The sequence below is a fragment of the Zingiber officinale genome, chromosome 8B, assembly GCF_018446385.1.
Source record: "Zingiber officinale cultivar Zhangliang chromosome 8B, Zo_v1.1, whole genome shotgun sequence".
NCBI classification, from domain to species: Eukaryota; Viridiplantae; Streptophyta; class Magnoliopsida; order Zingiberales; family Zingiberaceae; genus Zingiber; species Zingiber officinale.
Genome location: NC_056001.1, coordinates 15,782,776 through 15,854,864, shown reverse-complemented (window position 1 = coordinate 15,854,864; position 72,089 = coordinate 15,782,776). Strand labels below are relative to the sequence as shown.

Below are 72,089 nucleotides of genomic sequence, written 5' to 3'. Positions count from 1 at the left end.
CGGATGTGACGGTGGAAGCTTCCACCGTATGATCCTGTGTATGGCTCGGCAGCCAACTCTGCTGTCTGTCAGCAGCAGACGTCTCGAGGATGATGTTATCCTCTGCCTCCTTTGTCCTCTTGCGTTTTCTGTCTGTTCCAGGGCCGAGCGGTTCGGCCGCTCGACGGGTATATCACTTCTGTCTCAGTCGTATGCTCGGATGAGATTGCTCCTGTTTGACTTTGTTGCCTTGTGCCCAGGCCGAACGGACTGCCCGCTCGGCCATGAAACCTTTTTACCTTGAGCATCGGAAACCCGACCCCTACTCGGGTTGTCTTTTGTCCGGTCGGTCGGCCAGCAATGTCTGGTCGGTCGGCCTGCTTCGTCCGGTCGGTTGTGTCTTAAGGTTGAATCTCTTGACCTTTGACCTCCACATGCCGTTGACCTTCCGCAAACGAGGGTCCCCCGTCCTTATCACCGGATCACTCATTATGCTCAACATTATGTTATAAGTCCAATTCAACATTTTATGTTTCCGATTGAGAGTGTGTTACATCTTATGGTTCATTTTCACCATTTAATTTTCTATTACTTGATTCTTATCTTTTAGATCGTCCTCTAATATTTTGAAATAATTTTTGAATTTTTGTTCACCATTTTCAAAGTGAAGTAATTCCTACAAAACAACACAGATCAACAAATATATAGCAAAGAAATAAAAACCCAGAAATATATAGCAACGAATTATTTTGAATTTTTTGTTCACCATTTTCAAGCAAAGATTTTGTACACAATCACAAACACATAGCAAAGAAATAAAAAATCAGAAATCAAAACAATACTAAGAAACAAGTCAACATTTTAATTCTTCCCTTCAGCCAAAAAGATATACAAGGCAAAATAGGCAATACTAAATATGAACAAACTTACACAGATCAACGAAAGGAGATAAACAAGAATTATGAGACGTGTAGATCGTTTTCTTTAATATAAAAATTCACTATGAGATTTCAACATCATTAATCCATGAAAATTAAAATTAATCATCCCTAAAACGATATGGTAGTCTGAGATAGTCATCCAAAATTTAAAAAACCAGATTATATATATATACACACTTCAAGCAAGAAATTACCTCCAAGAACTAAAATCGGTTGCAATGTGCTCCTTAAATAGATGAAGCGATATATATCAATACATTAAATAGGTGGATTCAGGGTTCTTGAAATTAAAAATAGGAATCACGAAAAAGATTAGCAAATTAATGCGGGGACTTAAAAAAAGAGTCTTTTCATAGCCAATAAATATGATATTTTATTTTCTGTTTTAGTAAAATTTTGTGATTAGAATCTTAGTGAACCTATGAAAATGGAATTTTATTCTTTCTTAAAATAATTCACTAGTAAATTTTCATTGCATCCATTTATATAAACAAAATATGATTATATTTTAAAATATAGACAAAGATAAATTGATAATAAGTTATTATAATGAGTATTAAAATAAAAATGAGTGAAATGAATGGTTTAACTAACAATTTTATTTTATGATTTTTAAATTTATAAGTATCAATGTGAACTAGCAAATAATTTAAAAAATGAGATGAACGAACCATTTTCCCGTAAATAGTCTTGATACCTAGTTTTATAATTTAAACTGAGGATTGATAAAATTGAGAACACAATTTAAAATAATTTTAGCACATACATGCAAGGGATCGAATTAACTACAAGCATAATAAAGATGTCTGCACACATCGCCAACCCAATATTGGTTAAGGAAATCCTTTGGTCTTATATAATATAGAAATTAAATTAAAAATACATCACAAGTAATTCAAATTATGTAAAAAAAATACACTTTCCCAATAGTATACAAACTATAAAGCGAAGCTTAGGGTCTCGGGCCCCTAAGTTTTGGAAATCTTTAATTCTTCGTTCTGTATCCTCTTATGCCTTACCCCAAAAGTTAAAGTTGTAGGATATGAAATATGCTTTTTGTAACTGGACAAATCTTCATCTGCAGAATAGAAGCTAGGCAATGGATTTGCATTGGCATGCCTGCGTAAAAGTTAATAAGCACAATGAACACATATTTCAATAGTGGAATCAAGTTAGTGTCCAAAATATAAAAGACAGAATTCCAAAGATTTCTGTAAGCATCATGACTAGCTATAGTCTTATCTTAATGCCACTTATTTTAATATATAACTACAAATATAAAAAAGATGTCTGCACACATCGCTAAATCAATATTAGTTAAGGAAATCCGTCTTATAACACGTGAAATTATGTAAGAAATCCAAATTAACAATATTTATGCAAGAAATTAAGCATACAGTACAAGTAATCCTAATTATGCAAGAAATATACTTTCATTAACAATATTTATTCGGACCAAAATAGAGAGACAAAAAATTAATAAACTACTAATCTTAAAAAAAAAACTCACAGACAAACTTTACCAGAAGAAAACAAAATTCAACTTGAATTCTCATCATCTGTTTTATTGTTCAACGTTAGCATGCCCTCAACTATTGATCCATCTACAGCAGTTCTTATTAACTCACTATCTACTACATTTACATCACTTAACAATGACTATAAAATAATGAATGCAGCAAACATTAAATGATATAATAAAGTAAAATCATACAAAGAATTTTAAATATCTACACTAAACTAATCGAGTATAATAATTTTTAAACTTTATTGAATGCAATATAATTCTACTCAAATCAATTAATATCACATTATATAGTTTCTAAACTAACAAAAATTTCTCCAACATTGTCCAAAAAATAAATTTCTCGTTTAATAAATATGTTTGAGGTCTACTAAAAGTTTTAGATTGAACATGTACATTCTACTTATATATGTTCTATAAAATAAATTTCCGAGCCTCAAAAACATTTACTGATTTTATACATACAATTTTGAAACTATCAATTTGCGATTAATTTGCAATCCTCTCACAAGGTGGCTGAATTCTGCGAGGAAAAATAAGAAAGAGGAGGAGAAGTGGAGGAGGAAGGCTTACGATGAGGAATCACCGGTTGGCGCCATCACTTGCTTTGCCCTCCTTCAAATCTCGTCGCCCTTACGGAGCTTGTCATGCACTAGTTTAGAGAAAGTGAAGGGCAAAACTAAAAGGAGCAGGGAGAAAGTAGCCCTCCTACGAGAGAAGGATTCACGATCGATTGAATATATGTGGGGCGTAGGGTTAAATATTGGAGAAATTTGGATATTAATAATAGGCAAAAGACCCTAAGTTAAAAATATATATATGAGTTTGTAGAAGCAGCTTTGTTGACCGCTTTAAAAAGTCTAATAAACTGTTGCCAAACATAAAATTGAATCAGTTTACAAAATTGCTCTTAAATTTCATGACATTCAGAGTTGTTTTAAATAACCGATGCGGCAATTAATCAGTTGGAGTGATTTTCCAACCGCTCCTACTACTCTTACATTTTACAAGTGGTTTCAATGAACCATTCTTGCTGCTACACATATTTAGAGTGATCAATCAAACGCTCCTAGAAGACAGGTCCAAAAACATTGTTTTTTTTTTGTAGTGATCTTCTCATCCATTGACTTTAGTTAAATATGCAGTTCTTCATTTTCACGTCTTAAATATTGCATCTCAGTAGAAGAAGAGGAACTAACACGACCCCCAGGAGTCCTCAAATGATCAAATGCAGTTTTGGCCTAAAAGCCAAGGACGTAGAGGGTGGAGTTTTTTGTCCTTCCACCTACAACATCATAATATATCTCATTTAACGCATCGTTGGATAGAGGTTGTGACTCCCCTCTGATGATGATGGCTGAGATGCCTTGGACACTCTATCTATCATTTGCTCATATGTGAAAAAATATAATATGATTAATATCCAATTTAATCACCATTACTAAAGTTAATCAAGATAGAAACGAACAAATGTAATAAAGTTAATAATCTTATGTATAGGGCTCGAGATCGAGAATTGACAAATGTCTCATCTTTCATCTTGTGGATCTTAAGAAAGACCTCCATACATGTGAGATGTCGGACAAGATCCCGCTCCTTCTTATACAAATAATTTGGGATAAAATTATATAAGTTTGGTAATAGATACAAAATTTATTACAAAGTATAACTTTAAATTAAACTCACCATCTCTAAGGCATGCTCAACAATAGATATGGATCCTGACATATGCCGAGCAATACCAGTGCTCTAGCCACCTGGCTCTATTTTTCTATTTGATATAGTTTTTTCAGCATTTCCTTGCCACATTTCTATAGCCTAGGTGATCGTCCATGCACTCTATAAATAATTAAGATATGGATTGAGTTATAAATCAACTGAATGTCTCTCTACTTCATCATTCTGAAATGCATCATGATTTTGAGCAATGATAGTGTTTGACATTTCTATATGCGAGCGAGGCTTCATTCGACTAACAGCCAACCATTCACTACATCTTCTTCATTTTGTAGGATATTTAAGATAGAAAACTTGACCCGCTTGTACCCTAAAAATTAAATGTTCAAACTTATTTAGCCTTTTGTTTGCATTAACTTCAATTAAATTATAGTTTGGATATATTCTGGTATATTTTCTTGGGGTAGGATCATACTATGAACATTTGAATAGCACACACCTTTTTACAAGTAATACATAATATTAAACCTCTATGATTTTCTTAAGTTTACTATAGTAAACAAACTGAGTGTTATTGTTGTCCACAAATTTTTTGACGCAAACACCAGAATTATAAATTAATCTCCGTGAATTTTGTTGTGCCACGTGGAATTTGAGACCATTAACACAGTAGCCAGAGTAGACATTTATTTTACGAAGGGTCCTGATGTAAGATTTATTATCCTATCATCTATTGGTGCAATATCCCCTGGGTTAGGTTGCCCAGGTTGACTAAACTTGAGTGGGCTCAAGCTTGAGTCTTGATGTTTGGGTTTCGATGTTTGACAATACATGGAGATTGCAGATGCAATCATCCGTTTGGGGAGATTGTTGATACAATTCCCCTTTGGTCAAGGTTGACCAGTTAGATGTGAAGAAGAGTCAAGTAGGTAAAAGAGTTGACTGGATACTTAACTGGAAAAGTCCTAACTGGAGGTTAGGCAGATGGGAAATTCTGGTGAGTGAAGTCAATTGAAAGACCTAGTGAGTGAAGCTAGGCAGTTGGAAATCCTAGTGAGTGAAGTCAGGTGAAAGGCCTAATGAGTGAAGCTAGGCAGTTGGAAAATCCTGGTCAGTGAAGCCAGGTGAAAGACCTAGTGAGTGAAGCTAGGCAGTTGAAAAATCCTGGTGAGTGAAGCCAGGTGAAAGACCTAGTGAGTAAAGCTAGGCAGTTAGAAAATCCTGGTGAGTGAAGCTAGGTGAAAGTCTTGGTGAGTGAAGCCACGCAGATGGAAAGACCTGGTGAGTGAAGCCAGGCACGTGGAAATCTAGGTGGGTCAAGGTTGATCGGACACTTGGTGTTTGGAAGTCCAAGTAGGTCAAAAGATTGATCGGATACTTGGCAAAAAGGAAATTCAGATGGGTCAAGGATAATCGAGCATCTGGTGGAAGGAAGCCCAAGTGGGTCATGGAGGATCGGACACTTGGCACAAGACGGTAAGTCCAAGTGGGTCAAGGTTGATCGGATATTTGGCACGAGAAGAAAAGTCCAAGTGGGTCAAAGGGATTGACCGAACACTTGATGAAGAAGTCCTAGCAAGTCAAAGTTAACCGGATGCTAGGCATAATATTCCAACAGGTCACGGTTGACCAAATGTTGGAATTAGAAACCTTGGACTTGGTTTTAGGCAAGTCAAAGGTGGTTCAATCGATCAACCGATCGATTAAACCGAAGTCCAATCGATCAGTTGATTGATTGGATGTGTGCCACAAAGAAAGATGACCCAATCGATCGGTCGATCGATTGGGAGCTTATGTCGCGCGCACAGAAGCTTTCCCAATCGATCAGTCGATCGATTGGGAACCCCCAATCAATCAACCGATCGATTGGGAACCTCCAATCGATCGGTCGATCGATTGGGGGCAGGCTGGATTTCTTGCGCGATCGCGAGAAAACCTAAATCGATTGGTCGATCGATTCAGGCTATTTCCAGAGAGCACAGAGGTGCTCTGAATTGATCAGCCGATCGATTCAAAGACCCTCAATCAATTGAGAGTCATTCAATCGATTAGGATCCGACCGTTGCGCAGGTTATAGTCATTGGCGAGCGCTTTCCTCCGCAGTTCTTTGACTCCACTCTCAGTGATTCTTCTCCACCGAGCTTAGTGGCACATGCCAGTTCTTGAAGAGTCTTAGAGTGAAGTGCAGTTGCATTCCCAAGCATCAAGAGGCATTCCCAAATAAGAAGAGAACATAAGTGTTGTAAACCTTGTAAGGTTTGTGTTTGTATTTCTTCTTGTTTTAAGTTGTATGCGTGTGTGAGTCATGTACAAGGTTTCTCCACCTCCGGTAGTTACCGAGAAGGAGTATTTTATTAGTAGAGTGAGTGTCATGTGTGGATCCTTGGATTAATCGCCTCTTCTTGAGGTGGATACTAAGTAAATCTATGTTGTTAGCATTAGAGCTTGCTTTGAGTGTTTTTCGCTGCATATTATCACAAAGAAGCAAGCTATGAGAAGCGTGACGAGCTATTCACCCCCTCCCCCCTCTAGCACATTTTGACTCTAACAAGTGGTATCAGAGCGAGGTCGCTCTTTACCGGAATCATCACCGGAAGGGGCAAAAAGGCTAGAGGGTAAAGAAGTTGGAGCAAAATTCATCAAGTCAAAGAATTCATCAAGAGCTCAACTTCAAGATGAAATTCCAAGATGGACTTGGATTCGACACAAGAGTGCCTCCACCATTCATATCCACAAGCTTCAATTCTTGGAAATCAAGAATCAAAAATTTTCTTATGATGGAGATAGAGTAATGGTTTGCTCTAATGGAAGGCTTTAAAGCTCCAACAAATTCAAAGGGCAAAACTCTCAAGATGAACAAGTGGAGCTAAGAGCAAATTCAAATGAGCGAGACAAATGATAAAGTGACCAAGCTATTGGTCAATTTATTGCTAAGCAATATTTTGGCTCAAGTTGGAGAATTCAAGGATGCCAAGGAGTTTTGGGGCAAATTGGCAAAGATTCATGTGATCCCCTCCACTGTACAAAATCAAGAACAATCCAAAGAGGATGACTCATTGGATCAAGACAAAGAGGAGGAGGATTCCGAGGTTGGCAGATGCTCAACATCGGAAGAAGAAGAGGGAAGTCCACCCTCAGGAGGGCACGAAGATAAATGCAAAGGAGTGTACTTATTTCATGTGCATGAGTATTTGGAAGTTGACAGATGCTCAACATCCGAGGATGAAGAGGAAGAAGTCTCCACCTCTAGGATTGAGGGGGAGCGTGGATCATCATTGTCGGATCAAGAAGAAGCCTCTACATCCGGATCAAAAGAATCAAGTGCTTCCCCTACATGTGAAGGTATAAAGGTTTCAATTATTAATAATAAAAATCATATCATGTGTTTTGAGTGTAGGGAGAGAGGGCATTACAAAAGCAAGTGCCCTAAGTTGACCAAGAAAAAGAGTCAACCAACACTAAAGGGCAAGGAGAAGCCCAAGGAGACCGCCCCCACAACAAAGAAAAGCAAGAAGCACATAGTATGCTTCTTGTGCAATCAAAAAGGACATTACCGGAGCCAATGTCCTAAGGGGAAGAAACCGGTCAAAGCCAAGGGTGGAAGCACAAGTCAAGGGGGAGCTTCCAAAGTAAAACCCAAAATATCATTTATTGAGCCCACCCCTTTAAATAATGGTAAAAAACATGCTAGTTCTAACCTATATCATTTTAATGCTATTTACCATAAACATAGGAGGCATGATAGAATTAATGAAAATCATGTGACTTTTCATGCTAAGACTACCACACCTAGGGTTAGGAAGGTAGATAAAAATTTAGGCAATAACTCTAAGGATTTTAGTTATAAACCCAAAAATAGAAATGCTCAAGGATTTAAAGAAAAATCCAAAACTAAGGATTTAATAATAGAAAATCAAGTCTTGAGGTCAAAGCTTGATAAAATGGAAAAGACCCTAAAAAAGATGGAAAATATCCTAAAAGGGCAAAATGAACATAACCTAGGTCTAGGAGTACAAAAGTCATCCAATGGACATAGAGGTTTAAGATACAAACCTAAGGCTAAGAAGGATGTAACTTCTTACCATAGGGTTCCATATAGCTATGGGACAAACTCTAGGTCTAGGGGTCAAGTCAAGGATACAAGGGAAGTTATCCCTAGGAGTATCTTTGCAACGACAAAAGTAACTAAGACTTCTAAGAAGTCTAACAAAGTCACTAAGAAGGTCACAAGGGAAGCTATCCCTAGAGTTGACCTAGAGAAGGTGACCAAGGCTTCTAAGAAGCCTAACAAGGTCATTAAGAAGGTATCTAGAGAAGTCATCCCTAGTGAGTACCTAGACCATCCAAGGAGCGTCAATAGGTTTTGGGTTCCTATGAGTATTTTCTCTACCCCTTAGATGGGTTAGAGAGTGTTAACTCTAATTAGAAAGGCAGTTAACCCAACCTTGATGAAGTTGACACTCAGAAAGTATTTTCAAGGTTATTATTAACCTTTGAAAATGAAGTGGATTATCATTTACTCTTTGGAAGAGTAAAATATGCCAAAACTTGAGGAATTGGAATTCAATTTAAATTGACACAATTGGGAAAAGTATAAAAAATACCAAGTTGGGACTTGGGTATTTTCTTAGGAAGTTAAGGGACAATCTAGGCCCTATTTTAAAATGTTTACTCTTTGAAAGAGTAAAATGTGCCAAGCTTTGAGGAATTAAATTTAATTTTAATTGGCACAAATAAGAAAGTGCAAAAGAAATGTCAAGTTGGGTTTTGACATTTTCTCAAGAAAATATGGGCAATCTAGGATTACTTTTAGGTTTAGCTAAGGATTTAAGGACACTTAGATAGATAATCTACGTATATTTTATTTATGCTAATTGTCATTCTTTGATTGCCCATCACATGCCATGACATCATATTTTCATTCATGCTTATTATGAAAAATAATAAAAATACCATGGCATGTCATACATACATCATGTAGCTATAGTATATTTTCTTTTGAAAATTATTTTCATTTTGATGTATGCCATAAAAATCATCATGCATTATTTTAATTTTCTTTCAATTAAGGAAAATGGCATTTACTATCAAGTGACATCCTAGGTGGATGTTCAAAATTTCTAAAATGCCTAGATAGATATGCATGATTCCTAGTTTAGGGCAAAACCAAACTTTACATCTCACAAAGAACTCTAAGGTGACTTGTATGTGTTTTAATACACATTAGATACAAGTGAGATGTTAGGATGATGAACAAAACTCAAGATGTTGATTTAGTGCATTCTTTTTGAATTTTAGGTTCATCAAAACACATAGTTGTGTGTACTCCAATCATTGGGAAAGCTAATGTACAAGTCATGTGCATTGAGCCCAAAAAACATGGTTGAAAATTAGTTTTGAAAATAATTTTAAAATACTTTTGGGAAACCTTGGTGAAGACTATCTTTTAATAGTAATCATCATTGAAAAGTTAGACACAAACTAAAAGAAAATACTAAAGTTTTTACAAGTTTTCAAGTTTATGTCAATCTTTGAAAATAGAAAGTATTTTCATAGAAAATTATTTTTTCATGATAGTATATACCCTAAATAATGTCTACAATAATTTTTATAATTTTTTGAATTTTGTAGAATTTTGAAGGAGTTTCTGAATTTTGATTGAAATTCATTTTCAGGAAATTAGACCTTCAATCGATCACCCGATCGATTGGAGTGTCTCAATCGATCGGGTGATCGATTGGAGTATCTCAATCGATCGGGTGATCGATTGAGAGGGGCTTCCCGTGAGCAGAAGCTCACTGAATCGATTAGCTGATCGATTCACTCAAGTCTGGATCGATCAGTGGATCGATCCAAGCACTTTCTCCGTGAACAGAAGCTCGCGGAATTGATCAGGCGATCGATTGGAATAGTTTCAATCAATTTAGTCCCAACTTCAATCGATTGAGAAATCTGTTTTTGACTATAAATGTCTGATTTTAGCATTTTAAATTATTTTTAGTCTAGGTAACCATTCCTAATCCCTTGACACACATTTGTATAATTAGGGGGAGTTTTCATGTTGAAAACAAGATTGGATTGGTTAAGGGAGACTAAGAAGAAGTTTCGGTTGAGGTTTAGTTTCAGATATTGATTTTTGATCTTCAAAGCTTCTAAATTTGGGTTTCTTAAATGTTTAGGAATTCCAAGTCATTATTGGTGCAATGACAGAAGTTTGAAGTATGTTTTTAGGGGGAGTTACTCTTTAAGGACATGGAAATTATTTTCCGAAACCTTTGAAGGTGGTTAAACCTTCATTTAAAATAAAAATGATCAAGGTTGAACGTTGAAAAAAATTGAGAGTGGATATCTTCATTGTGGAGTTATGGATGCTCTAGGATGAGCATCATAACATGGAGTAATGCTCAAGGGTAAGCATTTGATACAGTGAAGGGTATGAAACCTTCATTGTTGAAATGATAAATGCTTAAGGATAAGCATTAATGCTCAAAGGTGAGCATTTGGATACAGTAAAGGGTATGTGACCTTCATTGTGGTATTGTGAACAACGAGTGAAGTTATGAACAACGTTAAGTAACTCTTCAGGGGGAGAGTTGCTTATGTGTGCCAATAGGGGGAGAATGTAGGGTTTAAGTTAGGCTTTAATCGTCCCTCTAGGAAGACTTGGGGGATAATGTAGGGTTAAACCCTCATTCATGCATTGGCATGAGAAGAAGTTGAGGATATGAGATTAACATAACTTAAAGGTATTGTCAAACATCAAAAAGGGAGAAATTGTTGGTGCAATATCCCCTGGGTCAGGATGACCAGGTTGACTAAGCTTGAGTGGGCTCAAGCTTGAGTCTTGATATTTGAGTTTCGATGTTTGACAATACATGAAGATTGCAGATGAAGCCAAGTGAAAGACCTAATGAGTGAAGGTTGGCAGTTGGAAAATCTTGGTCAGTGAAGCCAGGTGAAAGACCTAGTGAGTGAAGCTAGGCAGTTGGAAAATCCTGGTGAGTGAAGCTAGGTGAAAGTCCTGGTGAGTGAAGCTAGGCAGATGGAAAAATCTGGTGAGTGAAGCCAAGCACATGGAAATCCAGGTGGGTCAAGATTGACTGGACACCTGGTGTTTGGAAGTCCAAGTAGGTTAAATGATTGATCAGATACTTGGCAAAAAGGAAATTCAAATGAGTCAAGGATGACCGGACATCTGGTGGAAGGAAGTCCAAGTGGATCATGGAGGACCGGACACTTGACACGAGGCGGTAAGTCCAAGTGGATCAAGGTTGACCGGACATTTGGCACGAGAAGAAAAGTCCAAGTGAATCAAAGAAATTGACCGGACACTTGATGAATAACTCGTAGTAGGTCAAGGTTGACCGGATGCTAGGCATAATATTCCAACAGGTCACGATTGACTGGATGTTGGAATTGGAGACCTTGGACTTGGTTTTAGGCAAGTCAAAGGTGGTTCAATCGATTAGTTGAATGATTGGATGTGCACCGTGAAGAAAGATGGTCAATCGATCGATCGATCGATTGGGAGCTTATGTCGCACGCACAGAAGCTTTCCCAATCGATCAACCAATCGATTGGGAACCTCCAATCGATCGGTCGATCGATTGGGGGCAGGCTTGTTGGAATGTATACTAAAAGTCCAGCTTTTTGTATAAACATTTACTTAGAAATAAGAATCATATTGGTCAATATCTACATTTATATGCTAAATGTAGTTGTTCAATTAATTTATATTGTAAATAACATGGTGTGTGGTGTCACACACAGAAGATTATGTTATCAGTTCTTTATGAATTATAAACAGTAGCTCATGACTAAGATGGAAAGGAACAAACCATTGGAATAGTCATAATGTAATTAGGTATTAGTTTTCATTAACTAATAAATTATACTAGTACACTCTGAGTGTATTGAGTTGGACTATTTAAGATAAGTTCTTTTTATACCGACTTGATAAAAGAACAAGACCTTAGTTATTATGGAAGTATGTGCTCTTAATCCTAATATAATAACAAGCATATATATTTAATATGTATTTCTTTAACTTATCAAAGGGTGAGATTTAGCTCGATAAATCAAAAGGCCCGATAAGTTGGGAAATGCTATTACTTATAGTGTGTGTTGTTGATTATAGAAGGAAACTGTGTCATAGTAATCTAGGTTGAGAATGTCCCCAAGAGGAGCTCATAAGGATTGTCATGTTAAACCCTGCAGGTGGACTTAGTCCGACATGATGATGAGGTTGAGTGGTACTACTCTTGGACTAAGACATTAATTAAAATGAGTTGTCAGTAACTCAATTAATTAGTGGGCATTCGATATCTTAAATACAGGGAGATTAACACACTCATGATAAGAAGGAGCCCATAATATAATTTGGGATTAGTGTGGTAGTGCAATAATAACTCTCTAGTGGAATGAGTTTTTATTGATGAACTTGAGTTGTGTGTTCGGGGCGAACACGGGATACTCAAGCTCGTCGGGAGGCCAAAACCAATTTCTCCTCTAGGTCCCTGTCGTAGCCTCATTAATACCTCATATCCACCCATGAAAAGTCCATCTTGGTGTCAAAGAGGGGGCCGACCTAAAGCTTGGTGACCAAGCCAAGGGTCGGCCACTATCTTCTATAAAGGGGCCAGCTATAAGTTTTGCAAAGGGGGCAAACCACATAATTCAAATTATGAGGGGTGTTTTGAATTTTTAAAATATTCTCTTTATAGATATCTATAAGTTTTAAATGAGAGATTTTAAATTATAAAACTTTCCTTATTTGAATTAGGCCACATGGTTTAAAAGAAAGTTTAAAAGTTTTAAAACTTTCCTTTTTTAACCATCCTCGTGGTTTTTAAAAAGGGAGTTTTAAATTTGAAACTTTCCGTTTTTGTCACCATGTTAAAAAAAAAACAATTAAATGAGAAGTTTTAAATTTTAAAACTTGTTTTAAAATAAAGAAAACTTTCCTTTTTTAAACATCCACATTAGGAGATTAAAAGAGAGCTTGTAAAATTTTATAAGAGCTTTCCTTCTTTGCTTATAAAATTTTTACAAAATTTTTATTTCCTTCCTCTTAGGGCCGGCCACCCTTGCTTGGTGCTCAAGCAAGGGGCCGGCCAATCAATTGAATCAATCAAAGAGGAGAAAAAAGGAATTAAAAAGGAGGAAAGGAAAAAACAAGAGGAAGATTTTAATTTTTTGTAAAAATCTTTCCTTATATGCCTTGGGTAAGTATTATAAAAGAAGGGGAGGAGAGGCCTCATGATATATCAATTCTTATTCTCTTGCTTGTGCTCCCTCTTGTGGCTGGCCCTCTCCCCTTTCCTTTCCCCTTGCTCTCTTTTATTTCTTTATGGTGGTGGTGGTCGGATTTTAGAGAAGGAGGAAGGAGCTTTTGGGTGGTGTTCATCTTGGAGGATCGTCGCCCACACGATGTCCAAGAGGAGGCGAGGAATATGGCAGAAGATCTCGAGGTTATTAGCATACAAAGAAAAGGTATAACTAGTAATTATTTTCCGCATCATGCTAGTTTTTCTTTGTATGAATTCCAAACACAAGAGGCATATGATTCTAGAGTTTTGAATTTGTGATTCGAGTTTGTGTTTTTTTTTTATTTATTGAATTTGTGATTCGATTGTTCTTTTTGGTTAAACCTAGAGTTATATAAGGAAATTAAATATTAGCTTTCCTTAAAAGGCTTTGTCTAGGCGGTGGTGGATGATCTCATACCCAATAAGGACTAGTGTCTCGCCATGCAGTCCTGGAAGCCAATTTTAGAAATTAATATTTAATTGAATTTATAACATAGGTGAATTTGGATCAATAATGTTAAGCATCGTTTGCGATCTAAATCTAAACCATTAAGAATAGATAAGTTAAATTTGGAATCAATAATGTTAAGTTCCGTTTGTGATTCCTAATTTAATTTCTAAAGAACACAATAGGTTGTTTAGGAAAGGTTCGACACTTGTACAAAATTTTTGTATAGTGGAACCGGTACGATCTTCCTAGGATCAACCAATAATTGATATCAAAGCTAGAGTTTGCCTCTATGTGTTTGGTTTTCAGTTTAGTTATGCACATGTCATACATAATTTAGGTAGGATAATTGTAGGATATGCTAACTCTGTGGTTGCAGGCTCCAACTATTATAACTTATGGTTATTGTGTATGATTGGACCCTTAGACATGTCAAGGGTATTTTATTGTGTGTGCATGATTGTATGTATTAAATACAGCAGGATCTGTATTAACTTTAGGATTTTATATTTTTGTTTCGATCTAGATTACATGTACATTCCTTTGTGGAATATATGATCGATATATGTAAAATTCTATTTTTATCGCGGATCGTATCCTTGCGAGGCGTTGTACTATTGGAGGACCAGAGGCGCAACGGAAAAGGAAGCTCGATGGAACTGACGGCCTGAACCCCAGGGCTGGCAGCACACGAAGGACAATGATGGAAGAAGCCATAATAGTTGGAAAATTAATTTCCATATTTATTGCTTTTATTTACTATGATGTGTACTTGCTCGGTTAAAATTCCTCACCTTAAATAATTAAGTGGGAGAGGGATTAGTAAACAAATTCCACAGTCTCCATTACTGGTTTGTAAGTGATGCAAACAAACTTGCGCGTTGGCTCTTGTTGGTGCAATCGACCTCCAAGGTTTTAATGTCAAACAAATATGTTTAAGTATGTTTAAGTATAAAGCTTGATTTAGGGAAGTCCTAATTGTAGGGTAGGCAAGAGAAGTCCTAGTTGGAGGCTAGGCAAGGAGAGAAATCTCGGTATATCGTGGAAGCCAGGTGGATAGGTCTGGAGGACCTGATCCCTAGGTAGTCGAATACTGAGTCCTAGTTATAGGCTAGGTAAGGGAAATCTCGGTATATCGTGGAAGCCAGGTGGATAGGTCTGGAGGACTTGATCTCTGGGTAGCCGAATACTGAGTCTTGGTGAGTGAAGCCAAGTGGAGAAAATCCTAGGGGGTGGTAACCTTAGGTAACGAGAAGTCTTGGAGGAGTGAACTCCAAGTAAGGTTGATCGGATGGTTTCTGGTCGACCGCGCGCGGTCGACCGGACCAGCGGATATTAGTAAATCTAGGTTTAGGTTTATCATTGTATTCTGTATTACTATTATTACTGTTGGCTAATGTAGTATTGCAGGAAAAGTCTTAGTGGATCGGGCGATCAGACACTGAGCAGGCAAAAGTCCAAACAGGTCTGGAGGACTATGTTTGGCAGGTAAGTCGAGGTAAGCAACTGGAGGAGCGACAATGAGGTCGAGTTCCTGAAGGGAACAACCTAAGGTCGCTGATCCAACTAAAGAAACCGGGAAGGTTTCCAAGTTGAGATCAAGACAGTTCTACTGTCTAATATTACTCATGCATAATATATTATTACTGTTCTAACCTTTGTTTTGCAGGAATATTGTTTAACTCTATTTTGCAGGTTTGGCCTGATCGGTCGACCGAACAGGAGGATCGATCGACCAAACCAGCTTGACTCAGACCAGAGATCAGTTCAGATCAGGCAAAATAGAGTTCAGTCCGATCAAACCTTAATCGGTCGACCGAACCAGAGGATCGGTCGACCGAACCATAGAGACTCAGCACTGGACAGCTCATCAGCAGCGATCAGCAGAAAAGGGAAAAAGGGTTGATCGGTCGACCGAACCGGAGGACCAGTCGACCGATCCAATCAGAATTAATTGCAGCATTAATGTAGATCTCGGCTGATTTCGACGAATAGGGAAATAGACTGTTCGGTCGACCGAAAAATAGGTTCGGTCGACCGAACCATTTATGAGCATTTACTACAAAAGATCGAGCCAGCTTCTGTTTTCGACGAGGAAGGAATGGAGCTGGGTTCGGTCGATCGAACAGAGGGATCGGTCGACCGAACGCTCAAGGAACTTATAAAAAGTGCTCGAAGTCAGAGGCTACAAATAAAACTTTTCTGATCAACTCAAGTTCTATTCTGCAAGCTGTTCGTGCTTCATCAACTCTGCAAGTCATTCCGATAGTGCCGACTGAGCTTCAACTTTCAAATCTATTGTCGGTATCTTTTATTTTGTATTGCACTTAAATTCATTTAAAATAGTAGGATTGTTACTATCTTAAACATCTTTGTATCTGTACGATCTGCTTCTTTCCGAGGGTTTCGGAAAGAAGGGTTATAGTGCTTTGCCCATCGGTGTGGTCAAGGATCGCGGGCCTTCAAGTAGGAGTCGAGCTAGGCTCTGAACGAAGTAAAAGACCTTGTCCCTTTTCTTATTTTCGCTGCACGACTTTGATTTCAAAAGGTTAAAGAAAAAGTTTTTAAACGCGCAATATTCACCCCCCCCCCTTTATCTCTCCAAACGATCTATCAGCTCTGAGTGCCTTCCTCCATATCGGATGAGTTTATTTATGGATCACTAGATCAAACTTCCATTTTGGATGACTATAGAAAATTAATTAGGAGCGTGTGATCTTCCCCATCGGAAGGGGCACAATCTTAATTAATGGACTAAGTGTCAAGTAATGGTATACACTTAGGCACATCTAATAGTATCCTCCCCATCGGAGTCACTGCTATTATTTGTGTGACCGAAGAAAAACCAACTATTAATTTGTCATAAAGATAGGTTGACAAGATAATAAAATTAAAACCCCCTCTTACAAATGTTGAGATTTTGTATACGTCCACACTATCGTAGCATACAAAATTCACGGTGTTTGAGGTAATTTTATTTATCAAGATAATAAAATTAATGGGTAAAATCCCTCTTACAAATGTTTGGATTTGTATACGTCCACACTATCGTGGCATGCAAAATTCACGGTGTTTGAGGTAATTTTATTTGTAATAAAGATAGATTGACAAGGTTATTAATAGGTAAAACCCTCCTCTTACAAATGTTTGATTTTGTATACGTCGACACTATCATGGCATGCAAAATTCACGGTGTTTGAGGTGTAGTGAATTTAAATAATATTGTTTTGAGGAATCAATATTATTTTAAATTCAAAGTTTTGACCAAATATTTTATCAGAGATAGACCAACTATTAATTTTATTTGTCATAAAGTTAGGTTGACAAGATAATAAAATTAATGGATAAAATCTCCTCTTTGATTTTATATATGTCCACACTATCGTGGCATACAAAATTCACGGGGATTTTAAGGTGTTGGTCTTGACCAAATATTTTTGTGATTCTTAAGATTTCAAATATTTGTCAATCCCCTAGTTGTTATACTATATAATAGACTTAGTAGTCCCAATTAAGATTAGAAATAAGACTTGGACATTAAGATGGATTGTCCTTTCAGAGCTAAGAACAATATAAGTGTATTTTATTCATTAGTTGTTCAAACATGTTTAGTGGTGTTATCTATCGGTACCTGGTGTGTAGATATGGGAGCCACTAATCATGTCTGCAATTCATTGCAGGGTTCTAGGAAACCCGACAACTATATGAAAGGGAAAACACCGTCTACATTGGCACTGCTGCAAAAGTAGCAGCTGTTGCAGTGGGAGATGTTTATCTTCTGATAGGAATAAAATATGAATTTTAAGAAATTATCTTTACGTACCAAGTTTAGAAAGAACTAGTTTTCAGTTTCCAAACTATTCAAAGAACTTGATATTCTGCCTCTTTTAATAACAAAGTTGTTATCAAGAAAAAGAGGGAAGTTATCTGTTCTAGTACGTTGGTTGGCAATTTATAAATCCAATAACTCCCACGATGCAACAAATGAAAATTAATAACATATCTTCTAACTCTAATAAGAGAAAGTAACCTTCAGAAATGAACCAATCATATCTTTGGCATCTAAAGCTAGGTTATATTAACTTGAGTAGGATTTAAAGGAAATAGCCGATGAACTTTTGGGTTCATTGGTAGTGGAAATCTTTCCAACATGCGAGTTTTACTTGGAAGGAAAAATAACCAAGAAGCTTTTTAAATCTAAGGGGTATAGAGTCAAAGACGTGTTGGAATTGGTTCATTCTGATTTGTGAGAACCTATGACTATCCAGGCAAGAGGTGGTTTCGAATATTTCGTATCTTTTATAGACGACTATTCGAGATACGGGTATATTTACTTGATGCGCCGCAAGTCTAAATATTTTGATAAGTTCAAAGGGTATAGGGCTAATGCGGAGAAACATCAAGGTAAAAGTATCAAGACACTGCGGTGAGATCGTAGTGGCAAGTACCTCTTAGGAGAGTTTAGGAGACACTTATCAGAAGTCAGGATTAAATCCTAACTGACTACACCTGGTACACCCCAGCAAAATGGTGTGGCAGAAAGAAGGTATAGGACTCTTATAGAAATAATTAGATCGATGATGAGTTATTACCAAATTCGTTTTGAAGACATACTCTAGAAACGGAAGTGAACATAGTACCTTCTAAATCAGAACCCTCTACTCCCATAGAATTGTAGAATGAGCGTAAGCCTAGTCTAAAGCATATTCGGATTTGGGGTAGTCCAGCACATGTACTGAAGGGAGACACTGATAAGTTGGAATTAAGAACAAGAGTTCACTTGTTTATGGGTTATCCTAGAGAAACGAAAGGAGATTTATAGTCCTAAAAATCAGAAGGTCATTATTAGCACCAATGCTCGATTTTTAGAAAATGACTATGTAATGAACCATATGTCCATAAGTAAATTTGTTCTTAAGGAAATAATAAAGGACACGTCTAATCTAGTACCAACTGTACAAGATGAGATATCACAAGAAACTACAACACGCATCACAAATGATACTCAATTGGACAAAGTGTCTCTTCGTAGTGGGAGGGTTGTTAGGCAACCTAAAAGATTCATGTTTTGGGAGAGTTTTTGGACTTAATCCCTGGTGAACATGAACCTGATTCCCGGACATATGATGAAGCACTCCAAGATAAAGATGCAGAATCTTGGCAAAGAGCAATGAATACTGAGCTTATAGAACCACCAAATGGTGTAAAAGTCATTGGGTGAAAATAAGTCTACAATAGAAAAAGAGGGACAGACGGGAAGGTGGAAACTTTCAAAGTAAGGCTTGTTGAAAAAGGAAAACCTTTTACCAGTAGTATGCTTAAGTCTATCCGGATTCTTGTATCTATTGTTGCTCATATTGATTATGAGATTTGGCAAGTGGATGTCAAAACAGCTTTCCTTAATGGAAGTCTTGAAGAAAGCATCTATATAAAGCAATCAGAGGGGTTTATTGCAAAGGGCAAAGAGCATCTAGTATGTAAGCTTAATCGGTCTATTTATGGACTGAAGTAAATCTTCAAGGTCTTGGAATATCCGGTTTAATAAAGTAATCCAGACCTATGGATTTATTCAGTGTCCGGATGAGTTTTGTGCATATAAGAAGTGTGATGGAAACATGGTGGTATTTCTTGTACTATACGTAGATGACATTTTTGGTAGTTGGAAACAATATCAAAGTGTTGTCGGAAGTAATGGTATGGTTGTCCAAACAATTCGATATGAAGGACTTGGAAGAGTGCGCACATATTCTCGAGATCAAAGGGATCACAAGAAAAGAATGTTGTGCTTATCCCGAGCTTCATACTATCCTAGCTCGTTTAAGCATGCAAGACTCCATGAAAGGTTTTTCTACCTTTTATGCGTGGAGAATCTTTATCTAAAGAGATGTCTCCGAAGACATTAAAAGAGATAGAGGACATGAAGGCAGTTCCTTATGCTTCGGCTGTGGGAAGCCTAATGTATGCAATGTTGTGTACGAGATCGGATATCTGTTTTACCGTGGGCATGGTTAGCAGATATCAAAGTAACCCTGGACAAGGACATTGAATTGCTGTAAAGCATATATTAAAGTACCTAAGAAGGACTAGAGATTATATGCTAGTTTACCAAGCAGATGATTTGCTCCCTGTGGGTTACACGGATTCAGACTTCCAATCAGATAGGGACAATACTAAGTCTACATCAGGCTATGTGTTTACTTTAGGAGGTGGAGTCATTGCATGGAGGAGTGTTAAGCATAAATGCATTTCAGACTCAACCATGGAAGCTAAGTATGTGGCAGCCTCTGAGGCAGCCAAAGAAGTTGTATGGCTTAAGAACTTCCTAATAGACTTAGATGTGATTCCTGGTTTGCCCAAAATTATCATAATTTATTGTGATAATAGCGGTGCAGTTGCAAACTCGAAGGAACCACGAGCCCATAAGGCGAGTAAACATATAGAGCGCAAGTACCACCTCACCTGATACGAGACATTGTGAAGCAAGGAGAAGTTGTCGTCGCCAAGATTGCATCAGCAGATAACCTGGCAGATCCTTTCACTAAGGCCTTTAAGGCAAGAGCTTTTGATGGGCATGTTGAAGGAATGGGAATCAGATGTATGGCAGGATATATGGCAGTATAGTCTTTTAGTATAAGTGGAAGATTGTTGAATGCTTAGAAATAAGAATCATATTGGTCAATATCTACATTTATATGTTAAATGTAGTTGTTCAATTAATTTATATTGTAGATAACATGGTGTGTGGTGTCACACACAGAAGATTATGTTATCGGTTCTTTATGAATTATAAATAGTAGCTCACGACTAAAATGGAAAGGAACAAACCATTGGAATAGTCATAGTGTAATTAGGTATTAGTTTACATTGACTAATAAATTATACTAGTACACTCTGAATGTATTGAGTTTGACCATTTAAGGTAAGTTCTTTTTATACTGACTTGATAAAAGAACAAGACCTTAGTTATTATGGAAGTATGTGCTCTTAATCCTAATATAATAACAAGCATATATATTTAGTATTTATTTCTTTAACTTATCAAAGGGTGAGATTTAGCTCGATAAATCAAAAGACCCGATAAGTTGGGAAATGCTATTACTTATAGTGTGTGTTGTTGATTATAGAAGGAAACTGTATCCTAGTAATATAGGTTGAGAATGTCCCCAAGAGAAGCTCATAAGGATTGTCATGTTAAACCCTGCAGGTGGACTTAGTCCGACATGACGATGAGGCTGAGTGGTACTACTCTTGGACTAAGACATTAATTAAAATGAGTTGTCAGTAACTCAATTAATTAGTGGACATTCGATATCTTAAACACAGGAAAATTAACACACTCATGATAAGAAGGAGCCCATAATATAATTTGGGATTGGTGTGGTAGTGCAATAATAACTCTCTAGTGGAATGAGTTGTTATTAATGAACTTGAGTTGTGTGTTTGGGGTGAACATGGGATACTCAATCTTGTCGGGAGGCCAAAACCAATTTCTTCTCTAGGTCCCTGTTGTAACCTCATTAATGCCTCATATCCACTCATAAAAAACCCATTTTGGTGTCCAAGAGGGGGTCGGCTTAAGGCTTGGTGACCAAGCCAAGGGCCGGCCACTATCTTCTCTAAAGGGGCCGGCCATAAGTTTTGCAAAGGGGGTCGTCCACATAATTCAAATTATGAGGGGTGTTTTGAATTTTTAAAATCTTCTCTTTGTAGATATCTACAAGTTTTAAAAGAGAGATTTTAAATTATAAAACTTTCCTTATTTGAATTAGGCCACATGGTTTAAAAGAAAGTTTAAAAGTTTTAAAACTTTCCTTTTTTAACCATCCTCATGGTTTTTAAAAAGGGAGTTTTAAATTTGAAACTTTCCTTTTTGTCACCATGTTAAAAAAGGAAATTTTAAATGAGAAGTTTTAAATTTTAAAACTTGTTTTAAAATAAAGAAAACTTTTCTTTTTTAAACATCCACATTAGGAGATTAAAAGAGAGCTTGTAAAATTTTATAAGAGCTTTCCTTCTTTGCTTATAAAATTTTTACAATATTTTTATTTCCTTCCTCTTAGGGCCGGTCACCCTTGCTTGATGCCCAAGCAAGGGGCCGACCAATCAATTGAATCAATCAAAGAGGAGAAAAGGGAATTAAAAAGGAGGAAAGGAAAAACAAGAGGAAGATTTTAATTTTTTGTAAAAATCTTTCCTTGTATGCCTTGGGCAAGTATTATAAAAAAAAGGAGGAGAGGCCTCATAATGTATCAATTCTTATTCTCTTGCTTGTGCTCCCTCTTGTGGCTGGCCCTCTCCCCTTTCCTTTCCCCTTGCTCTCTTTTATTTCTTTATGGTGGTGGTGGCCGGATTTTAGAGAAGGAGGAAGGAGCTTTTAGGTGGTGTTCATTTTGGAGGATCATCGCCCACACGACGTCCAAGAGGAGGCGAGGAATATGGTAGAAGATCTTGAGGTTATTAGCATATAAAGAAAAGGTATAACTAGTAATTATTTTTCGCATCATGCTAGTTTTTCTTTGTTTGAATTCCAAACACAAGAGGCATATGATTCTAGAGTTTCGAATTTGTGATTCAAGTTTGTGTTTTTTTTGTTTTTCAAATTTGTGATTCGATTGTTCTTTTTTGTTAAACCTAGAGTTATATAAGGAAATTAAATATTAGCTTTCCTTAAAAGGCTTTGTCTAGGCGGTGGTGGATGACCCCATACCCAAGAAGGACTAGGGCCTCGCTATGCAGTCCTGGAAGCCAATTTTGGAAATTAATATTTAATTGAATTTATAACATAGGTGGATTTGGATCAATAATGTTAAGCATCGTTTACGATCCAAACTTAAACCATTAAGAACAGATAAGTTAAATTTGGAATCAATAATGTTAAGTTCCGTTTGCGATTCCTAATTTAATTTCTAAATAACACAATAGGTTGTTTAGGAAAGGTTCGACACTTGTATAAAATTTTTATACAGTGGAACCGGTACGATCTTCCTAGGACCAACCAACAAGGCTGGATTTCTTACGCGATCACGAGAAAGCCTGAATCGATTGGTCAATCGATTCAGGCTATTTCTAGAGGGCATAAAGGCGATCTAAATCGATCAGCTGATCGATTCAAAGCCTCCCCAATCGATTGAGAGTCATTCAATCGATTAGGATCCGACCGTTGCGTAGGTTATAGTCGTTGGCGAGCGCTTTCCTCCGCAATTCTTCGACTCCACTCTTAGCGATTCTTCTCCGCCGAGCTCAGTGACACACACCAATTCTTGAAGAGTCTTGGAGTGAAGTGCAGTTGCATTCCCAAGCATCAAGAGGCATTCCCAAATAATAAGAGAGCATAAGTATTATAAACCTGGTAAGGTTTGTGTTTGTATTTCTTCTTGTTTTGAGTTGTATGCGTGTGTGAGTCATGTACGAGGTTTCTCCACCTCCGATAGTTACTGAGAATGAGTATTTTATTAGTGGAGTGATCGTCGTGTGTGGATCCTTGGATTAGTCACCTCTTCTTGAGATGGATATCAAGTAAATCTACGTTGTTAGCATTGGAGCTTGCTTTAAGTGTTTTCCGCTACATATCATCACCAAGAAGCAAGCTACGAGAAGCGCGACGAGCTATTCACCCCACCCCCTCCCTCTAGCACATTTTGACCCTAACATCATCTTACAAATTTGATATTGTACGATCTTTTACCTATACAAATAGTAGACATTAGGGCACTTCGTAATACACATGAACTTAAAATTTTGATAAATTCTCTAACTTACATATATTTTAACCCAAAATACAAATTCAACCTCTAATTTTTCATCTACCTCACTTGCACTCATTAATGGATTTTGTAGATATAGTTGTTGTCCGTATAAGCTAGGAAAGAAGGTAATTTTAAGTCAATTGGGATATCAAGAAAATAAATTAAACGGGAGATAAATGTTTGATTAGAGAAGTCAACTTATTTTATGTATGAGTTGACCTCATCACAGTTTATGTGACGACCCGCCTCTTACTGGCTAGGCTGTAAGGCCGGACCGTCACATTATGCTGTGCAACTATTTAAAAGGTGCGGAAAAGCTGAACTAATTTAAACTTTGCTAACTAATACCATTTCCTCGTTCTACATGTGCTAAGGGATGCGATCCAAGGTATACGTGGCATATCCTACATCCCCTATGGTCAAGGAGCTGAATTACAGGGTTTCCTGGTCGAAACCCAGCTTCCCAATCGATTCAGATTCAACTCAATCGATTGCAAGTTGTTGGATCGATCTATGGATCGATTCAGATTGCCACTGTGCTCAGGGTAATATTCTGGATCGATCGGCTGATCGATCTCGGCTGGCCAATTGATCCAGTGATCGATTTCAAAGCTCTCTGTTCGCGGGAGCAAATTCCCCGATTTCCTCGATCGATCGGTTGATCGATCCGGCAGCTTCCTGTTCGCGACAGAAAGCGACTAGATCGATCGGCTGATCGATCCAGGAGCTTACTGTTCGCGGAACAAGCTCACCAATCAATCAATTGATCGATTGAAGACCCCCAATCGATCGGCTGATCGATCGGGGTTTCTGATTTCGTATCAGAAGTCTGATTTCAGCACTGGTTCGTGCCAAAATCACTTACATCAACTCTATAAGCATAAAATAGAATACTAGGCATAACAATACTCATGGAGTACTATCTAATATCATGACAACTAACAATCTATGCATAACTGTCATAATTCAAAACACTTAGACAACTAAAGTGTAAGAAAGTAATGACATAAAGAAAATGCTAGGTTCTAAGTGGGCTAGTTCCCAAGCATCGTTATTCCAAGTTCCTTTGTCCACACACATCTTCATCGCATTGTCCTCCAGTCTCCGCTAGTCCATCTTTCCTTTACCTCTATCTGCAGTATAAGGAAAATAAGTATCTGTAAGCTTTCGCTTAGTAAGAAACCATCTACCTCACAAAAACATGCATACGATGCAATTTATGCTTTTAAAACATGCTATTTGAAATATATGCTGAACATTACTAATCATAGGTTCTAAAATCATGGCATAATCACATATAAGACATGACAATCATACCTAAGCATAAAACCAACATGCACATCCATAAGAACTAAACTGAAATCAAACTGAACTAAGCTAATGTGAACTGGTGCTAAGTTGTACTATATCCACATGATATATTTTGTGAAGCTTTTGAAAACTATTTATCATAGATAGATGAAAATATATAATCATGTTGCTGATGGGCCCGGCAACTGTACGTGCTATGCGTGCATCCCTAAATAGACCCGGGTTTGCAAGTTCCAAATTTAGTAGGGTTTACTAGGTTATCTAAACCTAGAACGACTGTGTGAGCCCAACCCAATGGATATCTAATCCAGTACAGTGTCATTGCTGAAAATAAAATACTGATTATAGCTGAATTTTCTTATCCTGTTATTTCTAGGTTATCTGAACCTAGAGCTAGGTTGTCTGAACCTAGAGGCGACTGTGGGAGCCCACCCATTGGATCGTAGTCCCATCAAGCTGTAATAAAACTGAACATATACTAACTAAATGCTTCTATTGCATTCACCTAGGCTATTAAAATGCCTAGGTTGCATCTTACCTGTGCTGAACATATTATCGAACACTTGGTGTGCGCTATTGCATGGCCTAAGTGTCAAAATTCATATGCTACTAAACTAAGGAAATCACATGAGAACTACTTAGACTGCAGGTGAGGGGTTTCTTACTTTCTGCGCTAGATTTCCTTACGATCTGGTCGCTAGATTTCCGATGGAGAAGATCCCTTCGTCGATCTCCTCGCGTCTATGTGCTCTTCTCTCGGAGAGGAGCGTCCTCGTGTCGGAGTTGTTGCTGGAAGGTGCTCCTATAGCCCTTGGGATGAAACCCTAGGTTTGCTTGTGGTTGGCGCCGTGAGATGAGGGAGGAGAAGGGGTCGGCGTGTAAGGGTGAGGAGAAGAGGTAAGTCACGATAAAAATAAAACTCCTCACTTAATTCCCTATTTATATTAAGGAATTAATTCACCCAACTCTAACTTAAATAAAATTGTTTCCCTTTCCTTTCAGCACGGCCTTGCTGGGTTCTCCTGGTTACTAGAGTTCACCATAAGTCGTAGGTCCCAATAGGTCTCGGGCTCAATTCCTGCTTAAGCTATTTTACGTTTCTATTTGTTTTTGCTACTTCCGCTACTCTAAAAATTTCATAAAAATATTCTAAAATTTCAGAAAAATCATAGAATATTTCTAAAATAATTTTGAGAATTTTCGGGCGTTACAGTTTAAGAGTATATATATTCCTACAGCATAGTATTCCATGCAGGAGAATCACAAGGATGACACATAATACCTCATTTGTGCTCATGTTCATGATGTCACATCATATAGCAAGCTGTAGCGACAGATGCATATAAGCGTTAAAGTCTATCAGTTAAAGGAAAGTAATACATTACTTTTCAATTAATATTTTTCTTTTTCTTCCTTGGTATATAAGTACGATGCTTATAACGAGGGTGAGTGCAGATTTTGCATTCACTCAAATCGTTGTCTTCATTTCAAAATATCATGTAGTTGTTTATACAACAATCAATCTTCTCTACAGTCAAATCCAAACCTCTGACTAATTTCTTTGTACTGTAAAAACTATCAGTTATTATGTTATCAGCAAGAAGCAACTCTGACATCAATTGACATATGTCATTGTAACTTCTTTCTAAAAAAATGATATTTTGCTTTCATATTCAATAACCTTGCAGTAACTGATAGTTGGGAATGACCCAAGAGAATGTCTTCCCACACTTCTCTTTCACTAGCCTTTAACATTTCATATAGTTGATGATATTCAGATGTTGGAATTTCATCTATATTAGAATAATCAATTACAACATTCATTGCATCGTGAACCATTGAGTCATTGCAATATCATTTGTTGATGATTTAGGCGCAGTAAAAGTTATGCCAGATGATGAACCATTAAAAGGTTCAATTGGTTCATACAAATAAGGGTCTCTATGATAGTACAAATTGTAGTAATTTGACACAAAATTATATCTACATATATGTACTTTCACGGTATCCTCATCACAGAAGGTTTTATTTCTATATTTCGAATGATTACACAGACACCATAACTTGACACCATTTATACATTCTGGATAACTCTTAACAAAGTTCACAAACTCTTGAACATCAGCAATAAAATCATTTCTAATAAATCTATTTTCTAATGTACATCTAAGATTTGTTCATAGACATTATCACCTAATGTGAATATAATTTAAAATACTATTAAACTTGTATAATTTGAGATCAAACCTAAATCACAAAAAAACATAGATTTCAAATCAAACAAATAACAAACAATATTATTTTTTAGGCTCCAACAAAAAGATAATGAGCTCTAAAATTAACATAAATATAAATATATTAACACTAAATAACTATATCATGTTATATATCAAAATACTAACTTAACCTACATCTAAATTCAACCATATAAAATAGTACATATTTACTGTTTATTAAATTATACCTGAAGAATAGTAGTCTAGCTGGAGAAGAGCGGCAGATGTAGTATACTACAAAAAAAATAGTGAAAATTAATCACAAACAAATATAACAAAAGAGTATGCGGTGAACCGAGCTTGTAGCCGCGAGCTTGCGATAAGGCAAGCTCGATTTAGTGGCTTGTTGAGCTTGCAACTAGCCATGCTACTGGCTGTTGACTAGCCAAGCAGCCTGCTGCGACCTGACGGCTTGCCACACTGCCAGCGCTGCTAGCAACACGTGATTGGCTGCCAGCAGCCGCTGTCAACACATGGCTGGCTGCCAGCAACTACCACAACTTTCAGTCGCTTGCTGGCAACCACCACAACTGTCGGCTGCATGCTAGCCACCGACAAAGCCACCAGCACATAGCTAGTGGTCGGACAAGCTGCCAACCGCATGCTAGCAGCTGGAAAAGTCACCAGCTGCATGCTGGCAATCGGCAAAGTCGCAAGCCGCGTGCTGGCGACCAACGAAGATCAAGAAGGGGTGAAAAGTACTAGAACTTACTTGAAGATTATTGTAGAGGAGAGAACGCATCGAGAAAAGGACTAGAACTTACCTGAAGATCATCAGAGAGGAGAGAATGGGTCGGATCGTCGGAGACTAGAAAAGAATCGCACGAGGAGAAGAGGGTTATGCCCTAATTTTATTTTTAAAATTTCTGACAAAAATTATCGTCCATTTGGAATCTCGAAAATAGATTACCGACGGACTTCAAATTTCGTCGGTTATCCTATTTTTTCCTTGATATTAATAAATATACTAACGGAAGTTCAATTCCGTCGGTAATCTCGAAAATATACCGACGGAATAATATTCCATTGGTATATTTTGTCAATAAAGCATATTATTTTTGTAGTGGTTATTCCATTTAATCATCTGTGTAAATTACTGAACCACATTGTTTAAATTCCGTATTACCCAAATTATGTAGACAATTTTGAAAATATTTAAATCGCGTACCTTATACCTATTCAATTTTAAAAAGTCTCTCATGTTCAAAAATTTATTATTCTCAATATGATATGTCGAATTAATATTTAAAGGCATGATATAATTGTTGGGATGTATACTATAAGCATAGCTTTTGTATGAACATCTGTTTTGAAATATTTTGAAATGAGAATCACTTTGGTCAAATGTTTACATTTTATATTTATATATATGTCAATGTAGTTGTCCATTTAATTTATATTATAGATAACATGGTGTGTGGTGCCACATAGAAGATCATGTTATCAGTTCCCTATAAATTATAAATAGTAGCTCACAACCAAGATAGATTGGGACAAACCATTGGAACGATTGTAGTGTAATTTGGTAGTATTCTGTCTTGACTATAAAATTACATGTAAGGAACTAGGGCGCTAAACACGCGAAAGCGCAGTGGAAAATATCTAGTTTCTTTCAAGAAGATCCATGCAAAAGGAAACCATATACTAAGTACTAATTTTCTACATGAGAAAGTTATACCTTTGTTGCGTGCCCTTCGTAATCCCGACAGTAACGTTTCTTTAGGATGTAGATCTCAACGCGATCAACACGTCCGCGCCTCTATGGTATCCACACGAACACGTTCTCCACCCGTCTCATGAACTCACGAAATGGAGAAAGAAACAACCAAAGGTTGTGCTAGCAACCTCTTGTGGAAGTTTTGGCCAAGAGTGGAAGAAGGGAGAAGAGCAAAAGCCAAGAAGAGCACACCCACACAAAAGGTCACTTCATCTATATAAGGTGACTTCACAAAAGGGTTACTTTACCAAATAGGTTACTTCACCAAAAAGGTTATTTTACCAAAAAAAGGTTACTTCACCTAAAGGTTACTTTTACAAATGGCTTTTATATTCATCCAATGAATACAAAATATTTTTGTCTCTTGATCTTCCTTTTGATTAATGATATATTAATCTCTATTAATATTCATTAATCTTAATGGGTTGGATTTAGAATATTGGATTAACCATTAACCCAATAAGCCATTAACCCAATAAACCAATGATTCTAACCCATTACTCAATAAGTCTAATCCGAATTCATTCGAATCTAACTCAATGTGTATAATTTGAATTAAACTTAACCCCATAATTCATCTCCAAATCAACATGTTCTTTGTGTGTGACCCAATAGGCTCTCGTAACGTTGGCAATGTATCTAAAACTATTTTAGAAACATAAGCAATGAGTGACATCTAGCAATGCATCATTGCTACCCAAGTGACGAAAATGTAGAGATCTGACCTAACCTTTCCGTGTCTATTATCTTGTATGACTCAATCCTTCTATCCTTGATATCTAGATTGATCAATAAGGCATAGAACGTGTCATCCTCTTATCAATCTTTGTGTTTCTTGATCTCTAAGTAGACACACTCAATCAAATAAGCTCAATATTGCATATTGACTCATTTGAGCATGACCATGTATTCTTGTGACCTATTAATCAAGGGGCCCACAGATATCATTTCCGTCATATGGAAGGGATAGATCTCATCTACATCACTCATATCCCTCCGCATAATTCATTGCATACCCAGTGATCGACTTTATTACCCACCTTGTTACAGGTGACGTTTGCCGATACCAAAGTACACAACTCCTTATGTAGGGAACTGTAGTGACTTCAGGTCTAAGGACTATTTATACCAATAGTCACATGAGAATGTTTATGACACTCATATAACGATCCATGAAACATTCTCATGGCGGGTCATTCAGTATATATTCTCTAATATATACTCATGTGTCAACCTGATATCTCATATCCATGACTTGTGAGATTAAGTCATCTGTTGACCTACATGCTAGTCTCAACACATTAATATTGTCCTTGTATATTAATGCTTGACTAGGAATAGTTAAGAGTAGTGTTCCATGTATATTTACAATATCTCACTATCAATTCAACCAATTGATATGTTGTAGATAAGAACCTACTACCCAAGGACATTATTATACTTATTCAATTGGCACTGAATTGAAATAAATATAATAACCAACTTTGCCTTTTATTAATAATGATATATGATACAAAATGAGTCATTTATAATCATCTCATAATTGGTACTAGGGTTAATACTAACAATCTCCCACTAGCACTAGTGTCAATCACTAAGATATCGAATACCCATTGACCTAGTGTGACCATCATGCTTCCTCTGTGCCAAAGCCTTGGTCAAATGATCTACAATGTTAGCATCAGTCGGGACTCTGCATATCCTCACATCTCCTCTTTCAATGATCTCTCGAATGAGATGGAATGGTCATAGTATGTGTTTGGATCTCTGATGAGAGCGAGGTTCCTTAGCCTGTGCAATAGCCCCATTGTTATCACAATAGAGGTCTATTGGGTTCGCTATACTAGGAACAATACCAAGCTCTGTGATGAACTTCCTGATCCAAACAGCCTCCTTTATTGCAGCTGATGCAGCAATGTACTCGGCTTCTGTTGTAGAATCAGCGACTGTGTCATGCTTCGAACTCTTCCAGCTCACAACACCACCATTTAAATAAAATACATACCCTGACTGTGATCTGTAATCATCCTTGCCAGTTTGGAAGCTAGCATCGGTGTAACCCTTTACAACAAGCTCTTCATCGCCTCTAAAGATCAAGAAATAATCTTGAGTCCTTCTTAAGTACTTAAGAATATTCTTGACTGCTGTCCAGTGACCTTCACCTGGATCTGATTGGTATATGCTCGTTATGCTTAATGCATATGAGACATCTGGGCAAGTACAAAGCATGACATACATGATAGACCCTATTGCAGATGCATAAGAAATCTGATCCATGCGGTCCCTTTCTTCCTTAAAAGAGGGGCATTGAGTCTTCGAAAGACACACCATGTGGCATAGGTAGGAATCCCTTCTTGGAATTCTCCATGGCAAAACATTTAAGCACCTTGTCAATATAGTACTCTGGCTTAGACCAAGCAATCTTTTAGATCTATCTCTATAGATCTTAAGGTCTAAAATGTAGGCTTCTTCACCTAAGTCTTTCATTGAAAATTAATTCCCAAGCCAAGTCTTCACTGATTGAAGAGTAGGGATATCATTTCCAATAAGAAGTATGTCATCTATATACAATATGAGAAAGATGACTGTGCTCTCACTAACCTTCTTGTAGACACAAGGTTCATCTTCATTCTTAATGAAATCAAACATTTTGATTGCATCATCGAATCGAAGATTCCAGCTTCTAGAAGCTTGCTTTAATCCATAAATAGATATTTGCAACTTACACACCTTTCCAACATTCTTTGGACCTACAAAACCCTCAGGTTGTGTCATATACACATCCTCGAGTAGATTTCCATTAAGAAATGTAGTTTTGACATCCATCTGCCAGATCTCGTAATCATAATAAGCTGTAATAGTAAGCATGATCCGAATGGACTTCAGCATCATAACTGGTGAAAAGGTTTTATCATAGTCTATACCATGAATCTGCTTGAATCCATAGCCACCAATTTACCTTTATAAGTATGCATATGACCATCCATGTCTGTCTTCACTTTGAAGACTCACTTACACCTAATGGGTTTGATCCCTTTAGGTGGATCAACCAAAGTCTATACTTGGTTAGTGTACATAGATTCCATTTTAGATCTCATGGCCTCTAGCCATTTCTCAGAATCTGGGCCCTGTATAGTTTCCTGATAAGATGTAGGCTTATTGAGACCAATAAGCTCTATATCACCATGGTCAGACAAGAGAAAAGAATATCTCTCAGGTTGACGACGGGTCCTATCAGATCTGTGTAGAGCTTATTCTACTTGAACAAGTTATTGCTCCACAACTTCTTGTGGTGTAACAAAATTATGATCCACAATATCTTGTGGTATCTGTTCAATTTCCATTAAGGCTTCGATGCTAGTCTGTGTATCTTAAATTTCTTCAAGATCGACTTGACTCCCACTAGTTTTTCTAGAAATGAATTCCTTTTCTAGAAAGACACCAGTTCTAGCAATAAACACTTTGCCTTGTGTGGGATTATAGAAGTAATATCCCTTTGTTTCCTTGGGATATCCTATAAAGTTGTACTTTTCTGATTTGGGTCCTAGTTTATCTGAGACTTGTTGTCGAACGTAGGTCTCACAACCCCAAATCTTCATGAAAGACATCTTGGGACTCTTCCCAGTCCATATTGTATATGGTGTCTTTATGACAGCCTTAGATGGAATGCGGGTAAGTGTGAAAGCGGCTATCTCTAGAGCATATCCCCAGAAGGAAGTAGGAAGTTCTGTTTGACTCATCATCGAACGTACCATATCTAATAAAGTACGATTTCTCCTTTCTGATACACCATTCCATTGTGGTGTGACAGGTGGAGTAAGTTGAGATATGATTCCACACTCAACGAGATGGTCATGAAATTCTTGGCTAAGGTATTCCCCACCTCGATCTGATCAAAGTATCTTAATACGCTTACCAAGTTGGTTTTGTACTTCATTCTTGAATTCTTTGAAATTTTCAAAGGATTTTAACTTGTGTCTCATCAGATACACGTAGTCATATCTACTAATATCATCAGTGAAAGTAATGAAGTAATGATAGCCTCCTCTAGCTGCTATCCTGAAGGGCCGCATACATCAATACGTATGAGTCCTAACAAGTCATTTGCTCTTTCGTTATGTCCACTAAATGGAGTTTTTGTCATCTTACCTTGAAGACAAGATTCACATACTTCATATGATTCAAAATTAAATGAGTCCAAAAGTCCATCCTTATGGAGTTGGGATATGCGGCTCTCATTTATGTGACCTAAGCGACAATGTCAGAGATATGTTTGGTTCAAATCATTAGACTTGAACCGTTTGGTATTTATGTTATAGATAGAGTTGCCAAAGTCTAGAACATAGAGTCCATTCACGAGATGTGCACTACAATAGAACATTTCATTGAACTAAACAGAACAAGATTTGTCCTTTATTACAAATGAGAATCCTTTCTTGTCCAAACAAGAAACAAAGATGATGTTCTTAGTTAAGGTCGGCACATAACAGCACTCTTCAAGTTCTAAAACAAGCCCAGTGGGCAAAGATAAGGAATATGTTCCTACATCTATAGCAGCAACTCTTGCACCATTGCCTACTCGTAGGTCCACTTCGCCCTTTGTCAAAGATCTACTATTTCTCATCCCTTGCACATTAGTACAAATGTGAGTTGCACACATGGTATCTAATACCCATGAAGAAGAAATAGATAGATTAACTTCTATAACATTTATACCTGAGGCAGAAGTCTCACTTTTCTTCCGTTTCACTTCCTCTAGGTACAATTTGCAGTTCCGCTTCCAGTGTCCTTTTTCATCATAGTGGAAGTAGGTTCCTTCCTCCGCCTTTAGGTTTCAGTGCATGAGTCTTGCCTTTGCCTTTGGCTTGGGTCTTACCCTTACCTTTAGGCTTCCACTTGCCTTTTCACTTTGGAACCATCAAAATGGTACTAGGCTTTACCTTCTTAAGGTTGAGTTCAGCAGTTCTCAACATGTTCAACATCTCAGGCAATGGCTTGTCAATTTCATTCATGTTATAATTCATGACAAATTGACTATAGCTTTCCGGCAATTATTGCAAAATAAGGTCAATGGCCAATTCTTGGCCTATTGGAAATCCCAATCGTTGTAGGTTCTCCACATACCCGATCATTTTGAGCACATAAGGCCCTACGGGACTTCCTTCTTACATTCTGCATTGAAATAGAGCCTTGGAAATCTTAAATCTCTCATGCCTTGCTCATCCTTGATATAGTTGTCTAAGATGTTCAACCATATCATAAGCATCCATGTTCTCATGTTACTTCTGAAGCTCAGAGTTCATGGTGGCGAGCATAAGGCATGATACATCTAATGCATCATCATGATGCTTCTTATAAGCATCCTTATCAGCTCTAATAGCAATTGTGGGGGGTGCTTCAGGAATGGGCTACTCTAGGACGTACAGTTTTCTTTCTTGTTTGAGAACTATTCTAAGGTTTCTATACCAGTCCAGAAAGTTAGCTCCATTGAACTTGTCCTTATCAAGGACAGATCGCAGAGAGAGAGCATTTGACGTATTTGATGACATGGTGATCTACAGCAATAAAATACAGAAATAAGTATCATATTTTGATCATTTAACTAGGACTTTAATTAAATGATTCTCCCACTAAATTGTAAAGCTTTGGTAGAAGCAAGTCATGAATGTGGTTTTACCCACACTACCAGCTTCAAATCCAATTGCGATAACATTCATATGGGATAAGATTCATATTATACCTCATCTTGAATTAGCTTTGGCTAATCACCCAAGACTTAGTATAACATAGGTAGGCAACGTGTATGATAATAGCACAAAATCTATATTAAATGTCACAAATAGGCTTATCAAATTAACAATGTATTTTTCACTGAACCCCTTAATTAAACAATAATGTTGTAGTAACGAGCCCAGGATCGATCCGAGGAACCAACGGTAGAATGTAATTTAGGATTGTCTTTTGTTCCTATTTTTTTGGGGTTTTCGATATAAAAATGGAGTTGGGGTTTTAAAAGCTTTAAATCTAAATCTAACAGAGGAAAAACACAGCAATTAAGAAATTAATCTAAAGCAAGAGTGAAACATAACTATGTGCCAATGAACAAATCATTACGCATTGTCACACTACGTTGTGATAAATCCATCAACACACATCAAACTAAGGATGAAATTACGAGACTCAAATAAATCTGATCTAAAGCAAAATGTAAACCTAATTTAGCACTTAAACACTAAACAATTAACCAAGCACAAATAAAACTTAAACTAAGCTTCAACAAGGAAAGAAATGCTAACTACTTGCATAAAAATATAACGAACATTAAAAGAAATCTGTCTAAGCTATAAAACAGTAAGAAAAAGAACTAAAATGAAATAAAAACCAATCCTCTCACAATCAACTCACAAACTTCATACTCTTGCCGTCACACAAGAGTACCAAAATTGAAACCACCTAATTTCGGACCTCAGTGGAGATTCTAAGCTGCGTATCAGTTCCAAAATTGCTCAGCTTAGTCGACGGACCACCCCCGACGAGCTAGAAACAACCCGGAACCAATCAAATGCCGAAAATGCTGGAAATCTGCCATCCTTGACCTCTGAATCTGGAATGAAGATGTGGACTGCGGATGGGCATTGGAAGAAGCTCAGTAACGCCGGAGGACCACCGCCGAGCATTGCTGATAGGAATCGGAGCTCAGATTTGGAAGAACACCTCCAAATCTGAGGTGAACAGAGGTATCGCAGAAGTGGAGATTGCGCCGGAGAGAACACCCGTCGACGACACCAGATGATCGGAAAGAGCTGATGTAGAGATTATCCACCGAGGTTGAAGCTTGAGAGGATGATCGGAGAAAGGAAAGGGGCCGAAACTCGTTGAAGAAGAACGCGCGACGCAGCTGTGCGGAGGAGGAGATCGACCAAGGCACTGTAGCTACTGTAGCTTCTATTTAAATCAGATCTGGATCTGATCGGACGGCTGGGAGCAATTTGGAGCTAAATCAACGGTGAAAGCTTGCCCAAAATCTGATCCAAAGGTACTGATGTTGATCTAGGGTCTGGATCTACCCTCCCGTAGGTCGGATCGATCAGATCATCACTGGATGGCCCGGATCTGCCCAGTCTTCAATGAACGGCCCAGATCGTTTCGAGCTGGATCAATGGCTAGATGAACTCAGATCTGGATCAAAACTTCTGGATCTTCATCAATGGCTCATATCTGCTCCCCATTAGGTTGGATTGGCCAGATCTTCAACGGATGGTCCAGATCTCTCCTATTCTTGATGAATGGCCCAAATCGACCCAAAGCTGGATCTTGTCTTTTGAACTCCGATTCGAGCCCAATTCCGGTCCAAATAGATCCAAATCTAAGATCCTTTGATTCCTACAAAATAAAAATCAAATATTAGCATCAAATAACACCAAAAATAATATAATTTGTAATTAAGTCCAAAATCTATGCAATGCACAAAAATGTAATGTAACCATGATTTAAACTATGAAACCAACATCAAAACCATGCATAAATGAATCAAAATAATGCAGTAAAATCGTGGTTATCAGTGTACCAATTGGACAAGATCCATATTATACCTTTTCTTGAGCTAGGTTTGGCTAATCGCCCAAGATTTGTATAACTTATGTAGACAACGTTTACCAATTACATCCTATATAACTCTTATATCATTAAGTGAACGAGACTATTTATTCATTTGCTCATCTTATGAAATCCATATTATAACATATCTTGAGTTTGCTTTGGCTAATCGCCCAAGACTAGTATAATTGAATTACATTGTATGGGATATGCCTCTAAGTTCTCAACTTAATTAAGTCACACCCAAAGTTCAATAGTCGGGCATCATTATTGTCCTATCGCACTCTACCAAGATAAAATGAGTCACTTTGCTTTGGCAAACTTGACTACAAATGATCGAGGTAGTAGTGAGTATCGAACTTTGGTAGGCATATTTAAAAAGACTTAATCATGATTAAACTTCGCATGCATCGCATACAAAATTAGCATATCATGGCATACATCACATATATGCATAAAATAAATGTGACATGGTTATGCCCCCATTTTCTATGATCTTCTCAAGCCAATGAGAAGATTGTAAGGTCAACCTAGGTCAAAGCATCTTCTTCAAGTACTTCCTCGGTCGTCATGTGTTGTTGTCCTCCTCCCTTTTTTTCACCGTCGTCCAGTAGACTTGTTCTTCTCTAATTTGTACATTACAAAACATAAAGAAACCTCGAGTTACATTCGAGGGTAGTCTAAATTTACAATAGGAGTGAAAGAGGAGAGGCACGACACGCAGGTCGTATTATGAATTACAACACACATCCAATCACATCGGGGTAAATGGTCATAACCATGCACCATGTCACATAACATTCACAATATTTTATGACATAAAATCTACTATGATTTAAACAAAGACTTATAAGTCACAACACCACGACGGTCCTGCTAGCCAGTTAGCGGGCGGGTTCAAGGAGGCAGCGCCCCTTGCGGGGTGAAGAGGCAGCACCCCCAGAGTTGCATACTCATTGTATGAGTTGCTGCCATGCCCGAGACCCCGCTACCCATAAAACTTTAGTCGAGACTGTTGGCCTAAATCTTACTCATAATCATCTAAATCATAGTAAAATCTCATGCATTTCTATATCGCATATCAAAATCTACTACAACTTAGTATATGCCTTTGCAAGTGGCTCTGATACTACTGTAAGGAACTAGGGTACTAAACACGCGAAAGCGCAGCGGAAAATATCTAGTTCCTTTCCAGAAGATCCAAGCAAAAGGAAACCATATACTAAGTACTAATTTTCTACATGAGAAAGTTATACCTTTGTTGTGTGCCCTTCGCAATCCCGACAACAACGTTTCTTTAGGATGTAGATCTCAGCGCGATCAACACGTCCGCGCCTCTATGGTATCCACATGAACACATTCTCTATCTGTCTCACGAACTCACGAAATGGAGAAAGAAACAACCAAAGGTTGTGCCAGCAACCTCTTGTAGAAGTTTTGGCCAAGAGTGGAAGAAGGAAGAAGAGCAAAAGCCAAGAAGAGCACACCCACACAAAAGGTCACTTCATATATATAAGGTGACTTCACAAAAGGGTTACTTTACCAAATAGGTTACTTCACCAAAAAGGTTACTTTACCAAAAAAGGTTACTTCACCTAAAGGTTACTTTTACAAATGGTTTTTGTATTCATCCAATGAATACAAAATATTTTTATCTCTTGATCTTCCTTTTGATTAATGATATATTAATCTCTATTAATATTCATTAATCTTAATAGGTTGGATTTAGAATATTGGATTAACCATTAACCCAATAAGCCATTAACCCAATAAACCAATGAGTCTAACCCATTACTCAATAAGTCTAATCCGAATTCATTCGAGTCTAACTCAATGTGTATAATTTGAATTAAACTTAACCCCATAATCCATCTCCAAATCAACATGTTCTTTGTGTGTGACCCAATAGGCTCTCGTAACGTTAGCAATGCATCTAAAACTATTTTAGAAACATAAGCAATGAGTGGCATCTAGCAATGCATCATTGCTACCCAAGTGACGAGAATGTCGAGATCTGACATAACTTTTCCGTGTCTATTATCTTGTATGACTCAATCCTTCTATCCTTGATATCTAGATTGATCAATAAGGCATAGAACGTGTCATCCTCTTATCAATCTTTGTGTTTCTTGATCTCTAAGTAGACACACTCAATCAAATAAGCTCAATATTGCATATTGACTCATTTGAGCATGGCCATGTATTCTTGTGACCTATTAATCAAGGGGCCCACAGATATCATTTCCGTCATATGGAAGGGATAGATCTCATCTACATCACTCATATCCCTCCGCATAATTCATTGCATACCCAGTGATCGACTTTATTACCCACCTTGTTACAGGTGACGTTTGCCGATACCAAAGTACACAACTCCTTATGTAGGGAACTGTAGTGACTTCAGGTCTAAGGACTATTTATACCAATAGTCACATGAGAATGTTTATGACACTCATATAATGATCCATGAAACATTCTCATGGCGGGTCATTCAGTATATATTCTCTAATATATACTCATGTGTCAACCTGATATTTCATATCCATGACTTGTGAGATTAAGTCATCTGTTGACCTACATGCTAGTCTCAACGCATTAATATTATCCTTGCATATTAATGTTTGACTAGGAATAGTTAAGAGTAGTGTTCCATGTATATTTACAAAATCTCACTATCAATTCAACCAATTGATATGTTGTAGATAAGAACCTACTACCCAAGGACATTATTATACTTATTCAATTGGCACTGAATTGAAATAAATATAATAACCAACTTTGCCTTTTATTAATAATGATATATGATATAAAATGAGCCATTTACAATCATCTCATAATTGGTACTAGGGCTAATACTAATATTACACTAGTACACTATGTGTGTATTGAGCAGGATTGTTTGATGTTATTCGATTTGTACTGATTACATAAAAGAATAGAACCTCTGTTATTATGAATGTGCATCCTCTTAATCCCTATATAATAACAAGCACGTATACTTAGTATTTATTTCTTTAACTTATCAATGGATGAGATTTATTCGTTAAATCAATAGGTCCGATGAGTTGGGAAATAGTACTATTTATATGGTGTGTTGATTATAGAAGAAATCTATGTCCTAATTATTTAGGCTGATGATGTCCCCTTGAGGAGCTCATAAGGATCATGTAAACGCTGCAGGTGGACTTAGTCCGGCATGATAATAAAGTTGAGTGGTACTACTCTTAGAATCAGATGTTAATTAATTGGGTTGTCAGTAACTCAATTAATTAATGGACATACGTATCTTAAACACGGTGAGATTAACGCACTCATGATAAGGAGCTCATATTGTAATATGAGATTGGTGCGGTAGTTCAATAATAACCCTTTAGTGGTATGAGTTATTATTGATGGACTTGGGTTGGGTGTTCAGACCAAACACAGGAAGCCCAAGCCCATCAGAAGGCCTAAACCAATTCCTCATCTAGGTCCCTGTTGTAGCCTCTATATAAAGCCTCGCATCCACCCATCCATAACTTGGTTTGGTTTAACTAGATTTGGTTTAACTTGATTTAGTTTAACTAAACTTGGTTTGGTTTAACTTAACTTGGTTTGGCTTAACTTGGTTATAGAAAGAGAGATTTTTTCTAAACAGAATTCAATTATAGAAAGAGAGATTTTTTCTAAACAAAATTCTGTTATTTTTTTCTTTATTTGTAACCAACGGCAAGCCTATAAAAAGGAGTATGTGGTGGCTCCTAAAACCTAATTTTCTCTCTTCTCCTCCTTGTGGTCGGCGCCCCTCCCTTTCCTCCTCACCTAGGGCCGGTGCCCCTCCCCTTCTCCTTTGCTAGGGTCGGCACACCTTTTATCCTTGGTGGCCAGCGCCCCTCCTCCTTGGTGGTCGGCACCCCCTCCTCCTTGGTGGTCGGCGCTCCCTCCTACTTGGAGACCGGCGTATTGGAGAAGAGGAAGAAGAAGAGAAGGAAGAAGATTAGAAGGTGCCCCATCCTAGAGCTTCCTTTTATATCCGGCGGTTTGGAAACCAAGAAGAGAAGGAGGGTGGTGTTGTCTTGGTAGATCGTTACTCACACGACGTCTAAGAAAAGGAGAGAAATATGGCAGAAGATCAAGAGGTCTTTAGCTACAAAGAAAAGGTACAACTAGTTTTTTAATTCCGCTGCGTAATTAGTCGAGTTTTCTTTGTATCGATTTTGAATATCAACACAAGAGGCCAGCGATCTTGTACTTCGATCAAGGTGTGCTTTGATCCGTCAAGAACTTGATTGATTGATGAAACACATGTCTGATAGAATATACGGGTTGCTAGGAATAGTTCTGTACTTGTATAATTTTTGTATAGGGAAATTTAAATAGAACGGAATTCCAGTGCCTTCAAGTGGTATCAGAGCGAGTTTTCTGGTTCTGTGTGATTGATTTTCAGTTAAATTATGCACTGCTCGTACATAAGTTTAGGTCGGATAATAGTAGGATGTGCTATATAGATTAACTCTGTGGTTGCAGGCATCCTAGATCCAACTATTATGACTTTGTGTGTTTGTGTATGATTTGAACCCTCAGGCATGTCGAGGTTGTTTTGTGTGCATGATTGTAATTAGGGGTGAGCAGTCAACCCGCCAAACCGACCAACCCGCTTATACCGACCCGAACCGAACCGAAAAAACAAAATCCGCCGGATATAGGGCCGGATGTAGGGTCATGATATTACATTATCCGATCTAGTAGGGTCGGATAGTTTTTTATCCCAATAACCGAACCAACCCGATCCGCGATCACCCCTACTTTTAGCAACTACTACCGATAAGTTGTTACACGTTATAGTAGCTACTGCGGATAAGCTGCTACACGTTGTAGTAGCTACTGCCGATAAGTTGTTACACGTTGTAGCAGCTATTGACGATTAACTACTACAACGTGTAATGAGTAATGTCTATTATCATTTTAAAATATTTTATTTTTTATTATTTTATATTTATATTTTATATTTCATTGGATATAGGGTCGGATATCCAAATAACTGACAACCCGTTGGATATTTAATACATAATAACCACCGGATATAGGGTCGGATATAGGGTCGGATGTAGGGTCATGATATTACATTATCCGATCTAGTAGGGTCGGATAATTTTTTATCCCAATAACCGAACCAACCCGATCCGCGATCACCCCTAATTGTAATAATTAAAACGCGGCCAGCTGTCGTATTATTTTTTTTACATTTGTTTGATCTAGATTACATGTAAATTCCTTTGTGGAATATAGGATCAATAAATGTAAATTTTATTTCTTTTTATTACGGCTTGTATCCTTGCTATGCGTTGTGCTATTTTGAGGATCGGAGACGCGGTGGAGAAGGAAGCGAGATAGACGCGACGGCTTGATCCATTGGAGGCATATTGGAGGACAGCGATCTATTAGCGGCATATTGGAGGGCAGCATTGGATGAGGCTATAATAGTTGGAAATTTTATTTTCATATTTATTGCCTTTATATGTTGTTTGTGTGTGCTATGATGATGCTGTTTTTATGTGTTGTCATGTGTGTGTTGTGATGTGCATGCATGTTAAAATTCCTTAATTTAAATAACTAAGTGGGAGAGGGATTATTTAAATAAATTCCATGATTTTCATTACTGGTTTGTAAGTGATGCATTCAAACTTGCACATTGACTTTAAGTGCCTTCCTCCATATCGGATGAGTTTGTTTGCGGATCATTAGATCAAACTTCCTCTATGGATGATTATAAGAAATTATTTAGGTATGTGTGATCTTCTCCATCTGAAGGGGCACAATCTTAATTAATGGACTAAGTATCAAGTAATGGTATACACTTAGATGCATTTAATAGTATCCTCCCCATCGGAGTCACTGCTATTATTTATGTGACCGAAGATGAACCAACTATTAATTTTATTTGTCATAAAGTTATGTTGACAATATAATAAAATTAATGGGTAAAACCTCCTCTTACAAATATTTGAATTAGTATACGCTCACACTATCGTGGCATATGAAATTCACGGTGTTTTGAGGTGTTGGTGAATTTAAATTATATTGTTTGAGGAATCAATATTATTTTAAATTATAAAGTTTTGACCAAATATTTTATTTTGTGATTCTCAGGATTTCAAAATAGCTTTCAATCCTCTTGTTGTTATTTTAAAAGAAAATAAATTTACTGGTCCAAATTATATTGATTAGAAACGAAACTTGGACATTGTCTTAACTGCTGAAGAATACAAGTTCGTACTTCTTGAGGTATGTCCTAGTATGCCTGATAAGGATTCTAGTGAAAAGGAGATAGAGAGACATAGGAAATGGGTCAAGGCAGATGAGATGACACGGTGTTACATTTTGGCTTCTATGTTAAATGTGTTGCAACATCAGCATTAGGCCCTACCCACTACCTATGACATGATGCTCAATCTCAAGGAACTCTTCGGACATCAGAATCGGGCTACCAGGTAGGAGAACAATAAAGGTGTATCTTATTCATTAGTTGTTGAAACATGTTTAGCGGTGTTATCTACCGGTACCTGGTGTGTAGATACGGGAGTGACTGATTATGTCTGTAATTCATTGCAGGGGTTCCAGGAAACCCGACGACTACATGAAGGGGAAATCACCGTCTACATGGGCAATGCTACGAGAGTGGTGGTTGTTGTAGTGGGAGATGTTTATTTATCTTTTGATAGGAATAAAACTTTGATTTTGAGAAATTGTCTTTACGTACCATGTTTTAGAAATAACTTGATTTCAGTTTCTAAATTATTTATGAATGGATATTCTATTTCTTTTGATAACAAAGTGGTTGTCAAGAAAAATAGGGTGGTTATCTGTTCTGGTTTGTTGGTTGGCAATTTGTATACTCTTAATCCAATAACTCCCACGATGCAACAAATGAAAATTAATAACACATCTTCTAATTCTAATAAGAGAAAGCAACCTTCGGAAATGAACCAAACATATCTTTGGCATCTAAGGTTGGGTCAAATTAACTTGAGTAGGATTCAAAGGTTAATAGCCGATGGACCTTTAGGTTCATTGGTAGTGGAAAACTTTCCGACCTGCGAGTCTTGCTTGGAAGGGAAAATGACCAAGAGGCCTTTTAAGGCTAAGGAGTATAGAGCCAAAAAAATGTTGGAATTGGTTCATTCTGATTTATGTGGGCCTATGACTATCCAGGCAAGAGGTCGTTTTGAATATTTTATCTCTTTTATAAACGACTATTCGAGATATGGGTACATTTACTTGATACACCACAAGTCTGAGTGCTTTGATAAGTTCAAAGAGTACAAGGCTGATGTGGAGAAACGTCATGGTAAAAGTATCAAGACACTACGGTCTGATCGTAGTGGAGAGTACATCTTAGGAGAGTTTAGGAGTTACTTATCAAAGGCCGGGATTCAATCCTAATTGTTTGCACCTGGTACACCTTAATAGAATGGTGTGGCAGAATGAAGGAATAGGACTCTTATGGAAATGGTTAGATCAATGATGAATTATTCAGAATTACCAAATTCATTTTAGGGATATGCTCTGGAAACGGCGACATACATTCTAAACTTGGTACCTTCTAAGGCAGTGCCCTCTACTCCCACAGAATTGTGGAATGGGTGTAAGCCTAGTTTGAAACATATTCGGATTTGGGGTAGTCCAGCACATGTGCTGAAGGGAGATGCTGATAAATTGGAATCGCGTACAGAAGTTCGCTTGTTCATGGGATATCCTAGTGGAACGAAAGGTGGTTTGTTTTATAGTCCTAAAGATCAGAAGGTCATTGTTAGTACCAATGCCCAATTTTTAGAAGACGACTATGTAATGAACCATAAGCCCATGAGTAAAATTGTTCTTGAGGAAATAAGAGAGGACACTTCTATTTTAGTGTCAACGGTACAAGATGAGATACCATAAGTAACTGCAACATGTGTCACAAATTATGCACAATTACAGGTAGTGCCTCATCATAGTGGGAGAGTTGTTAGGCAACTTGAAAGATTTATATTTTTGGGAGAGTCTTCGGACTTGATCCCTAGTGAACATGAAGCTGATCCCTGGACATATAATGAAGCACTCCAAGATAAAGATGCAGCATCTTGGTAAAGTGCGATGAACTCTGAAATAGAATATATACATTCTAATCAGGTCTGGGAGCTTGTAGAACCACCAAATGGTGTAAAAGTCATTGGATGTAAATGGGTCTACAAAAGGAAAAGAGAAACAGATGGGAAGGTGGAAACCTTTAAACCGAGGCTTGTTGAGAAGGGGTATACTAAGAAAGAGGGAATCGATTATGAGGAAACTTTTTCGCCGGTAGTCATGCTTAAGTCTATCTGGATTTTTTTATCTATTGTTGCTCATATGGATTATAAGGTTTGGCAAATGGATGTCAAGACAACTTTCCTTAACGGAAGTCTTGAAGAAAACATCTATATGAAGCAACCAAAGGGATTCATTGCGAAGGGCAAAGAACATTTTTTATGTAAGCTTAATCAGTCCATTTATGGACTGAAGCAAGCTTCGAGATCTTGGAGCATCCAGTTTGATGAAGTGATCCAGTCTTATGGATTTATTTAGTGTCCGGATGAGTCTTGTGTAGACAAGAAAAGTGACAGAAATGTGGTTGTATTTCTTGTACTATACGTAGATGACATTTTACTCATTGGCAGCAATGTCAAAGTGTTGTCAGACGTAAGGGTATGGGTGTCCAAGTAGTTTGATATGAAGGGCTTGGGAGAATGTGGGCATATTCTTGGGATCAAAGTAATAAGGAATCACAAGAAAATGATGTTGTGATTATCCCAAGTTTCATACATCGATACTATCCTAACTCGTTTTAGAATGCAAAACTCCAAGGAAGGTTTTTTACCTTTTCGGCATGGAGTACTTTTATCTAAAGAGATGTGTCCTAAAACATCAAAGGAGATAGAGAAGATGAAGGCAGTTCCTTATGGTTCGGCTGTAGGAAGCCTAATGTATGCGATGTTATGTACAAGATCGGATATCTATTTTACCGTAGACATGGCTAGCAAATATCAAAGTAACCCAGGACTGGGACATTGTACTGCCGTAAAGCATATATTAAAGTACCTGAAAAGGACTAGAGATTATATGCTAGTTTACCAGGTAGATAATTTGCTCCCTGTGGGTTACACGGATTCGGATTTCCAATCGGATAGGGACAGCAGTAAATCTACCTCGGGGTATGTGTTTACTTTGGGAGGTGGAGCCATAACATAGAGGAGTGTTAAGCAGAACTGCGTTTCAGACTCCACCATGGAAGCTGAGTATGTGGCAGCCTCTGAGGCAGCTAAAGAAGCTGTATGACTCAGAAACTTCTTGATGGACTTAGATGTGATTCCTGGTTTGCCCAAAGTTTTTACAATTTATTGTGACAACAGTGGTGCAGTAGCAAACTCAAAGGAACCATGAGCCCATAAGGCAAGTAAACACATTGAGCGCAAGTACCACCTGATACGAGACATCGTGAAACGAGGAGAGGTTGTTGTCGCCAAGATTACATCAGTAGATAACCTGGCAGATCCTTTCACTAAGACTCTTCCGGCGAGAGCTTTTGATAGGTATGTTGAGGGGATGAGAATCAGATGTATGACAGCATTTATGGCAGCATAGTCTTTTAGTATAAATGGGAGATTGTTGAGATGTATACTATAAGCCTAGCTTTTGTATGAACATCTGTTTTGAAATATTTTGAAATGAGAATCACTTTGGTCAAATGTTTGCATTTTATATTTATATATATGTCAATGTAGTTGTCTATTTAATTTATATTGTAGATAACATGGTGTATGGTGCCACACAGAAGATCATGTTATCGGTTCCTTATAAATTATAAATAGTAGCTCACAACCAAGATAGATTGGGACAAACCATTGGAGCGGTTGTAGTGTAATTTGGTATTAGTCTACCTTGACTAAAAAATTACACTAGTACACTATGTGTGCATTGAGCAGGACCGTTTGAGGTTGTTCGATTTGTACTGACTACATAAAAGAATAGAACCTTTGTTATTATGGATGTGCGTTCTCTTAATCCCTATATAATAATAAGCACGTATACTTAGTATTTATTTCTTTAACTTATCAATGGATGAGATTTATTTGTTAAATCAATAGGCTGGATGAGTTGGGAAATGGTACTATTTATATGGTGTGTTATTGATTATAGAAGGAATCTGTGTCCTAATTATTTAGGTTGATGATGTCCCCTTGAGGAGCTCATAAGGATCATGTAAACCTTGCAGGTGGACTTAGTCCGGCATGATAATAAAGTTGAGTGGTACTACTCTTGGAATCAGATGTTAATTAATTGGGTTGTCAGTAACTCAATTAATTAATAGACATACGATATCTTAAACACAGGGAGATTAACGCACTCATGATAAGAAGGAGCTCATATTGTAATATGGGATTAGTGCGGTAGTTCAATAATAACCCTTTAGTGGTATGAGTTATTATTGATGGACTTGGGTTGGGTGTTCGGACCGAACACAGGAAGCTCAATCTCATCAGGAGGCCTAAACCAATTCCTCCTCTACGTCCCTGTTGTAGCCTCTATATAAAGCCTCTCATCCACCCATCCATAACTTGGTTTGGTTTAACTGGGTTTGGTTTAACTTGGTTTAGTTTAACTAAACTTGGTTTGGTTTAACTTGGTTATAGAAAGAGAGATTTTTTCTAAACAGAATTCGGTTATAGAAAGAGATTTTTTCCTAAACAAAATTCTGTTATTTTTTTCTTTCTCTGTAACCGACGGCAAACCTATAAAAAGGAGTAGGTGGTGGCTTCTAAAACCTAATTTTCTAATTTTCTCTCTTCTCCTCCTTGTGGTCGGCGCCCCTCCCTTTCCTCCTCACCTAGGGCTGACGCCCCTCCCCTTCTCCTTTGCTAGGGTCGGCGCCCCCTTTATCCTTGGTGGTCGGCGCCCTCCTCTTGGTGGCCGGCGCTCCCTCCTACTTTGTGGCCGGCGGATTGGAGAAGAGGAAGAAGAAGAGAAGGAAGAAGATTAGAAGGTGCCCCATCCTAGAGCTTCCTTTTATATCCGGTGGTTTGGAAACCGAGAAGAGAAGGAGGGTGGTGTTGTCTTGGTAGATCGTCACCCACACGACGTCCAAGAAGAAGAGAGTAATACGACAGAATATCAAGAGGTCTTTAGCTACAAAGAAAATGTACAACTAATTCTTTAATTCCGCTGTGTAATTAGCCAAGTTTTCTTTCTATCGATTTTGAATACCAACACAAGAGGTCAATGATCTTGTACTTCGATCAAGGTGTGTTTTGATTCGTCAAGAACTTGCTTGATTGATGAAACACATGTCTGATCGAACATGCGGGTTGCTAAGAATAGTTCTGTACTTGTACAATTTTTATACAGAAAATTTTAAACAGAACGGAATTCCAGCGCCTTCAATAATCAGGAGAACTAAATAAATACATAAGACTTGGTTTCATATTATTCCGAACTCTCTAAGTCCATTAATCAATTTCAATCAAAATTGACTGGCGGGTTTAAAGAACTCAGAATGATATGAAACTAGATATTATGTGTTTGTCTAGTTCTCTTGATTGTATCTACATCCTCAAATATCATTTTCATTCATCATATTGAGAGCATAAATTTTTTTAACATGAATATCATCAAAAAAATTTAATCGATTACTATAGTGTAACAATTTATTAAAATGATGGTTGATGATCATAAAAAGACATCATAACATGCTAAAAAAATCTGATTTGTGTTTAATAAAATTATTATTCTCAATATGGCATATGAAAATGATATTTGAGAGTGTGATATAATCGGAAGAACTAGAGAAGCATCTAATCTGTTTTATGTCATTTCGAGCTCTTTAGGTCTATCAATCAATTTCTACAGAAAAAAGCTTAGAATGATATGGAATAAGATCCTAGATACTCATCTAGTTCTCCTGATTATATCATACTCTCAAATATCAATTCGATACACCTTATTAAAAGCAGCGAATTTTTTATCATAGAAGGTTTTTTATTATTTTTTTTAATGAATTGATTGTTATACTATAGAAATTGATTCGACAAGTGAATTAATCATGCTACTATTTACTTATGCCCTTGAGATATGATGCAGTGGCAAGACATTAAGATTGTCACACAGGCACCTGTGGTTCGATCCTCAGTTATGATGAATTTGTAAGAATTTTTTCTCCAAATGGGATGTGCAACCAAAGGATGCTGGGATTCTTAACCGTCTGTCGTGAGTACTTTCTGATTTACCCTGATGACACGTGGGAAGATTCCGTATGACCAAGCTAGTCACCCCAAGGGCTAATTAATGAGGTTAATTGGGTTTATCATAATCCAGAGCTATGGTGCAGTGGCAATGTATCCAGGTTGTTACCTAGGTATACACGGTTTGATCCCCAAAGAAGAAAATGGAATTGAACAATCGTACGGGCATTTCTATGTTGTATACGTCTCCGCAACGGAATTTATTTTATTCTTCTCTTCTATTCTATTGAAGAAATCGAATTTATCTTATTCAGATCGTTGAATTATCCATTTACCGCCCTTCCTTTCATAGGAGTAAAAAATACTATGATGGTTCTATTACTTTATATAGATATCTTATCTATGATTTAACAATCCCAAAGTTCCCTTCCCCAATTATGACGAATTTAGAAAAAAAATTTCTTTAAATGGAATGCATAATCCAAAAAAAAAAATTATGTATAAATTAGATCGATTAGGAGGATTAGTCAATTAAAATTAATGAATTTCTTATTTTTTTTATTATTATTATATATATATATATATATATATATAAAAGAAACCGATAAACTGGGTAAACAAAGTCGCTCAACTATATTAATTGAAAGAACGTTCTGATGCACTAAACAAAATTTAGGACACCAAACTAGCTATAGACATAGAGAAAAAAAAATCATTTCACTCATCGAAATTTATCCTTCTTTTAAAATATGCTTTAAAATTGATGACCCCTTTTAAAATTATATCTTCTTTAATTTAGTTATATCTCACTAATTATTATATCATCTTCCTGATTTATCGCGAACAAGTACGTCACTTCGTATGTAAGCCTGCACTGCTAGCAAAAGAAAAAGTTTTCCAACGTGTTGTTTTGTAAAGTAAATTTATCCGTAGGTTTTCTCTTTGCAGTCCTATTTGGCTACCCCTACCCTGGTAGCTTTTAGGTTTCTGCTTTCCCTTGGCTACACTGGGCGACCTTGCACCTCAGACCACCGTCCAACGATCCCGACAGTCAATCCACCCTCCGTCCTCGGCTACCCTGTGACAATGCCCAAATTTTAGACTAACTCCAACGGATACTTTTTTACCTCATTTTAATATAAAAAGAATCTTAATTACTCTCTAACATAATACTAAAATTTATATTATTTTAATGCACGTAAACAGTATTATTCTCCAACATAATACTAAAATTTATATTATTTTAGTGCACGTGAACAGTGTAGCACCATGTAAGTACTTTTTTTAATATAATATATTATAACATTAAATTTATATCTAAAATATTCTTAAATATTATAAATTAATATTATTTAATTTAAATTTATTATGTAAATTTTTTAAATTATAAATTTATATTAGTTATTAAGTTAAATAAGTAATATTTTAAAATATTAGTAATTATTATCGTAATCAAAATATTTAATAAATTAATATGTATGTTGAATAATAAATTATAAAATGAAAAAATAGAATATTTTAAGGAATATTTCTTTTAGGTAGGAAATGATATGTATTGGTTGGAGTTGAAAAATTATTTGGTGCTAAAGTGACACCGAATTGGTATTGAAATGACACCAACATAGGTTTTGTCGTTGGAGATGGTCTTAACACCAACGCCAGCTGGGATGCAGGGGCAGGAGCAGGGACAATGCAACACCTACAAACTTATTAGAGCATCTCTAATGGAGATGGGATTCTCTGGACCGCTTTTTGCGGTCCAGAGGATGGACCACTCCATGCATTGGTTCATTTGAATGGACCCTACTTGTTTAATAGATGGGGTCCATTCAAATGAACCAATGCATGGAGTGGTCCATCCTCTGGACCGCAAAAAGCGGTCCAGAGGATCTGCTCCCTCTCTAATGGGGTGTTAAATGAACAATATAATACTCATTTAACACCTTCTCTCCATTATAAGTGGATATTATTTATAATGCTCACTCACACGATAGAAGAGAGAATAGGGTTTGATCACCCTCTCTCTCTCATTTGTTTTTTATTTTGTTTTTAAATTTTAAAATTTTTAATATGATTTAAAAAATAATAAAATTGTTTTTTATAAGTATGATTATTATTGAAAATAATAATAATGTAAATATTTTAAAATATATTTATTTAATATAATATAATTTTAAGATAAGTGAGTGGATGATTAAGTAATAAATAATTAGTGTTAATGTTAAAAAGGATATGAATGAAAGATATATTATTATAATGAGTATATGACAATGAATTTTATACTTTTTGATGATAAGATGATGAGTATTATAATGATGATACATCTGCTCTTAAGCAACATAAAAGTATTTCTGCATAGGGATGTAAACTAGTCGAACCGAGCCGAACAGTATTAGGCTCGAGCTCGGCTCGTTTAACTTATATTCGGACTTGAGCTCGGCTCGAGCTCGAATCGAGCTTTTATCACAAGGCTCGAGCTCGGCTCGTTTTAGAATTATCAAGCTCGCGAACAGTTCAAGCTCGGCTCGTTATTAGCTCGATTATCAAAGTTAACGAGTCTAACTCATTAAGCGAGCTCGGACTCATTTTCAAGCCCGTTTAGAGCTCATTTTTGACTCATTTTAGAGCTCATTTTAAGGCTCGTTTTAGATCTTGTTTTTTTGACTTATTTTAGAATTCGTTTTTTGACTCGGTTTAAGGCTCGTTTTAAAGTTCATTTTTTTGGCTCGCGAACCTATAAATGAACATGTTCGCGAGCTCACGAGCCGAATATCCTTAAGCTCGAGCTCGGCTCGATAAAATTGTCGAGCTCGAAATCGAACTCGAGCTCGGCTCGATAAGATAAACGAACGAACTCGAACGAACTTTTTATCGAATCGAGCTCCGAATAGATTGCGAACCGTTTGGTTCATTTACATCCCTATTTCTGCATGTCCAACAATACGACACGTCTCCCGATTTTCTTTAAGCAAGCAATCCCATTTCAATCAAGCAATATACCACACTCAAGCAATCGTCCATCTCGAGACCAGCAACAAACAATCTCACCAACATCCACCATTCTCAAACCGACCAATTTAGTTATATATTCAATATTCACACAGATTGCCAAAGGGTAGTAATGTTGCCGAGCTTCGCTTCGCGTCGCCTACTAATAGAAGCATGCAGCGCCATGAAAATAGAAACAAGTCAATTGTTACTGCTTGTTGCGCATGCAGTGTTCTTTCTTAGCCTGCTGATATCGTACTGTAGCAGCAAAGTTCAGAGGGCAGAAATGGCGTTGATGGTCGTGGAAGGTGATGTGAAGAGAGGATGGGCAGTCATCACGGGAAAAGATATTCGAGAAAATCCTGATGCTGCTGCACGAGCAGTGGAAAAAGTATACTTGGAGATGGCCAATCGTCTGAGGCTCTTCACTCCCTCTATCCTGCAGTTGTGTATATCATCCAATATTATAAGTTTAATTAAGACTAACTGGACAAGAAAATATGCAACGAAGACTTGGCAAAATCATAAACTATATACAGTTAAGAGACATGCTACATAGATATCATCCAATCTCATGGTTGATTGGCAAAATCAATATTTGCAGAGTATCAAAGAAGGAATATGTATTTGATGTTAAAGTCGAAGAGAGCACTCAATCCAACTCAAAAGGTGCAGACACTTGAGCGAGAAGCCTCTTAGTATTTACCTGAAGATGACTATTCAACCCAAATATTAACACACTTGAAGATGCCATACTAATTTGTCTCCTTAACATTGAAAGAGTTGGGAGATTGACTCCCAAAGGAAATCCAATCCAACTCCAAATGTCAAAGCACTTAAGGTGAAAATTCTATTAGTATTTCAAGTTTTTAAGCATATTAAACAGCTCTCATTTGGAGATATGGAGCTATAAAAGTCAGGTTGTATCACTCACATGTTTCACATCCTGTTTTTAACATTTGATTCTTAGACGTTGTTGTAGGATATTATATAAGGAATATGCATTTGTTGCTAAAGTCCAAGAGAAAAATCAGCGTTAACTCTAAAGGACAAGACACTTAAGCAAGTAACCTAGCTCTTTGTAAGCATATTTATAAGAATTTGAAAATGTGACTAATCAACCCAAATGTCAATTGTAGTTAAGAGAGGATTTAGAGATGTGTTCCTTTTCTCACTTCCTAATCTCTTCAATATGCTCCCTCAAGAGCAACATTGGCAGAGGTGAGAGATTGACTCCAAAATGAAATCAATCCATCTGTAAATGCCAAAGCACTCAGAGTATCAAACTTATGAGTATTACATATTATAAAAATTCTCACTTGAAAATGTGGCGCTATAAAAGTGAAATTTTATCCTCTTTAGCCTTTGATTCTTGAACTTTCTTGCTAATGTGGGAAAAACATATTTTGCTAGTAAGTCCTGCTGTAATTGAGATTGAAAGCCAGAAAACAATTTTAAACTTTGTACAAGCAGTGGTGGTGGGATAATCACTCTGCAAATTTAGTTCTATCATACATAGAATGTTGTAGAAGATATTTCTTAAAAACATCACCTTGATCATAGGAAATTAAAAACGAGCAGCCCATAAAAGAGAATGCCCTGGTGGATCCGGTGAGATAGGTGGGATAGATTTCATTTGCCAAGGCAGATGGTCAATCTGTTGCAGAACAAAAGAAAACAAGAATGAGGATCAATATCCTACTAGTTTAAAAAGAGAGCTTGGAAATATAAGCTAAGATTTGATTTAAATTATACTCAATTAGTTACTTGGGGTGAAACAGGAATTGAACCACAATATGAAATAACATCAAATTTACTAGGAAGCAAGATTGAGGAAACGACAAAATTTAAGGAACTAGCAAAAAAAGCTACATTTGTTTTGCCAGCATTAGAAACGTCAGAAGGACTAGCCAGTGGATTAGGAATTCCCCTTGGAAGTTGGACAACTGGTTGGGCAATACTCAAGTTCAGATCCACAAGATGACCTGCGGGCATTTCAGAAAATCTTGTGAACTCCACCAAAATGTATATAACTGATCGCAAGAAACATGCATTAATATAATGAAAAAGATTTTAAAAAAAAAAAGAATTTGTTTATTTACCTTCACTGTCACCCGTGCCAAGTAGTTCTGTATCGTAATTACTTAGCTCAAAATTGGTAACAGCTTCCTTCCCATTATACTTTATAGCAGCCATGTCATAAGCCCTAATGTAAACAAGTGGCGTTAGAATAGAACCATCACACATTAAAATAATAATTTGAGAGTAGAGACAAAACAGTAATGAGACTATTCATGTTAAGAGAGACCTTGCAGCTTCTATTTCGCTGTCGAATAGCCCAAGATATATATACCTGCACATCCATTGATATTCTCATAGGTAAAAAAAAAAAAAGGGCTATTGCCTCTTTATTTGGCAAAGGGAAGAAATTATTAATTTATCGAAGAAACAGTTCTCATAGATGTTTATGATATTCCCTTTTATTATATAAAAAATAGGTCCAACAGATGTTTATGATAGAAATGCAAGAGCAAGAAATTATCTTGATCTAAGACGTATAAGAAAAAAGAAGCATGATTAATAGACGATTAAGCACTGGGGAATAAGACTTTACTTCTTGCCAAGGAATTGTCCCATGCGTGCTTCCCAGCGGCCGCACTTGTGAAGGGTCACTCCTCTATATTTAGAACTTCCCCTTGAAAATCCAGTGCTTTGGCGACGAAGAATATGCACAAATTCTTCCTTTGACAAATCCATCATCTACAGAATTTCCAACAAAATAGGGAAAACTAGGCCATTTTAAAAAGACATTTGTTTATACAGTGAATCAAATATTTCAAACTCTAATCCTCCATTTACTGTAAAGGAAGGAGAAATGGATGGCTTATGAAGAACCTCTTGAAGAGATAGTTACCTGTTTTAGATCCTCTTCATAATCACAAAGGCTAAAGTTGATATCAGCACCAACTCCTCGAAACTTAATTGCAGCGCGATCATAAGCCCTGAGTAAACAATATTCTCAATATTGCTCCTGCCTAAGTGGGTAAGTACGTGACTGAAATAGAAAGCACCAGACAAGAAAATAATGCTCACCTTGCAGCAGCGTGAGCTGTGTCGAAGCCTCCTTTTAATGCCCAACCAATCAAGTGCAAAATAGTAAGTTTCAGAAATTAATGACGGAGGAACTGACAAAAAGGGGGACCTTGCTTACCTAAATATACTTGTTTGCCGCAGTCCCTGCACCAAAGCTCATATCAATTTACCAATTTTGGGCGAGCAAGAAAAAGAAAGTAAATATTAGAGGGCAATTTGCTCACCAGATGTGCGATTCCCATCTCCCTGTTCTGCGGTAAAACGTAACACCACGGTACTGAGAGCTCCGAGACCGTGGCCCACGGCGACTCTTCTTCACTTGCGGTTGCTGCTGCTGATTGAGAACCCTAAAATCCATCCGCGACTCGTGTTTGGAGAACGAGAAATCGATCGACTGCGGCCCGGAGGAACACGAGAAAGGAGGCGCTACACCCGTCAACTGTGAAGTTTGCGAAATCGCCGGCGCCGGCGCCGGCTCCGGCGGAAGTAACTGCATGGTGAATAATCCAGGCTGGACTACCCGATCGTCATCTGCACTATCTCCCGCCACACTTTTAGAGGCGGAGCTCTTCAAGATGACGAACTGGAAGGCCGGAGCGGGAAGAGTACAGCAGCAGTCGCCATCGGCCAGATCGACTGGGGCCTCGACGCTGAGGAAGGACGAATTGGAACTTCCGGAATCACCGGATCCGCCGTAATCGACGGCGACGATCTTTCCCTCCATCGCAGCCGAGTCGTCAGAAGACGCCAAGTTTAGGTCGAACATCGATCGGCCCTCTGCGAATCAATCGCGTCCGAACTCTTCGTGATATCTCCAAGAACTCCCGGCAGCAGCTTAGCTTCCGGGATCTATTTCACGACTTGCGGAAGAAGAACCAAAGAAGGAACAGATAAAAGCAAGACAGGGCCGAATCGTTCTTCCTAAACATCTGTCTTCTGATTCACTTTCAAGATCAAAATGACAGCTCAAGCCAATCCCAACGTTCCTAGAATGCAAGAACTTTAACCCTAGTCTCAATCTCTCTTTCCCACTCTACCCTTCCTTCCCCAAACTGCCCGGCCGAAAGATCAAACAAAAACGGACACCAAACCAAAGGCACTAGATCGGTAGTTCAGCAGCGTAGAGAGGTAAAGAAAAAAAAAGGCAAAAAAAAAAACAGCAACAGCCTTAAAGGTAATACGGCGGAGAGATCGCCGGCGGCGATCAGAGAAGGCGAGCTCAAACTCAAAGGCTACCCCCTTTCACAGTTCGTTTTCCGCAAGAATATGTAGAGGTAAGAGACGGTGTCAGGTAACTGGGGGAACCAGTACCCCGGTCGACTTCCGAGACCAAATCTCCTGGTAAACAAAAGATTAGGAGATAGTGGCCTCTTGATTACTGTTGGATAGTAATCGTGATCCGATCATAATTAATTATAATTTCCATTATAATTGGATCACAATTACATAAAAGTGGATCATCCTGCCCATTTTTTTTTTTTAACCAAGAGATCTTCTCTCATCGACTTCCTCCAAACGGGAGCCCTATATCTTACAAATCGGGGAAATCCCGAACGTCCGATCGATTTTGGACGGATCCGGAGCGTGGAACAGTGAAGCCGAGTGGGAGAAAGGAGTACGTTGTTTGAAAAATAAATTAAAGAATTATTTATTGATGCTTAAGATGCTCCATATCATATTAAATCAATTAATTAAGAAGAAGAGTACGTTGTGTGATTATTTATAATATACGTCTTCATGGAGGAAATTTCCGAGAAATTTAACGTTAAGAGGCTCTGCATTGCTGATGATGATCAAGTCGATCAAATCAATGTAGAAGAATGGACGAGAGAAGCCCCGGGGAATAATGTTGCCATGGTTACGTATTAAAATAATAATAATAATAATAATAATAATAATAATAATAATAATAAAGGAATTTAAGATATGAGTAAGCACTAATGATTTATGCTTAATTTATAATTAAGCTTATTTTCAAGTAGTTTATTTATGATCTTGTGATGCCCTAGGCTTTTTAATATATTTTTTGTGAGAAGGTTTTCATGTATTATTAAAATGTCTCTCCTCATAGAATAAAAATGATTAAAGGATTTTAGTATTAATCAAACCTTATAAGATGATTTAAGAAATACTTTAAAATATTGAAATATATTTAAAATTACCCTGCGTACTGACATTTTTCTTTCCTTCTTTTATTATTATTATTATTATTTGTGTATTGTGAAATTAATACCTTATTACAATTTTGTCTAAAACATCCTTATATATTTTATTAATATTAAAATATATTTTAATATTTCTCATGTACTAGTACAATAATATATGTAAAATATTTATTATTATTATTTTAAATTATCACCCCCATCATTAAGCCAGTCATAAGTCATAATATACTATAAAATATAATTTTTAAGAGTATTTGTTAATTGTTGTTACTACAATAAAAAAAGTATTTGAAAAACTATAAACAAGTATTTTAAAAATATTAATATTTTAATTATTATATAGTTATATAAAAAATTGATTTAAAATGAATAATGAATAAACTTGAACAATAAGAATAAGATTATAATTGTAAAAGCCAAAAAAATCTAAGTACGATTATAAAATATCAAAATTAAAGAAAGATATCTGAGGGATATTAACAAAATAATATTCGATTAATATGTAAATTATATTATTTTATTAAATTATGTATGATTATCATTTCATGCACAATTTTCAACAATACCGTAGCAAACTATAACACTTTCATCCACTTGCCCTATCAAATTGGCAATAAATGGATGAATATTCTACTCCTAATAAAAAAAAAAAGTGGCTCAATTTCTCACATTTTCAATCATTCAATATTGATTCGCTGAGAGCAATGTATCATTTTACCTAGTCTTTGGAGTATTTAAGGATGAGAGGCTAGAGTTTTGATAAGTAGAAATTGAGATAATGTCAAGGCTAATGTGGTCCATATCATGACACACCAACAAATAAGGAAAATAAAATTAATTGAATAAACATATTTTATTCTATTTAATCAACTATCATTGATTTTGATGTATGATAGGTAGGGCATGAGCAATTTTAAGGGCATTAATTTATAATGGTATTGGTTGAAGAAGATAAGATGCATATTTTAATTTGATTAATAAATTTAAATTTGATCATTGAGGTCAAATTTAAGTATAATTTTGAAATCAAATACAAATATTATTAATCAAACTGCTGAAAAAGTCAAAAAGTATTTTAAGATGATTTTTTTTTTTTTTGATACATGAAAGGTTCAAAGGGTATTTTTATAAAAGTCATTAAACTTAGAGGTATTTTTAAAAAATATATATATTCAAAAACAAAACGGAACCAGATGGGTCCCACGAGACACTTTCTCTCTCCTACGTCCTCCCTCCATATTGCTCATTACCGTAACCGTAAAATGAAAGCCGGTGGGGTCCTCTTTGCTTTCCGCATTTGGCCCATCACCGGCTGCCGCCGGTCATCATCAAATGCCGACGCTGCGACCGCTACCGGGACCAGTTCACCTTTCTCTCTAGGCTATTCTAGTGAAGTAAATGGCTTCGGACCACGAAATCAATTATAAATTAATAAATAAGTATCCTTTTTATTATTATTATTCAAAAGTGTAGAATATATATGTTGTGGGCCATGTCCTCACTCCGCACCACAGCGGTTTTTTTATCGTAAAAAAATTTAAATCTCACGAATATTAATTAAATTGTGAAATATTATGATCCGTATTCTTCCGTGATCGTAGGCTTCATAAATTGGCATTAAAAAAATAAGATACATATTGACATTAAAATAAAAATAGAAATATTACTTGTAAAAGATAATTTATATATATATATATATATATTCACTTATTTATGGACACCCCAAAAGCATCTAGTATTATTTTTTTACTTTTTTTTTTTAGAATTTAAGATTTAATGTTTACGTTAAAAAAATGAAATTTTTTTAAAAAATAAATGATCATACATAGATGAATATGATCACAATATTATATATAAAGAGAAATAATATTATATTCTATGCCTCATGCTCGACTGTAAACAATATCCAACGTGGATGATTTGATGTAACTAAAACCCCAATTTATTTAATCTTTCTCTTATCTGCATGCATGTAATATTTTTTCTTTCTTTCTTCTTAAATTAAAATAAAATTATCTTTTCTCTTTCCTATAATTGCATACAACAATTACAATGATACTTATTTTTAAAAATGATATAGATGTTACAATGTAATAGCTACTACAACATTGTACCAGTTATTATATAGTAGCTGCTATAACGTTATAATAGTTATTTTATAGCAGCTGCTACAACGTAATAACTGCTATAATGTTATAACAGTTATTTTGTAATAGCTGCTACAACGTAATAACTACTATAATGTTATAACAGTTATTTTGTAGTAGTTGCTACAACTACACAATATCTACTACAACATAATAACTACAACATAGTAGTAGTTACTATGTAGTAGCTGCTACAGCGTTATAGTAGTTACTACAGTAGCTGCTACAATATAGTAACTATTATAATATTGTAGCAATTGTTATATAGTAGTTGCTACAACTATAGAGTATCCGCTATAACATAATAGCTGTTATAGCGTATTAATCGTTACAACATTATAGCAGTTATTATGTAGCAGTTGCTATACAGTAAATGGTATAATGTTATAACAACTACTACATAATAAATGCTACAATGTTATAGTAGCTATAGTAATTGCTACACGACATTATAGCAAACATGTAGCAATAGCTACGCTATCTTTAAAAACTAGTACCATAGTGATTGTTATATACAATCATAGGAGAGAGAAGAGAGAATTTTAATTTAATTTAAGAGGAAAGAAAAAAAGTTATTGTGTGCAAATGTGAGAAATTAAAAAAAAAAAGTTTTGATCACGTCAAATCGCCCACATCAGATTTCGCTCACAGGGGTGTAGCGAGTGTCGGATAGGATAACATTTATGGTGGCAAATGGCGACTATGCTCGCCCCCTGCGGAATAACTTTTTAATCTCTTTCATCTGCATGTAACAATTTTTCTCTCTTTCCTTCTAAATTAAAATAAAATTCTCTCTTCTCGCTCTTATGATTGCATACAATAATCATTGTAATGCTATACCAATTATTATATAGTAGCTGCTACAATGTTGTAATAGTTATTTTGTAGTATCTACTACAACGTAATAACTGCTACAACGTTGTAACAGTTATTTTGTAGTAGCTACTACAACTACACAATATCTATTACAACATAATAGCTACAACATAGTAGCTGCTACAACGTTGTTGCAGTTTCTATGTAATAGCTACTACAACGTTATAATAGTCACTACAGTAACTGCTACAATATAGTAGCTACTATAATATAGTAGCTACTACAATATTGCAGTAATTGTTGTATAGTAATTGCTATAACTACATAGTAGTTGCTATAATGTATTAGCTGTTACAACGTTGTAACAGTTATTGTGTAATAGTTGCTACAATATTATAACAGTTACTATACAGTAACTAGTATAACATTGTAGCAATTACTACTTTATAACAGCTACTACACAATAGCTGCTACAATATTGTAGTAGCTATACTAACTGCTACGCGATGTTATACCAGACATGTAGTAGCAGCTACACCATCTTTAAAAATCAGTACCACATTGATTGTTACATACAATCATAGGAGATAGAAGAGAGAATTTTAATTTAATTTAAAAGGAAAGAAAAAAAGTTATTACATGTAGATGAGAGAGATTAAAGAAATTGGGTTTTGGCCACGTTAGATCGCTCACGTCAAATTTCGCTCATAAGCGCAGCGATCATTGGATAGGATAACATTTATTGGGCAAAAGGCGATAACGCTCGCCCCCAGCGCCCCCGCCGTACCTTGCCCAAGGCCATCACGAGGGAGGTTAATCATGGTAACCGGAAAAGCTAGTGCGCAATGAAAAAAGGGACACGGGGACCAGGGATTTACTCCCTAACTACCCCGCAATTCGAACCCACGATCTCATTGAACAATCTTCTACGCACTAACCACTCTGGATAACCCCGTGGGGCGGATAGGATAACATTTATTGTGGTAAAAGGCGAATATGCTCGCCCCCAAAAATAAAATGATTAACCAGGCTGGGTAACGTCGAGCCTGGAGTGACCGACCCGACCCCACGGAAATTTCCCACCCGCCACCAGGGAACATTTATGTTTATATATAAGAGAGAGAGAGAGAGAGAGAGAGAGAGAGAGAGAGAGAGAGAATATCTTATTCGACGCCTCATGTGCGATCGTGAGCGATCCGACGCAACCAAAACCTAATTTTTTTTAATCTCTTTCATGTACATGCAACAACTTTTCTCTCTTTCCTTCTAAATTAAAATAAAATTCTTTCTTCTCACTCCTATGATTGCATGCAACAATTATTGTGATTGATGTTGGTTTTTAAAGGTGGTGTAGCTACTACATGTTGTAGTAGCTACTACAATATAATAGCTACTACAACATTAATTATAACAGTTATTGTCTAGTAACTGCTACAAAATAATAATTGCTACAACATTGTAGGAGTTATTTTGTAGTAGCTGCTATAACGTAGAATATGCTACAATGTTATAGCAGTTACTGTGTAGTAGTTGCTACAACTACACAATAGCTGCTATAATGTAGTAGATGCTACAACATAATAGTTGCTATAATATAGTAGCTACTACAATATTGTGTTGGGAGATTATTGGTGCAATCGTCCTTGACCAGTGTGACTAAGCTCGAGTTGATTCGAGATTGAGTTTCGATATTTGAACAATATGTGAAGAAGAGGTCAAGTACATCAAGATTGATTGCATACTTGACAATATAAGAGAGAGAAGTCAATTAGGTCATGAAGGACTGAATACTTGATTGGGAAAGTCCTAACTGGAGGTTAAGGAAGACAAAGACCTAACTTGAGGGTTAAGTAAGGGTAAAGTCATAACTAGAAGTTATACAAGGCAAAGTACTAACTCGATAGTTAGGCAAAGGAAAGTCCAAGTGAGTCAAGGAGGACCACACATAGGGGTGAGCATTCAGTTAATTCGGTCCATAAATTAACCGAATTAACCGAAAACCGATTTAGTGTTGGCTAACCAAATCAAATCAAAGTTTTACTAAAATTGAATTAACTGAATTAGTTATTTCAGTTAACATCGAATTAACTAAATTTGTTTAAAATAACAATAAAAAGAATTTATAAAAATTAATATTAAATTAACTGAATTAACCGAATGCTCACCCCTAACCGCACATTGGGAAAGGGAAATCCTAACTACGGTTAGGCAATAGAAAGTCCAAGTGGACCAAGGAGAATCACACGTTGGCAAAGAAAAGTTCTAATTGCAGTTAGGCAAAGGACAAGTCCATGTCAGTCAAGGAGGACCATACGTTGGTAAGAAAAAATCCTAGTTGAAGTTATGCAAGAAGAAAATCCAAGTGGGCCAAGGATAATCGCACTAGGTGATCAAAAGTCTAATGGGAAGTTGGCATGAGATGGAAAGTCTAAGTGAGTCAAACGTTGACCAGATATTTGGTGAAAAGTCCCAACAAGTTATAGTTGATTAGATGTTGGGCAAAGGAACCCTACACTTGGATTAACAAGTTAGAGTTGGGCAATCGATTAATCCTAAACTAATTGATCAGCCAATTAATTATGGTTTAATTCGTGAGAGCACAGAAGGTGCTAGAATCTATTGAGAAATCGATTTTGACATCTCTAATCGACTAGTTCAATCGATTAGATAGTGTTGAATCGACTGGGAAGAAAGCTTAATCAATTGGGAGCTTCACAAAGGAAATTCATTAGAATAAAGGCTGAATCGATTGACCCAATCGATTCAACCATTGTCAATTGATTGGGCAATAGTTTGTTGTGAAGAGGTGGAATAGATTAGGACAATCGATTCTAGCATCTTTAATCGATTAGAGCAATCGATTAAGGGCTAGTTCGCTAAAACACAGAGAGTTTTGGAATCAATTGGATAGTTGATTAAGACTCTGATAACCAATTGAGCTAATTGATTAAGGCTTTTCCTGAGAGGACAAAAGGTTGGGGAATCAATTGAGTAATCAATTAAAACCTTCTAAATCGATTGAGATGACTTACCAATTGATTATGGTTAAAAAAAATTATTTTGTAGGTATACGAATGATCAGATGATGTGACAATTAATTAGAAAAAAAGCTGAATTGATTGTGAGGCGTTGAATAACCCTAGAAAAGAGTTTTCATGGACATTTTAAAGTTGCCGATTCTTGTGACGTTGGGGAAGTGCATTTCCAACTAATCAAGAGATAGTTACAAGTAACAAGAGATCAAGCTACCAAGGTGTTCATTGTGTTGTATATTTACTTTCTTGTTTACATTGTATTCTTGTTGTGAGTTTGTATGATACTTCTCCGCCTATGGATTGTTTCCGAGGAGTACATTCAGTGGAGTTGTGCGCACAGTGTGGATCCTTAGAATAGTCACCTCAAGAAGGTGGATATCAAGTAAACAAAAGTGTTAACATTGCTTCGAGTTTTCCACTGCAGCAAATCAACAAGACGAAGCGAAAAAAACTATTCACCCCCCCTTTAATTTTTAGAGTATCTTAATACGTTGTAGCAGCTATTGTATAGTAACTTCTATAATATTGTAGCAATTATTGTGTAGCAGCTGCTATAACTACACAACAGCTGCTACAATGTTTTAGTAGTTACTATATAGTAGCTGCTTCAACGTTGTAGCAGTTAGTAGTAGCTGTTACAACGTTGTAACAACTATTATATAATAAATGCTATATGTTTTAGTAGACATGTCGCAACAGCTATATCACATTTAAAAATCAGTACTGTAGTGATTGTGGCATGTAATCATAGAAGAGAGAAGAGAGAATTTTATTTTAATTTAAGAAAAAAAAAGAGAAAAGTTCTTGTAAAAATGAGAGAGAGATTAGGGCACGTCGGATTGCCCACGTCGAATTTTGCTCATCCAGGTGCCTCGACCGATTCAGCAGTTTTTTTTTAAAAAAAATTAGCTCCGGGGTTATGCTAATTAAATTTTACCTTTAGGGTTTAAGAACTGAGTTATAGTGTTCAAGATAAAAAAAATTTAGATGCTTACGGGTATAGGTATATGTTTAGGGTGCATGATAACATTTTTTTATTTTTTATTTAACTTTAGGTTAAGCTAATTAGAATATATTTTTAGAATTTATGGGTTGAATTATAGTGTTTAAATTTTTAAAAAATAAATTAAAAATTTTTACGTATGTATAGGGTATAGTATATATATTTAGGATGTAAGATTTAAAGGAATATTGATTTTTAAAAAATAAAACTGAATTAAGACGCCTATATAAAATCAGGTGCCTCAAATCAATTTACTGTGCACGGAGTCGTCCGCAGCGTAACTTCTATAATTTTCGAATTCATCACAAAGGAAACCGATAACTTCGTACTAAATTAGACAATGGACCGTGAAAGTCAAACTCATATGGGTTGAATTAATGCTCATAAAAGTCCTAATCAATTAGGTTTAAGTAGCCTTCTTGGCTTAATTTGGAGCGAGAATTCTAACCTAATTTGGACAGAGCATTTATTTATCACGTATTTTGAAACATCACATCATTTTAGCTCAAGACCAATACAACGTTTTAATAAAAACAACTTAAGGATAACTTTTTTTCATAAATATATATATACATATATAATATCAAAATATCCTTTAATCTTTTTTATAAAAGTATGATTTATATTTTCTCATATTGAATTTCATCTAAACATAATCATGACATAATTTCAAGTGTGCAACCATGATTATATGGTCAATTCTATCAAATTTTTTTTTTAAAAAATGTATAATGCCCTAATAATCTTCATCTTCACCATGGACCATTTTTTTCTTATATAAGAAAAATAGTAAAAAAGCAATAATAGTGTCTTATTTTAAAACCAGAACAAGATTGGTATATATATATATATATATATATATATATATATATATATATATATATATATATATATATATAAAATCAATTAGTGATACATATCAAATTTTATCTTTCTTCCTACAATTCTAATATGTATGATATCATGTGTTTACTACTTAAAAAATGTCAACTTTCAATTAAAGCATTAGTCACAAGTTGACAAGTTGTTCTCTCATGCTGTTTGTTTGATTCTTTATTTCTCCTGCAAATTATTTTTTATTTTTTATTAATAAAAGAAAGTGAAATCGTATGCCCACATTTATTGGACTCTATTACCAAACGTCGATGCAAAGTGATGCGCAAGTACCTTTCAAATTTTAAATAGGTTTGTCCATTGGAGCACCAAGAGGCTAAAGAGATTAACTTGAACCAATTAATTATTTATTTAATGATACCAATTGCTTTCCTAGGTATTGACACATTTAATAATAACAAATTTGTATCACTAAAATTGTAGGCCACGTGGGGCCATGTCATTGAGTGCAAAAAGGTATTAATTTATTTATAAAAAATAAAAAAGGATGATAAATGATTTGATTTGTTCGTATAATTAAGATTTTTCTTGATTAAAAAATAGATGCATGAGAATCGCATGCGTGTTATAAAATTCATTTGGATATTAAAAGGGCCTTTATTGGTTATTTTGGCTTTCCACATAATATGCTTTTTATTAAATTATTTTATATTTCTTTGGGGGGGCCAAATCCGGATTTTTTTCAACTTTAGTTTTATGCGTTTTAAATAGACTGTCGACTTTTGGTAAAAAAAATATTTAAATTACAGAACATATTCCGACCTCGCGATTGAGAAAAGTCAACCTTATTAAAATCAATATAACAAAGAAAATTGTTAATTTCGTAAGATGTTAAAAGTAATTGTAAATTTGTTGAAGCATTTATATTTTTATTGAACCAACAAATCTACGCGAAAATAAGTGAAATTTTATTAGTTGTTCGATCTACCAAGGCTAAATTAGATTTAAAAAACAATCGATTAAAAAAACCTGAAAGATTGTGTAAATTTATATTAAAACCTTTATTCTTTCATACAATGCCAATTTCACTTAAATTTTATTTTCATCATTTTGGAAAAAATAGACAAATTAATAGTTAGAAATTAAAAGGACATTATTTTTTTTTGCTAAATTTCAATGAAAAACCCTTTAATATATTTGCGACTCATTTGATTTTATCAAACCATTAGATTTGTTTGTTCTCTTATTTACACAATCGTTTTTTCTTTAGATATTTTTTAAAATTTTTTCTTCATTTCTATATATATTTTTAATATTCATTTAAAAATAACTTTTCCACCCTATAAATTTTGAAAAAAAAATCTCAAAATAAATAAAATTTGACTTTGAAATATTTAAAGCACGCACACACATATTTATTTTTAAATTCAAAACATTTTAGAGATATTCAATATTTTATTTTAACTACATATCTCTAAACTAATTTAAATTGAAAAAAAATAAATTATATATCAACTTTCTAAGGTCTATATAATGAATTAGAATATTTGATTGTAATTTTAGAGTAATTTAGGCAGACATATTAATTTTATTCAAAATTATTATATAGCTCAAAATTAGTCTTAGTTTTAAAATAAGTCATTATTGACTTATAAACTCTAAGTCTCAAAATCCACTAATTTTGTTTAATTTATACAATTTAAGATAATATTATAGTTTTAAACAAATTTGCTAAATATCCCTAAGATAATCAATTTAGTTAGCTAAGTAATAAATTAACAGATTTTAATGATAATTTTAAAATAAATTAATCGGGTGAAGTATCCAACATCGCAAGGACGGAATCATGTATTAGGTTACCCCGGACATTGCCTTGGGAGCTCGGTAGTATTGAAAAAGAGTTGTAGTTTAGATTTATAATTAGAACGAGAGCAAAAATAAAAGAAGATGAAGGCATAAGCTATTATGGTCTACGGTCCGGGATGAATCGGATAATTAGCAATTCTGACTTAAAAAAACAAAACTAGTGTCAAATTTTGCACAATTATCCACCTGGAGTCGTTGGCGTGTCTGATTTTTTTATGATTGACTGACAAAACGCCCTAAATATGTTATCCGTAAATGGCAAGTGGGGATGCTGTCGGATGACGTGTAGATCCGTAAATGGAGCGAGTCGTATTCGACGTGGCTAGTTTTTATCCGCTTATGGAAACCATTGACGCCCACGACATTGTACGTATCTGTCAGCCTCAAATTACACTAATCCCCTTGATATTCTGATTATTTCGTTGAACGAAAATTTAAATTACACCCTTGCTAATAAAATATCTGATCGAGCTTTCCGTCTTTTTACACCAAAATATCCCCAAAAATTTATCAAATTGATCATTTTCACAAGAAAATTATCTATATCAAATTTGAAATTTTTTAAATTTAAATCCCCTATGACTTTGCGTAATTTAGGTAAGGGAACAATGTATTTGTCTTATTTAAGCAAAATTGACTTTGTCTGATTTGACATTGGATGAACACTTATTTGATTCATAATTTTGATATTGGATTGAAAATATAATGTTAGAAATATAATCAAAGTTTTATTTTAAAAGTATATACAAAAATATTATGGATTTAAAAGATGGAAGATATTTCTATTGTTAAGAGGTATTTTTAGTAGACGTGAAAAATAAATCAATGAGGGTTTGTGACCAAAGTGGATAATATAATATCATTATAGAGATATGCGAATTCTTTTGATTCTAACAAATGATATCAGAGTTATAATCTAGATCGAGTCATATAGGTGAAATAGTGACCTTAAATAAAGGAGGTGGGAACTTACAAAGAACTAGTGAACTTTAAGCGAAAAGTTTAAGCAGGTCAGGAGTAATCGGATGTTTGACGAAAATTCTAAGAGAGTGAACTTTAGGTGATGAAAAAGTCTTAGAGAACTAGAGTATGCCAATAGTGATCAGATACTTGAAAGGAGACCTGAAGTAGGTCAAAAGTGTTCTGATACTTTAGAGAAAGCTAGGATCATGAGAATAATGATGATCCTTCATTGGACGGAAGAATTATTAAGAATACAATCAAAGTCTCATATTGAAAATATATAAAAAGACTATGAATTTAAAAGATAGAAGATATCTCTATTGGCATAAGATCTTTTAGATTGAGTTAGAAATAAATTATCATAATATCATATGATTATATTAAATTCTTTTAATCTTAACATATAAATCATTATAATTTAATTTTTTTTAGTCCTAACATATAAATCATTATAATTTAAAATTCTTGTACGATAAACATTGGTTAAATCTAAGGCAAAGTAGGTCCTTTCAACCTAAGCAATAAAATAGCATAGTTAAATTGGACACCAAATACTCGATACTCTTCCTCTTCTTTAATCTCATTGCCTTTAACATTTTGTCCCCATGCTCTCCACCCTTCCCTTTCAACTACTCCAACCGTTGAACAACTTGGCAACTATTCCATTCATCTCTTAGCGACTCCACCACTAAATTCAAAAAATCTCACCTATCGCTATATCACCATTGTCAATGAAGGAACATGACATTGAAGCCATGTCAAATGACTCCAATGACCAATAGACCTCATTCAAATTATCAACATTTTTACTATCACTTTCTCCACCAACCGCTCACCCCTCTTAGATAAGGAAGGATACAATTTTAGAACTCGCTCACCCTTAGATAAGGAAGGAGACAACTTTAGAACTATATCGTTTGAATCCTCTCGACCAATCACAATTAAAGACTAGGCGATTGGATGGAGATGACGAGGTGGAAGTGATAGCAATGGAAGATGAGAGGAGAGGAGAAGAGAATAAGATAAAACATGTTTTTGTTTGTCTATTTAGTGGGACCTCTCCTAAGCTAATTTCGCTAGACCAATTTTCAAACTTACAAACTGTTTTGAAAGGCAATCTTTCCCTCGAGCTGCTAGCCATATTTGACCTTCACCCATTAAATTTCTTTACTTTGAACTAGTCCGATGCTTTCTTGATGATATTTATGAACTTGGACTTTCTATATCTAGCAATTCAATTATAGGTTTTTAAGTAGAGTTTGAAAGTTGACTTTACTTCTACAATATTTTTTTTAGAAAATTAGTTTCCAATAGTTATTTTTTTTAAAAAAAAAAACTCAGATGACTTCAAAAAATAAAAAATAAAAATAAAAATTAGGAGCTCCTTGCAAGCAATTCCAAAAAAAAAAAAATTAAAAATTGATGCATTGATGATGACTTGTAGTGAAAATTCGATATATAATGCTAACACATCTTATTTTATTTAGTATCCATCTTTTTGAGGTGACTAATCTAAGGGTTTACTACTCACACTCACAGATGCACTTGAAAACCAATTTTCTGAAGGCGGAGACACCTCATACAAGCTCAATCACGAGAAATGCAAACTAGGTTACAAAAAAAAATCGAAAATGACTTTACAATATGAACTTTACTTTGCTTGCTCTTTTCATACTTTGTATTACCTCTTAGTGGTGGAATGCGACAACACTTCTTCTCCAAACACCCAAGAATCGGCAACAAAAACCTTAGACAAACTCCCCTTTATATGGGCGTTGTTCAAACTGCTTTTCACCTTTTAATCAATTAGACTTTCCTCTAATCGATTGTCACGCTATCCAACTATTCAATAACCTATAAAATGTCTCTTTTTCAAACCTTTAATCGATTGGTGAGTCATACTAATCGATTCGGCAGCTTCTAATCGATTGCTCCAATTGATTCAGAAGTTTTCTATTCGTGAGAGAAAAGCAACTAATCGATTGCCCAATCGATTCCCAAGCTCTCCGTTATCTCACAACAAAGGCCCCAATCGATTAGCCCAATTAATTAGGAAAGACTAAATCGATTGTCTCAATCGATTCACCAAGCCTCTGTTCTCTTGTGAATCTCAGGTCAATTGATTTCCTAACCTTTTGCTTGCGAGAAACCTTGTCTAATCGATTGACCCAATTAATTGGACTAAGCCCAATCGATTCCGACCTTCACCATGTTTTCACAAAACCCTCCAAATCGATTAGGCACTCTGCCTAATCGATTGGCCTTGGCTTAATCGATTACTCAATCCTAAACTCTGAACTTGAGTTTAGGGTTCCTTTTGTTGGTGTATATTGCACTGATAATTAGATTTTGATGTATGACAAATAGGTTGAAGTTAGATGTGATGTTTGTCTAACCTTTTTACCAGATGTGCAAGACTTAATGGGCTAGGGGACCGAAACATCAGGCTGAAGTTCAGATAGGTTAATAGCTAGCATGAAGTCCAGATTGGTTGAAATCTGGTAGAAGGAAGTCTAGCTAGGTTGATAGTTGATACAAAGTCCAGATCAGTTGAGATCTTGTAGTAGGAAGTCTAGATTAGTTGAAATCTAGCAGGAAGTCTTGGTGGGTCAAGGGACCTGACATCAAAGAAGTCTGTAAATGGTAAGTAAGGTAAGTCCCTGGAGGAGAGAGATCTAATGAGGATAATTCTCGATGAGACTATAGGCGCGGTCTAGCTTAGAGTCATTTGGGAAGTCTAAGCTGAGACCATAACTAGATTCTGGTCTTGGAAAGACAGGATCTAAGTCATAAATTGATCATATTCTTAATGTATTAACTTTATTTTGCAGAATAAACATATTATGGTTGTTTGGACTAACTTTTTTTTTTGTAAGAAAAAGAAAGGCGAGAAAGAGTTGTCCGGGCGCTCGGACTAGCCTCAATGAGGCTGGAGGGTGCCTAGCCAGGTACCCAGGTGTCTCGAGCTACTCCAGGTGCTCGGACTAGCAAAACTCATCCAGAAGGTGAGTTGGAGTGTGATGACTAGTCAAACCTATGTCAATGGTCTAGGCGCCCAGAGGGGTTCCGGGTGCCCGGAGGTGGATAAACTTCGAGGATGAAGTTTCAACGAGGGCTCGCCATGTCAACACAGTCCAAGCCCTTGGGAGGGGATCCAGGAGCCTGGATGAGGCTATAAAAGGAGGCTTCGACTAACAACTTCAGATCATCAATTGCTACAACTTTTATAGTAACGTGCTGCTCTGAAAAGGTCTCTGGGATACCTAAAAGCTGCACCGACAACATGCGCTCAAATTTTCAAAATTGTATTGTCAGTATAATTTAATTTTTGCAATTATACTTAAATTCTGTAATTACTTCATGATTATAGTGATTGTCCAACGAAAGTACTCAACGAGTGCGGGCCTTGAAGTAGGAGTCATCGAAGGCTCCGAACCAAGTAAAACTACTTGTGTTAGCGCTTGTATTTTTGTGATTAATTTTCACTGCATATTCTCAATTTTTGAAAAAGTCAAAGAACGCTATTCACACCAAAGAAGTCTGTAAATGGTAAGTAAGGTAAGTCACTGGAGGAGAGAGATCTAATGAGGATAATTCTCGTTGAGACTATAGGCGCGGTCTAGCTTAGAGTCATTTAGGAAGTCTAAGCTAAGACCATAACTAGATTCTGGTCTTGGAAAGACAGGATCTAAGTCATAAATTGATCATATTCTTAATGTATTAACTTTATTTTGCAGAATAAACATATTATGGTTGTTTGGACTAACTCTTTTTTTTGTAAGAAAAAGAAAGGCGAGAAAGAGTTGTCCGGGCGCTCGGACTAGCCTCAATGAGGCTGGAGGGTGCCTAGCCAGGTACCCAGGTGTCTCGAGCTGCTCCAGGTGCTCGGACTAGCAAAATTCATCCAGAAGGTGAGTTGGAGTGTGATGACTAGTCAAACCTATGTCAATGGTCTAGGCGCCCAGAGGGGTTCCGAGTGCCCGGAGGTGGATAAACTTCGAGGATGAAGTTTCAACGAGGGCTCGCCATGTCAACACAGTCCAAGCCCTTGGGAGGGGATCCAGGAGCCTGGATGAGGCTATAAAAGGAGGCTTCGACTAACAACTTCAGATCATCAATTGCTACAACTTTTATACTAACGTGCTGCTTTGAAAAGGTCTCTGGGATACCTAAAAGCTGCACCGACAACATGCGCTCAAATTTTCAAAATTGTATTGTTAGTATAATTTAATTTTTGCAATTATACTTAAATTCTGTAATTACTTCATGATTATAGTGATTGTCCAACAAAAGTACTCAACGAGTGCGGGCCTTGAAGTAGGAGTCATCGAAGGCTCCGAACCAAGTAAAACTACTTGTGTTAGCGCTTGTATTTTTGTGATTAATTTTCACTGCATATTCTCAATTTTTGAAAAAGTCAAA

At 36.2% G+C, this 72,089-nt stretch overlaps 1 protein-coding gene across 2 annotated transcripts; it reads right to left on the bottom strand.

Moving 5' to 3' along the window:
* Positions 1-51,715: 51,715 nt before the first annotated feature.
* LOC122015295 (APETALA2-like protein 1) lies at positions 51,716-56,164 on the bottom strand. Of its 2 annotated transcripts, XM_042572108.1 has the most exons (10): positions 55,063-56,164; positions 54,957-54,982; positions 54,839-54,869; positions 54,660-54,747; positions 54,360-54,505; positions 54,054-54,098; positions 53,848-53,951; positions 53,618-53,730; positions 53,298-53,402; positions 51,716-52,184 (listed from the first exon to the last, which is right to left on the bottom strand). In XM_042572108.1, exons 1-9 carry the CDS (start codon positions 55,602-55,604, stop codon positions 53,313-53,315), a joined length of 1,185 nt encoding a protein of 394 aa, XP_042428042.1. In that variant the 5' UTR covers positions 55,605-56,164; the 3' UTR covers positions 51,716-52,184; positions 53,298-53,312. The 2 variants fall into 2 exon arrangements, with proteins under 2 accessions (XP_042428042.1, XP_042428043.1); XM_042572109.1 differs by lacking the exon at positions 54,054-54,098.
* Between the last annotated feature and the right edge of the window lie 15,925 nt (positions 56,165-72,089).

Excerpts from the sequence above, each read along its gene's own strand:
- LOC122015295 (XM_042572108.1), bottom strand. The coding sequence starts at position 55,604 with ATGTTCGACCTAAACTTGGCGTCTTCTGACGACTCGGCTGCGATGGAG. Across the intron at positions 54,983-55,062 it reads AGATGGGAATCGCACATCTG|GGACTGCGGCAAACAAGTAT; the intron begins GTGAGCAAATTG and ends GCTTTGGTGCAG. Across the intron at positions 54,099-54,359 it reads GGACAATTCCTTGGCAAGAA|GTATATATATCTTGGGCTAT; the intron begins GTAAAGTCTTAT and ends ATGGATGTGCAG.